The sequence below is a fragment of the Centruroides vittatus genome, unplaced genomic scaffold (assembly GCF_030686945.1).
Source record: "Centruroides vittatus isolate TY-2023 unplaced genomic scaffold, ASM3068694v2 scaffold_490, whole genome shotgun sequence".
Lineage (NCBI taxonomy): Eukaryota > Metazoa > Arthropoda > Arachnida > Scorpiones > Buthidae > Centruroides > Centruroides vittatus.
Genome location: NW_027122711.1, coordinates 503,822 through 565,814, shown reverse-complemented (window position 1 = coordinate 565,814; position 61,993 = coordinate 503,822). Strand labels below are relative to the sequence as shown.

At 25.8% G+C, this 61,993-nt stretch overlaps 1 long non-coding RNA gene across 1 annotated transcript; it reads right to left on the bottom strand.

Moving 5' to 3' along the window:
* Nucleotides 1-3,021: 3,021 nt before the first annotated feature.
* On the bottom strand, nucleotides 3,022-19,910 carry LOC136989362 (uncharacterized). The gene is made up of 4 exons (XR_010882908.1): nucleotides 19,225-19,910; nucleotides 17,268-17,359; nucleotides 17,030-17,192; nucleotides 3,022-3,139 (listed from the first exon to the last, which is right to left on the bottom strand). It is a non-coding gene; the product is annotated as an uncharacterized lncRNA (long non-coding RNA).
* Nucleotides 19,911-61,993: the final 42,083 nt, after the last annotated feature.

Genomic DNA, 61,993 nt, shown 5'->3' with positions numbered 1-61,993 from the left:
ATCTTTAAAATTTTTTAAATACTTTTTTCTTCCCTAATTTTTATTAAATATTATTTAATAAAATAAATTAATAATATACATAAACATTTTATATATATACAAACAGGGACACTCAATATAAATGTCTATATACTGTATATAAGTGTATACAAAGCTTTCAATTTTTAATTTATAAAAAATATTTAATTTATCTTGTTTTAAAAAATAAAAATAAATTAATTCTCTTTGTCATTTCTTCTTATCAAAATAGACTTAAATTTGTCATTTTTTAAAAGAAGAAACAAAACATAAAAATTGATATATTTAAAAGTGAAAAAAATCATATTCTCTTCCTTTAAATTTTGCATATTTTATTAAAGTGAATTGAATTTTATATTTTTATATAAACACTTTCTAAATAAATATTTTATTTTTTAAAAAAAATTGAATTAAATTTTATTTTATTTTATTTTATTTTCTATTTAAAACGCTTCCTATTTTTATTTATTTATTTATTAGAAAAATAAAATTTAAAATTTTCGACAAAATATATAAAAAGTAAATATATATATATATAATTAACAAATAAAAATATTTATCTTTAAAATTTTTTAATATATTTTTTAAACGATAAAATAGAAAAAAAATATTTCATATTTTAATAATATATATTCTCAGTTTTAAGAAATGTTTAAATATTAACCAAATTAACCAATTTAATAAATAAATAAAAACTGATGTGCGTGTAGAAATTACTTTTTAAATAATAATAATAATAAATCACATCTTCCAACTTCTGCTATTGTAAATGAATAATACTTTCATAAGTCATAAATTAGATATTAGTCAACGGTAGTATCGACAGAATCGTATCTAAGCGTAAACAAGAGAATAAATGAAATCAATACTTAAGGAATGAAGCAGATGCTTCGTGCAAGTAAGACATCTGTTGTATTCCTACTGTTTAGGCAATTTTTCTTCAGATCTGAACAAAACCAGTCACAATTGTTGGACAATGGATTTTTCTTTTTTATCCTTTCTTATCAAGAAGCAAAGGCTGAGCGATATCTCTCTCTCTCTCGCTTACTCTCTCTCTCTCTCACTCTCGCTCTCCATCTTCCCCCTCTCTCTACTTCTGTTAAAAAATAAAATAAAAAAGGAGATAAATCTGCAGTTTTATTAAATTTCACTAAACCTCAGTATTCATTGGATTGCTACAGTATCCAATTTGTTTGAAAGAAGGATCTTGGTATAGTTTACGTTGCTATTTCCCAATGGAAATAGCATTATCCGTTGTGACTTTGTTGTCGGTTGATATATTCATTGTCTTTTTATAAACCGTAACAACTTTTTAAAAAAATTAATAAATAGATAAATCTACAGAATGAGAGATATTTGTTACATAAGACTTTAATATTGAAAATATTCTTAATTTATCTTTATTAATTATACTAATTAATGAAAATTTCAAGTATATTTAATCAAAAAATGATAAGAAATGTATGAAATTCTTGGAAAAATATCTTTAAATTTATTTCGGGATTGATGAGACTTTGGAACTTATTAGTTTGGAAGGAGATAGATGATAATTAGAATTTGCTAGAAGTAGACAATGGATAATGACAGCAAAGCATTGATTTGATTTTAATATTGAATATTGGAAGATTTTGAAATGTTTACTCCTCCCAATTATAGATCGTTGCCTTTATTTATTTAACTTTGTTCCAAATCGACGATAAATTTTTAACTTCTCTTAAATCGAGGATTTTTTATAATTTATATTTAACTTTTTTCTATCTCAAACATCATAATAATACTTTAAGATAATCCTGTAGTTTATAATTGAAATAATTATGATTTTTACGCACGATAATCATTTTCTTAAAATTCTTTCTTACTGATTCTTAAAGTAAAATTAACGACAGAATTTTTATAAAATAATAATAATAAAAGTCTTGTATCTTGTACAGTACAAGAATAGTAAAGATCAGCATCGTTCCTCCTCTTATAAACTGTTGTGGCAAATGATATAAGTTAAATTCTGGCAGAGAATTTATACTTTAAAATTTAAAAAAATATATCATAATTTATAAACATTTATTAAAATATTTATAGGTTTAAAAATATATTTTTTTGATTAATTCGAACAGAAGTTTTCGGAGAAGAAGTAAAGAAGAAAAAAATTTGGCAAAGAGGAATTTAAAGTCAGCTGATGTGCTATTTTGATAATTTGTTGACGTTTCGCATTGTACACAGACAATTTATGAGCTGACTGATCTCATTGGATGAAGAATTGCTTGAGTTGCACTTTTTGAATTCGGCTTTCAACTTCAGACAATGTATACAGTACGATTACCTTCATGTTTGCTAACGTTGCTGTATTTCTACAAATCATAAAACGAAACTCGTGTAAATTTATTTTTATCATCTCTTTGCTTCCGGAAAACAAAAGGAAATATATATATATATATATACTTATTTTACAATCATTATTTCAGACAATACATAAAAAAATTTACATGTAAAATAAGTGTAGAACATTTTTTAATTATATTTAAAATAAAATACCTTGACGAAAATCATTAATTAAGAAGCTAAAAATGTTTATATATTATTATTATTATTATTATTATTATTATTATTATTTCTTCTCCTTTTCTAGAATTATTATTAAGTTAACAAGCTAAAAATATTATAAAAAGTTGTAATTTTATACTTTTATTTCTTATTTTTTTATTATATATTCACGATAGCATATAGTTCGTTGTTTATTTATTTTTTTCTCTTCTTCGGAATATACACATTTAATTATAAAAGATATAATAAATATTTTTTAATATGTCAGCCTCTCTTCTCGTTTTACACCTCTTTTATACGGTGTTTTTTTTTTTTTTTTTTTTCTTTTACGCTCTTGGTCACCTGCTCCTCCTCCTCCTCCCACTCCTCCTCCTCTTTTCCCTTCTCAATTCTTGTACACCTTTCATTTCTTCTACTTTCCTTTTCAGTTCAGGTACATCATTCAACATTCTTCCTCCTCAATTCTTGTACATATTTCATTTTCTTTTTCTCTTCACGTACACCTTCCCTCCTTTTTTTCATACTTTTCTTTTCAATTCTTGTGTATTTTTGCCTCTTGTACAAAATCTATTTCGTTTCTATTCTAAAAATCATCCATACTTTAAATCTCTTGTCGAGAATTATAAAAAAAATATTAGAAATGAATAAGGAATATTTTTCATTTATTTTACTTAATTAATATATACTTTTTAATCTTTATATATATATACATATATTAAATTCTTTAGAATTCAGTCGCAATTTATTATTCGTTCTCCCATTTTTAAAATTTTTTTTTTTTGTTTATTTTCGCTTCTAACATTAAAAACTTAAGAAGATTGTAATTTAAATTTTCTATTTTTATTTTTTAAAAACATTTTAAATGATATTTTTAAACTTAAATATGAAAAATACTGCATTAAAATTTGGAAAATAATCTGTAGATAATTATAATTTAGAGAGAATTATATTTTCACGAATTTAATTGGCATCGAAGTCAAATATTGATCATTGAATAGAAGGAAGAAAAAATATCGATCATCGAGTGAAAAATGATCAATGAAAAATCTATTGGATTTATATCGATCCTAAGATTAAAAGATGTCTTATTTTAATTGTCAAATTATCTAATTTTGTGTTCAAGCTTAAAATTTGGCTTTTTTTTTTTCCAACGTTTTCATTCTGCCAGATCTCACTAACGAAGTTACAGTGTCCTAGACAGATGAACGAATTGATCTTTTAACATAATGGACATCACAGAAACTAAAATCAATTTAAACGATCATAGTACATTATATAATAATAAAATTATTGGTAAATATTTTTAAAAATCAGCAAATTTTTTTAAATCGATTATTCTTTCATTTTTATTATTTACATTATTCATTTATTTTTTTTTCTTTAAGACTTTTAAGAAATATTTTTCTAAATTTAAATTATTAATCAGTTTATTTATCTAGGGCTTAAATTTCAAAGATATTTATCTAGAATTTTTATTAAAAAGCTTAAATTTAACAGAAAAAAACATCAGTAAATAAGGAATTAATGTTTATTTTTGCTTTATACTATTATATAGTAAATTCAATGTGTGTTTTTATGTGTGCTTAACTCTACACGACATTCTGTATCCAAAATCCTATTGTTATACATGTTAAATCATAAATAAATACACTAACTTAAACTTACATGGAAAACAAACTTAAAAGGAAAAGTAATTCAAACTAAGATTAGGAATTTAAAATATATTTTCTGCGTGTTTTTATCTAATAGTTTTAACTAAAAATAAATTTTGAAGTTAAATAGTAAGCTTAAACGTCCGTATTTTTTAAATTTTTGACCAATAATAAACCTTAAAACAATTATATTCTAACCAATCCTTACTAAGTTTGTATTCAGTTAACGTCTAACGTAGAATCTTTGTTTACATAATTTAATTTAAAAAAAGAAAATTAAATTCTAAAATAATATATTTATAGAATTTATCAATTGAAAATTAAACGTAACTAAATTTTAAAAAATAAAGTTATTTTTATGTTTAAAATGAAGAAAAAGTTTGTTACAAGTTTAAATTACGAAGACCTTTTAATGCTTTTAATTATAATTCTGTTCACTAATAAGCCAATTTATTGCCGAATAGAATATCCAATCTAAATGTAAAACTTCATTTAATTGCAATAATTTAAAATTATCGATTTAAATTATAATAACAGTTGTGTTATTCATATATTTATTTTTATTCCAAGCTTTACCAGTTAGAGAGAGAGAGAGAGAGGAGGAAGAGAGAGAGAGAGAGAAAGAGAAGTTCCGGATATCCTGTAATTTATAATACATTTATTTATATGTGAAGAGAGAATTATTAACCATTTACACGTTAAAATGATTCGTACTAAACATTGTAATTAGTAAAAATTTTTCAACAAATATTTTCTTTAATTGCCTATTAATTAAAACAAATAATAATATTGAGATTTTGTTTAAAATAATGAATTATTTCAGATAATAGATAAACAAACAAATATTTATTTCGGTAATTGCGTAAGAATATAAAGTAGTTAATCTTGCTTAAAATTAAATCTATGAAAATGAATTTTTAAGAAGTTTTAAAGTTATCCTTAAGAGACATACAACAACAAGGAGTTAATTGAATTAATTTAATTGCTGATAATGATTGAAACATTCAATTTTTCCCATGAAACAAATTAATTTCAAAATTCATTACATCAAAAATATTTTGTCGAACAAAATAGAAGATGTCAAAGTTGAATATTATTAACAACAGTTAAAATATATTAATTATTCTTAGTTTAGTTAATCACTTATTTGTCTCTTAAGACAAACATGAGAATATAATTAGTAAAATGAATAATCTACCATTTATAATGACACAAATAATTATATTAATGGCTACACTACAATAAATTAATATATGTTCAACCATTAAAATTATAATCAGTGAATTTTGGCATATCTTTGTATAATTTTGATATATTTTAAAACAGCAACTTCTTTAGAAAAATATATTTTAAGAAATTTGTTTTCTACTTTTAATTTTATTTTCTTTATCCTTTCAAGAAGAGAACAGAAGTAAAAATGAATAAGAAAATGCATAAAGTTGATAAAGAGTTGTCAAAATCAGATTCAAAAAACAAAATATTTTAAAAAAAATTCTGTTGTATTATAATTTATAAAAATAAATTTTGATAGAATAAAAAATAATTTAATAAAATTTTCAAGAACAATTAAATAGAAAGTGCATATAATTAATTTATAAAATAAACATATTCTTCTATTCATTTTATAAATTATTTAAAATCAGTTTCAAGAAGACTTAAATTATGCTTTTTAAGCAAGTAAATCGGATATAAACTTATACTTTAAAAGAAAATAATAATAATTATTATTATTTTTAAATTAATTAATTTAAAAATTTATTTTAAAATATATTATAAAATTTACTTTAAATGAATTAATACAATTTATAATAAAAATTAAAACATTAAAAATATTTAATAAATTAATTTAAATTTATAAAATTGATAACACGTATAAGAGAAAAGTTATCATTTATTTATTAAATCATTTTAAATAGATGATAATAGTAAATAAATATAATTTTTTTAAAAACTTTATACTAAAATAAGTAAAACAAAGACAATTTTTAAATTGAGTAATTAAAATTTAAACTGATAAACAGAACAAAATCATATTTAGGAAATGAAATATTAATCATTTTCTGCAGTAAGATTTTTAAGCAATAAACAAATTTTTAAAAATAAAAAAATATATATATCTTATAAAGCTTTTAGCATGATTATTTCTTTTTTTTCTTCCCCTTTTCCCATTCTTCTGTATGGATAACATATTTTAAATAGAAACCAGCCATACATTCAATTTAGACAAATGGAAAAAATTGATAAAAAAAAAAGAAAAGGAAAAGAAAGAAATTCCAGATACCAATTCAACCATCAAAATTGATAAGAAGACTATTTAAAAGAAAGTACTTGATTAAATTAAGCATTAAACTCATCTAAAAGCTTAAAACGAAGATTTCAGCAAAGAGGACATAACTACGTCTGATGGTGCACACACTGTCGTTAATTACTGGGGATTTGTGACTAATCGCGTTATGTTTGCCAGCTTGACAGACCAGGAGTTTGGGACAATAGTATAGTCACCATTAATCTGTCAATTTTCTCAGTAGTTGTGAGCATTAGAGCGACCAGTGAACTTGCATTGCCAAGTGGACAGAATATAATCGCCTACCTATCTCATTACTGTATTAGAACGTAGAGTTATATACGTAAACAGGCATAGACGTATGCTTAATTTCACCAATGAATTCTTGTTATAACTTTATATGTAATTTAATGGCTCTAATGAATCTGTGCATAAAATTATTTATCTAATAGATACATAATTAAATTCATCAAATATTAGAATATTATAATTTAAAAATGTAAAGATAAATCTATATTTCTGTAATTTAAAGACTTGTTATGCATTTTTTTACATTTAATTTAATGTAAATGTATAAAATTGTATTAAAATATCGCGTACAAAATTTTTTTTGAGAAAAAAGATTAAATATTTTTATTTTACTTCAGAAAAGTTTTTTTTTTTATAAATGAAACATCTCGTAACCTAGATAATAAAAATTTCATTGGAAATAATTCGTAAAAATTTACAGCGTAAATGATAAATTAAAAATTTCAAGCGTGCCATTTAAAATCTCAATACTAATTATCATTCATAATATGTAACGTACTTTACGTAGTAATTTTGCAGAACGAAAGCATTTCGAGTTAGAAAATACTTAAACTGGATGTTTAGCCTACAGCGTATCATTCTCAAGAGAACAACTCCCACTCTAGCTATATGTAAGGAGCAACGGTGCGGAATAAACAACTAGAACCACCAACTGGCAACGGGCTGTCGGTTCCTTGCACAGCATAAACCTCGTTATGGAGTAAAATAGAGAGAGAGACGACTGACGAGAATGAGTCTTGAGTACGAAAGGTACCAAGGGGAATTAGTGGGCCTCACTCACTCTATGCCGGAGGTTTGGGAAGTCTGGATAACGAGGTACGAGTTGGTTCACGTCGGCATCTTCGTTTGATGTTTACCCCTGGGCATAACACGATTGAGATGCTTGTAGCGATAGATCTTGTGTGCTTTCTCTCCTCAATATCGGCCATTCGCAAACCTCACCGCTTGCTCCTTTCTTATTAATGATTCGAAACTGAATAATATTCGTTAAATGTTATTCATTAAACATTGTTGTCATACAGTAATTATATTTTCTTAAATTTATTGATTATTCGGTTTGTGCTGTTACAATAATGATGCAGCTGAGTCAACTGATGGATTGTGTCCCACAGGGATAGCTTTCGATAGAAGTTTGTAGTGACAATAACTCCGTGTGCTGCTGTTGTAATAAGTTATGGATGAGATAAGGATTAAATGTTGTTAGAATGATAGTTTCTTTCAATTTATAAATGAAAATTATTATTATTTATATTATGTTTATGTTTTAAATCTAAAATAAAAAATAAGCCATTGTTATTTTATTTATTAAGAATTTAATGCTTTATTGAATATATTTTAATTGATTTCTAATCAAAAGTTTATTTATGGTCAAGATGACAATTTTTTAACTCTTTTCCCCTGTAAATGTCTCTTCTCTGCAAGTATATGTGCTTTAAGGAGAAGCAAACACGCAAAATTTTTTAATTAAATTTATAAACAAAATTAAATTAATAATAAGTTTATTTAATTCAAGAATTATTTATATATTTATTAAATATTAATTTGCCGTTCATTTGTGTTTTACTAATTTTAAAAATTGCATATTATGTATACTTTAATTAATTAGCTATGCTTACTGTAAAACATTTTAGAATAATGCTAATAAAATATTTATTCAAAGTTTTGTAAATATTTTTTTAATTTAATAAATGAATTCTATCTATAAATAATTTTTAAACATTATTTATTGTAATATTACAAATTTTAACAATACAACAATTGAACTAAAAAGAAAGGCGATCACAAGCACAGATGAATTCAACGTCTGTTCCACATATGTCCAGTCTGAAAGGTGGTGACCTTTCTCTCCTCTATCCCCTGACTAAGCTCTTCCTTCCCCTTCGTGACCCCTCAGTTCTCCGAATTCTCGACAATCGCAGATGTGGAGTTAGTGGGGAGAGGTGCTAATGAGTAGCAGATTTTAAACTGTTTACACCTCCCTTCTTAGCCTTGTCATCACCCCTGTGATGATACAACTTTATATTGGTGAGGTGAGCTATCTTTCTATTTTCCGTTCTATATATTACATTTTTAGGCATGTTGTCGTAGTATATTACTTTATCGACACGCTAAGGTCCTTTAATGTTTGGACGTTTCCCCTCATACCACTCTGAACTAAAATCCAGGATCCAACTTTAATGTTTACCAAAGGTCCTGCATGCTTCCTATCATAATATTTTTTGATGGATTCTCGATATTTCCTTCGTTGTTCTTCGGTACGCTCCTTTTCATACGATGTAAATCTATAATACGAATTCGCTGTCAGCCTCTAGTTTAACAACTGTACGTTGCCATTTGAATAATGGGAGAGCAACCTAAATAAGAGTTGTAGCTACGATTTTCGTGGCAAACTACAGCATCCAAGCAACTTTTCCACCTGCCTTTGAAATCCAGATAGCAATTAAGGAATTTCTTGAGATCCCGTATCTTTCTCTCACACACTCCGTTCCCGGCAGCATGATAAGGTGATGCGGTTTTTAATGTGATATTCCTGTCTCTGGCCCATTGCTTGAAACTGTCCGATTTAAAGGTAGATCCGCAATCGCTGATGATAGTAGTTACATTATTGAATAATGGTAAACTATCCAAATAACGGATGACACTACGCACATCTTCCTTTATAGCTTTAGCATTAGTTATCCGTGTAGCTTCGTCTATCACTAGAAATGATTTAGTCATTCTTACCCCTTCACTGCGTTTCTGAAGCTCCGCAAAATCAATGTGTACCGTATCGAAGGGTATTTTTGATTGTGGGGGCAAATAGAGTTGGTCTTGACGGGGTCGGTATTTAAACTTGACGGATTGACATATCGGACAGATCTGCACGTAACATTGGATACTTTGTCTCATGCTAGGCCACCAGAACCGTGCCCATAAGTTGTAATAAGTCCTCCAAAACCCATCATGACCCCTACTGTCCGGATCATCATGATACCGCTTCATAATGCTGTTTTGAATATTTTTCGGGACAATCAACCGGCCATTCTTGGTCTTTTGCCACTTGTGTTTGTCGACTTAGTGGATTGGCATAGATTTCACGCGGGGACACAATCTGGAGATGGCATCTGCGTCTGTTAATTCTTTTCCATGTGATGGTTAATTTTCATATCATAGGTTTGTAGAAAGACTTGCCACCGACCTAACCTTTCTTTCGGTTCTTTTAATCCCATTAAAAAGGTAAGCGCTTGGTGATCGGTATGCACGGTTAATTCCCTTCCCTCCAAGAAACTTTGAAAATATTTAATCGCCTTGATCACGGCTAAGCACTCCTTTTTAGTTGTGCTGTAGTTAACCTCTGCTGATGTAAAAGTATATGATTGGTATCCTATAACTCGTAGTTGCCTTCCTCGAATCTCATCGGTGTTCCGCTGATATATAGAGCCGCTGCCATAATGGGAAGCATCTATACAAAGCTCGAAGTTCAGCTTCCAATCAGGAGTTTGTAATATAGGATTCGGTGTAATTCGTTGAATCAATTCTTGATATACTTGCTCACATTCTTTCGTCCACTCCACGGGAACGTCTTTCTGTTTAAGTCGATCTAAAGGTCGAACAATAGCGGCATAATTTGGAATAAAGGCGAGGAAGTGTCCAGCCAGTCCCGTGAAACACCTTACCGTGTGAAAATCATGAGGCCGAGGCATATTACGAACTTTTTCGATCGACTCTGTTGCCGTAGTTATGCTAAAACCGTCTATAACTCTTCCCAAGAATTTGATTTTATTTACATTAAATTCTGATTTATTTAGGTTTATAACAAAGTTTGCGTTGTATAACCTCTCTAATACTTGATAAGTGAGCTCCGCATTACTTATTTCATTGTCGGCCCTTGTGCTTATATCGTCGATATAATTCCGGACTTTTTCAATTTGCAAGACACCCCAGCACCTTATTCATAATTTTTTGAAATAATGCCAGAGAATTTTTCCAACCTTGAGGCAAACGAGTATATTGATAATGTCCAAATGGGGTGACAAATGCCGTATACTTTCTAGTCTCCTCACTAATTCTAATCTGCCAAAATCCATCTTTTAAGACCAATTTTGTAAAATATTTACATCCTCCGAATCCATTGATGATATTGTCTATTAAAGGAAAGGGATGCGGATCCAATTCAGTCACTTCGTTGATTTTCATATAGTTGTGAGCCAATCTATAATCGCTATTCCCTATGGGAAGAACAAAATAAAATAAATGAATATTTTTTAAGTTTTTAGTAAACATTTTTTAGCCCAAAAAATTAAAGTTTAATAAATATATTTAATTGGCTTTTTATTTTTATAAATAAATAATTTTTGTAATATTTTTCTTTATAATTAAAGTTATATTTAAAATATTTATTTATTATTTAATAATAAACAAACGTTATAAGCAGATACTTATCAATATGTTTTATATTAAATTCTAAAAATAAATAATTTAAATTTACATTACATTTATATAACTTTATTTTGTTTTCATATATAAAGGTATGAGGGTAATATAATTTATCATTATATATGACTATTATATTGATAAATACAATTAGAATAAATCTACTATTGTTAAAACTGTATATGGGAATATATGTTTCTTGTATATGTGATGGTTCTTTCAGTGTTTCTTGAGTCTTATATCTGTCTATATTTGTTATTTATAGTTTATTATCTGATACAACTTATATAAAACATGTAGAAATAAAGTGTAATTGAAGTACATAAAATAAAAATTATAATTAAATTAATTTTCAAGTGTCATGATGTGTGCTTGATCTAACGTCAAACTTGTCTTCCATTTCTGTAATTTTTCCTTAAATTATTATTGTTTTAATTTAATTTTTTGTTTCAATTTTTGTTATTGTCTTCTAAAATTGTAATTATTTAATATAAATTTTCTTCAAATTATTTTCGTTTTTTAAATGAAAAATATGTGATTAAGCATCTTTATACACTATAAAATTATACAATTGTATCAAATTATGTATATCTTTCACATAATTCAAGGATGTGTTGGCATTTTAACTCACAAGATCACAGTTAAATCTTAAATTTATCATTCTGTTTTATTTCAAAGATTCAAATATAATTTCGAGATGAAGCGTAAACATGATTATAAACTTTAAAAAAATCAATTTAAATATTATAACGTGTGTGAAAATTTTCAAAACTTCTGTTTATATCCAGTAACATTCTATGAAAAGCCACATAAGAGAACAACGTTGTTTTCTTTGTTAGTTTAATCTTTACCAATAATATCTTAGAGTACAAAGACATATTTTTTAATTCATCAGACTCTAAAGTACATGTTTGAATAGAATTTTTGTGTGGTATTTTTTTTTTCTTTTATCGTAACCAGTAAGATGGTATTCGAAGATTGCCACTTACAATTCGCTGACTCCAAACGAAACCAACCAAACGAATCATGTCATGAAAGCTGATTCCTTGTATAACTGATGTTGTGCACTTCAGATGCATCCAGCAAAAATACGGAGTAAGAGATATCATATCTATTCCTCAATCAAACCCTCGTATTTTTCAACATTGGACTGAATCTGTTATATCCAAAAGCGTGTATTGATTGGATGGTTGTGGCCATTCCACTACCACAGTTTGATTCGATATAAACAGGATTAAGTACAAAGTTGCTTCGTTTCATATCTACAAACGTATTAAACTCGTGATGTTCGAAACTGTGAAGTGGAAATGAGGACAATATGATTGTCATCTTTTCATTCAATCTGAAAGCCTACAACATTTTTCTCTTATAAATAACAATATATATATATATATATATATTTCCATTTTTATCTTATTTATCAGATTTGATGTGTTCATAATGCATTAGTTATATTACTACATCTTTAAGTAGATTTATTTATATATAAATTGCTTTCAAATTGTGTGATACTTTTAATATATTTATACTTTTGTGTGTATACTTTTTATACATACAATTAAGTAATAATTTAAAGTTTATTTTAATTTTTAAAATATAAACTGAATTTATTAAGTTAACTTTATTAAACTTTCGTAATAAAAAAATAACGATAATTAAAACTCTTATGTTCTTGTTTAATGCATAAAAATTACAACTTAAATTATTTTATACATTTACATATATACAAAATTAACATACATATCTAGTTAGATAATGAGATTAAACAATATGCAGATGTAATTTTAAATTAAGGCACTTATCATCTTAATTTTTCTTAGTTTATTTTTATTTTTTTAATGTATTTTTAAGCAAAATAACAACGTTAAAATAAAAAGTTTCAGGTGTTTGAAGATCAAACTCACAAACAGTTTATGTGGAAAAAGCATTATATGGTTGTATTTAGACTCAGGTGGCGATACTTCTAACGCAGATAAAACACTTCACTTGAGCTAGTGAAGTTAAGACTGCGGATAAATGTAGACCTGTCACATTCAAACACTCGAGATTTTAGTACTTAACACTTTAACATCGAATCCTATTCCGAGTTGACAAACATAATTCCATCTAGAAAGATCAGTTTTATAGTTTGGATTGATCGAAAATGCTCTTACTTTTGTCTTTGTTTTTTATGTTTCGTACAAAACTAAATTATTTTATATTACTTTGAGCAATAGAAAAGTATATAAAGACATTTGTAACACGAGATTAACTTTAAAACATCTGTAAAAACCATAATAAATCTATAATTTTAACTTTAATTAGCATTTAAATATAGTTGTAAGCTCTTCAACGTACTAATTAATAGTTTGATAAGTTTATATAATTATCGTTTTAGTTGCTTTTAGAAATTGTATAATGGCTCAATTTGCTTCTAAACCGATCAGAATAATTATTTAACTAAGTTTAATTAATTATTAAAGTCATTTAAATAATTATTTTGACATATTTTAAATAGTTTCTGGTCTGATCAATACAACTACATAATGTTTTTAAACTTGTAAACTGTCTTTAAGTTGGATAATTCTAGCTATTTACGTGCCTTTTATAAGCTGAGAATTAGTAAAACTAGTTTTATTTTCTGGCTTACGAGTTTAAATTTCTTAAAAGTACTTATATTACACACGTACTATGCAAAGAACGGACGGATGAAGCAAACATATTAGCGATTCCCGATATAACGAACAGTATGTAGCCTAAAGCTAGAAATAGCACAGTAAATCTCATGAATATTTCAACACTTGTTTAAATTTAATAAAGAATCTATAAAATATTCACTTCGATTTTATTTATTATTAAAAACTTTATTTCATTATAATACAATTTTTAAGTAAAAATCTTATTTATATAAAGTTGTAATTTTTTAACATTTTTGTTTTTTCATTTAAAGATAAAATAGAAATGGGTTTAAAATTATGTTGTAGTTATGTGAATATACTTTAGAGAAAGGAGAGTTTATTAGTCTTCATCTTGTCATTCTGTGCAAACATCATTTCTCCACTTTCCATTAAATTTAGCAAAGAGTAAATGAAAGTTTGTTTATTCTTCATATCAGAAAATTGGCATTCGAATTTTTAATGAGTTTAAAATCTATTTTTGTAAAAAGATTTATGAAATTAAATGATATTTAGAGATCTTAATGTCTTTTAATTACTTATAGATCATTATTAAATTTTTATTGTGTTAAAATAACATAAACCTCTAGCTATAAACTTAATATGTATTTTAAATAAATTATTTTTTTCTTATTTTATTTTAAAATAGTTTTAATTTAGGATGAAAAAAATTACCAATTTTTTATGTTTCTATTCTTATTTTTACTTGTTTTAAACAAACAAAAAAAAATTACAGACAAATAAGTAATAAATAAAGATTTTTCCGTTTATTAACTTAAATTTAATTATTTAATATTCATTTTAATGCCTAAATAGTCTATAAATATTCAATTTTAATGATTTAAAGCATTTAACACAATGAAAAACGTGGAGCAAATTCATGTTAAAAACTAAAAAATAAATAATAATATAAATGAAGAAACCAAAAACCAATTAATATAAAGTATATAAATGAAAAAGTCAAACAATATTTATATAATATACAGTATAAAAAAACACAGAGAGCCGCATCCCGTAATTGAAACAGTTCTACTTCTAAACACATAAGTGATATGAGAAATCTACAGGAGAGAGATGGTTAGGAGTCATTAAGAAAAAAAAGAGAAAAACAAGTTCAATTTACGAAAAATGTCAACAAAATGTGTTGAACCTTACAGGAGAAGAAAAAAAATTCAAAAATAAGTTGGTGTAAGAAGAGACACTGTAGGAGGTCTTCTTTCATAAAGTATTAACAATAGTCAATTTTTCTACAAGACTAAAACAAAAGTTTAACTTTATCTTATACTACTTAGTAAAACACAATTAAAACCTCCTACGGTTATACATCTACATATATTATGTACAAGTTTTCGAATTACTTTGTTTCTACTTAACTTTCAACTTTCATCTTTTTATTTTTCCATAAACTAGAGATATTTCTATGTTAATAAGAGAAAACTTATTAATCTGATTACTTTAAAGAGAATCGTACTTCTTTTATATATATATATATATATATATTAAACATTCAAATGAATCATTGAAAAATCTTAATGCACTTCCATAAATTGGCTTATATACATATTATTTATATTATGTTATTAATGTAGTGGTCAACAAATCTAAACCACATCCATAGAGGATTTGCTTACATCTTCAAGCAGTTCTAAACTTATTGTAAGTGTAAAGCATCCTCCTTTCTTCGTAATAAATAAATAAATAAATATAGTTACAATTTATTTATTTTTTTCATAAATTTAATGTCTATATATGTATTTTTTTAACCAAATATTTACGTAAGTTTACACAAACTCAGTAAAACTAAACGGTAAAAAAGGCAGAGATGTCAGAATCAAAATTTCAAATTCGATGAAGTTAGCGTGTTGACAAAGTTAAATTTATTCTTAAAATGATTCGTAGCACGAAACGAATGATTTTTTTAAATAAAAATTTGACTTTTTATGGTAAATTCTTTAAAAGAAAATAAAATTTTGTCTATATATTTTGATTTTTGAATTCGTAAATAAAATAAAAAATGAAATTGTGTTGCATATTCTTACTTATCTATCTATAATACTTACTTTAAAAAAATATTACGCAAATCCAGAAAAATAAAATGCTTTTATACACAAATTGCATTTTATGCTGTTTAAAATATAGAATATAGTTTAAAATAGACCTATATTTATTGCTATAACGATACATAAAGGATGGTCCTTAATCATTAAGTAGACTAAAATTCAAATACTTAAATAATAGATTAATTTATATTTTAATCCATTTCTTCAAATTTCGTGAAAGAAAAGTGTACCCAAAACAGTGATTTTTGAGCCACCCTGTACATTGAATAACACGCAAATTACTCATTATTCTTCCATTTATCAGTAGGAATCGCGCGTAAAGTAGAATTGTAGAAACAATTTTAATTAAAATTTTAATCAAAACGTATAATTTACTTACTTAAAAAATACTTTAAAAAAAGAAAATGCAACTTTTAGGGCCAACGCATTACAACTATATTTATAAAGCAGTCGAATCTTCAGTATCTCTATGCAACAAAAAGAATTTTCAGCATCATTAGGATATTAGTATATAAAAATATAGCCGAAAGTTAAGTATAAATTTACAGAAATGCTGCTACATTAATAAAGATGCTGCTGCTGCTGCTGCTTTCAGAAGGAAGAAATTTAATAAAAAAGAAAACTATCTGAAAAACTAGAGGATCTAGAAGTTACGTTAGTGAATATGATTTTTTGACATACATATTAGGAAACAATCGAACGTTACTAATGAACAAGCTCCTCTAATTATCTGCAATAAATTCTTTTTTTTCATTTTTTTCTGTCTTAGAATAATTTTTTCTGTCGACTTCTTACGAAGGCAACAGCAATTACACGTTAAACTAATGCACTGGACAGAAATTGCAATGACAGCATAGAAGCTGAGACAGTTAAAAAGCTTTGTAATCTGTAAAGTTTTCGCTTATATTGCACCTGAGGGTGCTCTAAAATGTTGCCACGATAGAGAAAGCTGTCTGCTGAAGCAGCATTGTTAAAAAACTAAAGACAAAAAAAATATACATTTTTTAAAAATATATATATATTCGTTATCTATTTTTTCTCGTTACAATATCTTTAGGTAATTAACTAATTCCAGACATTAGCAAAAATTATACAATTTACCACAGAACACAATGGGAGAAAAAACAATGTGCTCTTCTCTTATCAGCATCCACAATCGTCTTTGTAACTAGAAAGGAAGTCGGTTGGGTCTATATCACTCATTCTTCATTCCTCGTCATCAATTTTGTTTTTTATTCTTTGTTTAATAATGCTATTTCTCTAACTGATAAATAAAACAATACACTGGTTAATAAAGAAAAAAATATATATGTATCGAAATCTAAAGCAAATTTGTTACTTTAATAGTTCTTAAATCCATTAACCCATCACAAATCACTCTCTACTCACAACACTAGCACTTATAGATGATAAAATACTCCTGTAAATAACCTAAAAATAGAGAAATAATTTGACAATTTCTCTTCTGTAAGTATTAAATTTTACAGAAATATAAATAAATAAATAAATAATTTTATGAGTTTTATTAAATTTTATCATTTATTAAAATAATATATTAGTTAAATTAACAAATTTATTAACTACGCTAACACATATTTATAGTGTAGTAGAATTTCGAACTACGTTTATAAATTCGTAAAACATTATATAAGATTATACAACATTTATAATTAAAGTAGTAAATCCATTAATCTTGCTTCAAATTCTATTATAATATTAATAACAATCTCAGACTGATAAATCAATTCTTTCGGCACTTTTTACTCGATAAAACAGTTAAATTTTACTCATAAGAAAGGGTTTTTAATGTAAAAAAAAACTTTTTAAAATTACTATTTTTATAAATAAATATAGTAAATTTAAAAAAAATGATTTTAAATAGTTCTTTTATAAAATTTTATTACATTTTTTTCCATTTTTCTTTTAAGGAAAGTTAGTAAACATTGATTTATCTCTTAATTAAAAGAGTTATTTTAAGGAATGAAAATAAAAATTATTTTATTTTTGTTTAAAAAAATTTTTTTCCCAATATTTTTTAAAGTTTATAAAGTTAAAAACATTTTAAAAAATTACATATAAGAGGAAATTTTACATTTAAATATAACAGATAAAAATGAAATAAAATAAAATTTTTCTTGAATGAATAAAATCTTTAAAAAGGTAGCTTTATATTAGCATATTAAAAATAGAAGAAATTTATTTAAAAATATAAAAGAAAAATACACGAAAACAATGGAAGCTGAGAAGATCGAACATTGTTTCAATTCTATTGCTTAGGAATTTTGTATAAAATTCTCAAGAGGTAAATAAAGTCTAATCTAGCTCATTGAATTTCTAACTATCCCATCAAAAGGATAATTTATCTAGAAGATACAGCTTTTCTTTATCTTGATTATTTTATTACTGAGTTAGAATATTAAAGATAAGATAAAATAATAATATAATGTATCATTAAACAGCATTTTGGAGGGTGAACAGAAGCTGTAATGATAGAACGAAATGGCGATTTGCATAAAGATTCCACTCTTCTTCTTCTTCTTCTTCTTCTTCTCTTCCTTTTATAATTTGCAGAATAGGAAAAAAATATAATTTTTTTATTATATATTATGCTTATATTATGTACAATTTTTTGTTTACTTCTGATAAATGATCAATTCTCGCGTGTTTAATTTTTTGAATAGGAAATTCGTTTAGGTTTTTGTCTGTGAAAATTAAATTAAAAGAGGTAAAAATTCGTTTTAATTTAATTTACTGAATAAAAAAGTAATTCGTGCAAAACGTTTAGAAGAAAAAAATATTATAGAAAATATACTATAATAATAATTAAAAAGTATTATATTTATTTATATAAATTAAATATTAAAGTATTCATATCAAATAAATTACGAGTCATAAATAATTTTTTTATTATCGTATTTTAATTTTCATTAATTTTATTTTATTAAAATTATATATGAAAAATAAAATTTCAATTAAATTAAATATTTAAATATATTTTACGTACGAATTTATTAATATAAAAAGCCATAAACATTAGGAAGAAAGTAGAAGAGTGTTTAAGCAATTTAATTTCCAGCAAAAATTTCTTATATATATTTTTTTAAATTGAAAATATTTATAAATAAATTATTTTTATAATAAAATTATTTATAAAAATAATTTTAAAATATGTTAAAAAACCATAATAAGGCATAAATTGATTTAAAAATAATTAATTAAAATTTAAAAAAATAATTAATAATTAACCTTACATAAGCAAATATTAATATAATTAGATTATAATTTATTTTGCTTACAAGAAGTTATAAATAGAATATAAAAAAAGAAAATATATTAGATAAATTGGAACATAAAAATTATATTATCATCACGTGTGGTCCTACTCAAAAATTTATCATCAATTAAGCGACACATAAGAATGGTTACGATGATAATATCTTCATCATCAATTGATAAAAGCGACGAATAAACTGCATCGATATTTAATAAATATAAAAAGAAAAATCATCTCGTCTATATTAATGGAGATAAAAGAAGAGAGCAGTTGTCAATTATTCGGAATCTCGATAGCCAAAATTGAAGAGAAAGATCCAATCTATCATATCCAGCTCTCAGTTCAGTTATTTGTATTGGTCAGTATATCAAATAAGAAAAACTGTAATGAATTGGAGAAGTGCTGGTCTAGTTGGTCTTCCCGTGGGATAATGTGCACGCCCGTGTTCTAACATCTGGGAAATCATAAATTTTTCGTCTCTAGTAATCCCTCCTCTCCAGAGATCGTATCCATTTTGATATATGGCCATTTTGCGCCACATCATTTGCCAACTGGTGTACTTTAAGCCTCTCTACACTAAATTTTAATGTCATTCCTTAACTAGTTTGATTAAGTTGAAGATTTAGATAGGAGGAAGCTAACTTGTTAAACTTTAACCATTTAAACTGCATAAATTCTCCTTTCTTATTAATTTCTCTTTAATATTGCATCAATTAAACTTACAGTACATGAAAATTGCACACGAGTTTTCTTGCCAAATCATTTTTGATACGTCGGCAAAATTAATAAATATTAAGTTTATTTAGCATTTTTTTAAAAAAAAAAAGAAAAATATTATTATAACTTAATTATATTTAAAATTTTTAAAGAATTTTATTAAATATTAAATAAATAAAAAATATAGTAAAATCGAATTTGAAAAATTATGGTTTATACGTTATAGAATCTAAGTTATATTTTTCCTTGGAAGAATAGAAAACCAATGAATGTTAAAATTTTATATTTTAACAAAATTTGCATAGAGTTAATAACCATTTCGCATTCTTGGTAACATCGTTATGCAAATTACAAGCTACCACTTTACACAAATATCAGCTTATACCGGTTTCTAGACGTAACAATTCCGAATATCTTTATGAAACATACTTCACAACTTTATCTATCTGGAATTTACAACCGTTCATAATTAGTACTTTATATATATTTATAATTTAAAACCTAACACATTTACATTAAAATTAACTTATTCTATTATAAAATTGAAGATTTTTAAACAGTAAATGAATTTTCTAATTTAAAATTTTACGTACAGAAAAAAAAATCCCTCCATAATTTATCGAAGTTTATAGTTTCGTGTGGTGTTTTTTATTGTTATAAATCTGTGTATATTTATTTATTAAGAATTTATAAATTTTTTTTTATATCAATTCTTCTTTTTACTTTAACTTAAGTGATGCACGAGTATCGTGTATAAAGTGGTATACGATTGTGATGTATAGAGGTAAGCATTAGTAACACATTTACAGCGATCGGAGTAAATATTTGGTGGCATTGTCGTTCTATATAATAGAATATCTTAGTTCATCGGCAATTCTAAGAGGAACAGTGAACAGATGAGCCATTTCTTCTCTTGAAAAACTACATGTCCGCTACAACGACATTTGTGGGAATTGGAGCATACGTCGTTATGGCGCCCGACAGAAAATTGTGTCCGATCAAGACTGTAGTTACGTTGGATTTCTTCAGTGACGTCTGCGATGGGTCTGGAGGTGACAGTTTTCTCCTCGTGTGAGCTCGATAGATCTTGCCGGCAGGCCACCATTCCACGCCCAAATAAATTTGCTGACATTGCTATAAGATAGGAACTAGTGTGATGTACCGTGCATTCTCTAACGTTATATTGGATGATAAAATACTCCACTCTGATCTCGACGTTGTTAAAACTTTCACAACTCTCTCTCTAGACTTTTCATGCTTTTACACTTTTACCATACTTATGCTTAATGATAGATGTGTGAAAGATGGCAAAGATGTAATGCCATTTTTCTTGTTTTTTGTTCTAAAATATGTTTTTTTCACTTGTCAACTATACATTTTAAAATGGGTTAAGAATTTATGTAAGCCTTTCTAACAATATATAAAATGATTTGTAACGATGGATCCAGCATCCTACACTTGAGAAGTGAAAAATATTTTATCAACGAAATGGTTAAAATAACTTAAATAATAAATTCATTTAAATCTTTTGTAAAATTCCGTAGTTAAATTTTAAAAAGTCTACAAATTATTTATTAATAATGACGATAAAAAAGTAATAATTGTATAATTATATTTTTAAAAAATAGGAATTTTTCAAATTCACATTTAATAATTAAAATGTGAGTAATTGTTTCTAAATAATCTTAGGATACTTTTTTTTTATAAAAAAGAAATTAATTCTGTTAATCTAATAACAGTAACAATGATTTAGTTAATCAGAAACAAGCTTAGAAAAATAGAACATATCCCACGAGAGGACCGTTTGAAGATACACGACCTTGTCTCAGTCGAATGACAAGCGTATCAGACTATGTTGTGCCACCCAGTGACCATCTGTCCTCACCCCAAGCGGTCTTTTTATTCGACCTTCTGTCTTATTGCACTTTTGTACCCTTAATGACGATTACAAACGCCTTCGGTCTTCCCAAGTTTACAAACATCTCACGTACCGCACAGAGGTAATTGTGAGGGAATCCTACTGCCTCACCACTCAACTACATCTCTTGCAGAATTCCAAACAGGATAACCTCATCTGTAGACTAAGGAAACCATTCTAGTCTCAGAGCCATTCCGGTTGATTTGTGCAGTTGGACTTTCTACTTTTTTATTTTTATTTTTATTTTTTGCTGTTTTTTTGTTGCTTGTTTTTATTTCATTCACATAAAAATAAGACGGTGATTAATTCCGAATGCCTTTCGATGTGAAATCAATTGTTCGAAGCAAAACTTTAGGTCAATGAACTCGATACACTATCGTAACTAATATGAGAATGCTGACAGAAAAGAAAAGAAAAAAATCATCACCAGCATCTTTTATTTTTAATATTTCGAAAAACAAAATGCAAAAATTAATTTTGTATTTTTATAAAATAGAATTAAAAATGCAAAAATGTAAATATATAAATAATTTACGTTTCAATTAAATTTATTTAAATTATTATTTTTAATACTTTCCACAAAGGAAAAAAGTAGGATATATATTTTAGAAAAGTTTAAAATATATATAATATATATATATATAATTTTTTTAGTAAAAAAGAAAAATATAGAAGAAGGTGATTTATTAAAAGTTAAAACAAAAATAAAGTTTAATAAAATATACCACAGAAAAAAATTAGAGTAAAATTAATAAAACGTTATTTGTTAAATTTTTTTAATATTAATATTGCTCCTTTCTTTATTCGGATAAAATAATAATAATAAATAATAAAATTTGATTAGAAAAATCCATTCTAATAAAAAATATATTTTAATATTAAAGTACTTTATAATATAATTTCTAAGTTGGAAACTTTACATTTATTTTAATTCTAAAGATACATGTTTTATTTTACAAGATATTGGAGAGAATTAAAGATTAAGAGAACAACACAGTTGTAATGACATCAAGTATTTATACAATGTCGCACCTGAATACTAAATGCATTTAAAAAGTACTGTAAATCCTTAGTTACGAATTCCGTTTACAAATTATCAGCAACTACCTTGCCATATTCGCTTCCTAGAATTAACAACATTTCTGAAATTGCTCAGAGCATTACAATTGATTGAGGAATTTACTTGATTAAACAATAGTTACATAAATAAACTTATCGAAAATAGTTTTTGAGTTATTATAATTCTTAATTTTTTTAAAAAATAATTCATAATTCGGATAATTTAAGATTATTTACATCAATAATTCTAATTGTTAATTACCTCAAACTTGTTTACTTTCCTAAAACTTATAGTTATAATTACTATTACTTGTCATGTAACTTATGTTTAATCTATAATATAATATAATATGTCTGCCTGTCTGTCTGGGCGACCAAATATCTGGACACCTCACTTATTCCCTTGATTTCATCCCCTTAGAACTTCGTGATAAACATAATAATGATAAACAAAGATAATAAAACTAATAATTTTCTGTCTTAATCATTAATTTTTAATTTATTTTTTACAAATTCTGTATTAAAGAGAATACAATAATACATTTGTTTAAACCTAGTACACAATTAACATTCACGTGTGTATCTGGAAAAATAAAAAGAAGTAACAAAACATGGCTAACTGACTTGTGGACCACCCTGTATATTTTAAGAATAAATACAAAAGTTGTATATAAAACATTAAAATACGCACGTAAATAATTTGCTTCAAAAATGCATTTAAATTAGCGAAAATAATCACTCTCATTAAATACAAAACCATAATTTCCGTTACAGCAATTAAGAAAATTGTTAACAATTTTTAACAGAATTTAATCCAAGTGATTGATAATAAAATATGCATTAGAACAGATTACAAAAAATAATATAATAATAATAATAAATAAATAATTTATAATGAAAGCTATCGTTTGTGAAATTATAACATTTATACTCCATAATAAAATATGAAGATGTGAATAGCATACACTATGTTATTGTTGGAAACAAACGCTCATTGTTTTAAAAGATCAAAGTGTGTGACAGCTTCTGGAAAGAATGGTATAAAAGCAAAAATAAAAATAAAAAAAAGGTTATATAGAACGAAAGAAGAATACCAAACATATCTAACTTAATGGGATTTTAATGGGAATGCAATGTGTCAAAAGTAAATGAATTGTCTTTTATGTTAAGCAGCTCTTTGTATCAAAGACAATGAAATCCACAGTATATTGTTTAGAAACTTAAATTTAGCAACTGTATTATGATGAAACAACTTATAGAATAATTAATGTTCTATAATAATTAAAGCAGATGAAAAAGATTTAATTAAATCTTTAAATTTTTCTATAGATAAATTGTAGTATTATAGTATTATATATATATAACTGTGAACAGATATATCAATTTGTCTTTGATGTATTCTCTTTTACCTTCTTATTCTTCTTTAGTCTTGCCTTTAAATCTTCATTCTGAAGCATTCGACTAAAGCAGATTTATGACATGTGCACATGAGTAGTGCAGTCTGTATTCTACCTTTGAAATAGTAGAAAAAAGTACGATTACATCAGTAGCTATCACAAAGATATATATTCTTACCTAAGCAAAGGAGACTCAGTGTCGAAATTCACTCATAAAAATAAATTTTCTATTTTTAAAAAATTTAGGAAAATGATATCTCTCTCTCACTTCTCTCCATCTTCCTTCTCTTCTCTCCATGTTCTCTCTCTCGTAAGCCAAATTAAATTTATATATTTTCCTCATAAAATTAATTAATATTAATAAGAAATAATTTATTAATTTATAATGAGATCATTTTAATCATTTTTGAAATATTAATAAATTTTTACAAACGAAAAACTTAATGGGTTATAATTTTCGTTTACGAGAGGGGGGAATATGTTCGAGGAGAAAAAAAAGTTAATTTGCTAATTAATTATTCAGTTACTTGATTATGTTCATTAATTTTAATTATTATCGATATTTCAATTAGTTAATAGTCAATTAACACTCTATTAATGAATAAATTAGTAATTTGATTGGAAATTGATATACTCTTATGAAAGGAAATGATCATTTTTCCTCATAATTTGAGATAATTGTTTAAAAATAACAATTAAAAATGAAAATTTATTCGTTTCTTCCGTTTTATTTTCTAAGAAATTGCAAATAAAAGAAGAAAAAGTAATAAATAATTGGTTAAATATTCGTTTATAACTAATATTTACAAGTAAATTAAAGTTAAATTGTGTTCGTCAATTATACACATTCATAGGAAAGGAAGATAAATTTTAAAATATATAAAATTTATTTTTATTTTTCATAATTTCCTATGAAATTAAAGTAAAAAAATCAGTTTTTTAAATATATTAAATAATAAACAAATGCATTTAATTTAGAACTATGATACACCATTAAAAAAACGAAACCAAAAACTATTATTTTACTTTAACTTTCTAAAAGGAATTATAAATTATAATTATAACAGAAACTTTTTGCATTTTTAATTGTTTATTTTTCCTAAAGAATAAGTGAAATAAATGGAGAAATAATTAATTTTTTTTAATAATGGTTTACTCCAGTTTTAAAGATAAAATAAATTCATATTTTTAGTAAAATGAAGCAATAAAGAAATAGTTAAATTTGCATTTCTATCAGAAATTTGTCAAAAATTATGAAAGAAATTAAATAAAAAATAAATTATTTACTAAATAATTTCATTAATAATATAAATTATCTTTGTTAAAATCTCATAAAATTCAAAATAATAATAATAATTATTATTATTATTGGTGTTAATTAAATTTTTAAAAAATTAAAGAAAAGTAAAAACTTAGTAATAATAATAATAATTTTTCTAAATTTTTTCTATGAGAAATTTATAAAAAATTTTGAAAAGATTTAAGTGAAAAATAATAATTTATGTACTCAGTTATTAAAAAATGTATTTAATAAATATAAAAAAAATCATTTTAAATCTTGATTTAAAAATATTGAGTATTTTAGTACTTAAAATTATTACTTTCATTTAATTTCTTTGCAAATTTCATATAAATTCCTCATAGAAAGAATTTAGAATATGAATAATTATTTTTTAAAATTATTTATACAAGTAATTTTAAAAAAAATTAAATAGAAAAATAATTAAATTTAATAATTTTATAAATATTTTAAATAGTTACAGCAACTTCGATAGTATGTTCTTTAAGTGTTTCCTTCTACAAGAAACAATAACTTATCCATGGGAGAAGATCATGTTTAGGGAATTTACGTATTGTTGTAGCTTTATGAAAGTTAATCTGGAAGATAAAAATTATTGGTTTTGGAAGCTTGGTTGAAGATTGAACAAACAATTCGAAACTCGAAATCCTTTAAGATTGCGTTATCGTATTAACTCGGAAATTGGAATGTCACTTGTAACTGGGTGACAAATCGAATCGACTCTTGCGTGCCGACTGGTATTTCCTGCGCTTAATTATCTTTTCTTAAAACTGTTTCTACATGGATAACATCAATCCTAGATATTCTCATCCTTTTCTTAGCTTTCCTTTCCTCCATTCTACCCATTCTTTCCACTCTACCAAAAGGTAGAGAGCATGAAAGGGGGGGGGGAGGAAGAAACACCTAGAAAAATCATAATAAACTCATGTTTATTCAATATCAATATGCATGGTAAACACGTACTCCATACTTCTTATTAAATATATTATCCACTACCTTATTGTTTTTTTAGTAGAGTGATTTATGATTAATTATCACGATGATGGAGAGAGAGCCAATGGTTATTTGCTTCTTTATAATTATATATTCCTAGTGAATTTGGATAATAAATAAATATGTAGATGAAATTCTAGATTTATTGATTGTTAAGAAAATATTAAATAAAATCGAAGAATTGTTTACTCTCTAGAGATTTTTTCGAGTGTATTTTATCATTTCACGGTTTAATTATTTTTGCTGAACATTTAATTCCTTCTTTTAATTGATTGACCTTAACAAAAGTTTACTCTTTCGTTTACTTTATTTCTCTAATGTATATGTTTAGATAGGCTTATAAGTAGTTAATTATAATTATAATTAAAATTAGTGTCGATTATAATTACAGAAAGTAATTTAAATAAAATATAATTTAAACATAATAATTGGGAGAATTTTCTTGTAAATATGCACAATTTTTAGTTTTCTTTAACACTTTTTTAACGACATTTAAGCTGGTATTTTAAAGAATAAATTGTTTTATAAATAATTATTGGCTTATAAAATATAAGATTTAAGATTTTCAAGTATTTTTTAATAAAAAAAATAAATATAAAGTACATTTTATAATACAAAACTGTATTTTTTTTTAAAGCAGAATTAAAAGTACCCATACAATTTGACTTATAAAATACATTTTTGGTTTACGATAACAGTAAAAAATAAATAAATAATTTACCTTTACGAGAAAAGATTAAAAGTTATAAGCAGATAATTATATATAAAATGATTTATTCTTTTAAATATCAGACCTATTGCCATTAAAACGTCATTACAATACCGAAATTTGTTGATATTTACATTAAAATATTATTCCTTTTTTTTATCAAAAATTACATTAATTTTCAATAAATTCTTAAAAACCGAAATTATTTGATAAAATTTTATTAAAATTTTTCTTAAATTTATATTATTTTAATTACTTTATAAATTGTAAAAAGCATAGAAAATTTTTGAAAAATTTGAATAATTTCATTTAAGTAAACACAATTTATATATATATATATTACGAAAAATATTTTGAAAATAAAAAAACAAAGCATAAAATCAATAGAACAAATTGAATAATAGAATTTGTATCCGTCAGATATAGCAAAATAAGTGGCATCTGCCTAACACCGTTTCAAAAAGGAATTTACATCAATTGTTATTCTTATAAACAAGAGACCATAAAATATCGATATGGTAAGACAAACTGTTTTCAACGAAACTCAACACATCTTACATAGGATTTTCTGTAGGATTAACCGTTAGCGTGTTTTCCTTATTCTGTTGTTCGTTTCTCCTCATCCATCACTTCACCTAGTACATTTTGTCAGTGTATCTATCACTTCAGTCGCTACAGTTACGTGATTCCGGATTTCACCTGTATTACTTCCTACAACTACCAATTTCCATCCCTTTTTTTTAACTGTATGTATGTATATATATATTTATTTATATACAACTACAAAAATTAATTTTGATAAGAAATTTTTACGTAAGAAAACAGCAATTTTTCTCGACTTTAATTAATTATCTTTATAATCATTATCATTAATTAATAAATAAGTTTTACTTTACCAGAATAAAAAAAAACTTAATTCTTCTATCCTTAATGTAATTTTATAATTATACTGGAAAATTCTTCGGTTTATTTTTGTAATAAATATAATACATTTTTCTTCGTTGTAACGCTTTTTTTTACATGGAGGATCGTTGAAAGTTTGTTGCTGGCTTGTCTATATCGTGAGCTGCATCTTCATTGTTATAGCAATTTGACACTTGCCCCTAAATAACGTTTTCTGCTATACGAAGTTTATTACTTTGTCACAAATCTGGAAAGTACTCGAGTTAAGAAGAATTCCCCTTTAGCACAGGAATGATTTAAGAGTTTTACTGTCTCTTTTTTAAGTTATAGTTCCTCTGGGATACTATCTGAAGTGGATTCTTGCCAGAAACTCTTTTTGAGGAGTCAAACCAATAAGAATTTATTTTATATAACCAGATTTTATGTTATTGTTTTTCTTTCAAGTATAAGTATCCTTGTAATGATAAATAGTCTATTTAATAACAAGTTATGAATTGTAGGATCCTTTTGCAAGAAACTCTAATAATTTTCAAACTTCTTGTCATTCATATACTTTATGGTATCCATAAGTTACGTTGTTTTGTTTACAGTACATATATGCCTTATAAAATAGGCAACTTAACGTTAACAATGACAAAAAAAAAAAGATTTTTTATTCTTCCCTTTCCTCTACTTATAACCAGTAACTTTTTAAAAACTCATTTAATTTTATTACTTACTTAAGTTTATCTTTGAGTAACTCAAAAGCGTTTTAGAATACTGTAACATTCTTTCCCCCTTTTTAAAATTTCTAAATGATATCTAGATATAAATTTCTTTCCGAAAATAATTTATATATTTTTATATTTTTTATGCTTTTTTAAAAAATATATTTTTTAATTTAAAAGATTCATGCGAAAGAGAGAGAGAGAGAGAGAGAGTTTATCTTTAATATTAGATTAAATTTTTATGCAGTGTATAAATTATAAAATATCAAATAAATTTTTTCATAAATTAAAATAATAATAATAATAATCATAAAATTGCTATAGAAATATTAATAAATTTATTTATTTTATATAAAATTTACCTTTTTAATAAAATTTTAAACGCTTTTTACTCAGTTAAAATCTTTCTTTTTTTTTCTAAACAAATTTTTTAATATAAATTTAATAAATACTCTACAAATTTTACAAACTTTTTTATGATTAGAAAAACTCAAGAATTATTCTACTTTTTTTGAAAGAAAAGAACTAAACGTTTCTACATTCTTCAATTCTTTTAATACAGTTCCTACTTCCTTAACCTAGATTTTATCCTTAAGTCTGTCGATAATTCTTTTCTATAAATTTTACCAACGGTGATATCCAGCTAATAACTATTTTTCCAATTAAATAACACCATAAACACTTATAAAAATAAAAGAAATTATTCATTAAAACCACTTCGAATTGGAGGAAAATTTTGTTCTAATTCAAATTAAACACGATCAAGTTACACCGAATTTAACAATAAAGCAATAACCAAATAAATATCGTAATTCGTTTAAATATTCTTAATCATCCAAATTAATGATTGAAATGTGTTTAAATGCGAATTTTCCAAATCAATAACGAAACGTCTATTCAACTAATTCTTGAGCATCCGATTAATGATGAACCATCTGTTCTTGAGCATCCGCATCAATTTATAGTTAAAGATGTCTTCGTGTAATCATCTTTTCTTCGTTTACAATTAAACAATGTAAATTTCGTAAATCTTCTAAAATTACTTTTATTTTCTTAAATATTTTTATTTATTTATTTATTGTAAATTGTGTCTTGTAAATAATTAATTATACTTACGTATCAATCGTATCAACAGTATCTTTTTAAATTAAATTAAAGTTTTTTCCCCCATTGTTTACATTAGCTCCAAGCTTTTGGTTATCTCAAAAAATTGTATTTTTTTCTGTATTTTTTACTGTTTTTTATACAAATTTTTATCGCCTTAATGTTTTTTAATATATTTGTTTTCTTACTTTAAATTATCCAACATCTCTAATCCTAGAATTGGTAATTGGTGTATTTTTTATCATTATTTTTGTGTACACTAATTTTCGTTTATTTCTATTTATTTACATTTAAGTATTATTTTTATCTATCTATCTATATATATATATATTTAAAATATTTATATATTTCTAATTATTTATTTATAAAAATATATATTTTTGTTACAATTATTTTTACATTGATACATTTCGCCTCTTATTTTTTACATTATAGAAAAAATAAATATTAAAATTTAATTTTTGTAACAATTTTTACCTTTTTTAATTTGTTTTTTCTTTTCTCTGTTTATATTTAATTACGATTTTATTTATTTAGCCAAGTATAACGTCTATCTGTATCTTTCCTTAACTTCGAGAACGGTATTAGGTAAATGAAAATCGAGACCAGATATGGAAAGATCAGAGGCAGGAGACCTCGATTAAGTATGTACGAACTTCCAATATAAACCGGAAGTCACGTGATTTCAATTTAAATAATTTTCTTCACAACAGAGTTACATAGATGACCTGCATGACTTTATTGTTATCAGGAAAAGTATGATTTACAGGTGCAAGACAGTAATTTGAAACCGAGAGCGTATATTTTAAATTAAATAATTAAATCAACAATTTTTGCTCTTTTTTAAATTATTTTCGAAGATATCGACGCTATTTTTTCTCCATTTCTATCCCTTAAATTGTCATTTTCTTTATTTTTTAACATTTAATTGCTTATTTAGTCATTTGTTTACAGACAATTTGGGCATGTAAACGTCTCCATTTTAATTTCTTAAAATAAAAATAAGAAGAAATGAACGAATAATTGTTAATTATTTTAAAAAAATAAGCATAATTGCTGCCTGAAGTTATATACATATATATTTTTAACGTTTATTCATTAATTTTATGACGATTTGAATTTCTGTAGTTTTGTATTGAGTGAAGAATTAAGATGTAGCATTTTAAAAGTATATTCGATTGTAAAGATCAATTCCTAGTCGAGTTAAAGGAGAAGAAAGAGGAAAAAAATGAAGTAATATTGCAACTTTAAATGAATATCCACACGAGTGTAAGATATTAATGGGATGCTTGCCAAGTATTAGTGCCGAACCTTCGGATATTGCACAGACTTTTGCAATCACGTGATGTCTGGCTTTTATCTAATCGATTGTCGCTTTTGGCTCCATCTGGTGTAGAAGGTTGTCTTTACAAAAGATCGATTTTTGATAGAAAATGATAGTAAATGTTCTAAATTCGTATCGTCTTTAAACGGGTCTTTCGTGCTTCTACTTTTTAGCAATTAGCATCGTTCTCCATCTTCTCGTGATTTAAGTATAGAAAAACATGATTTTAAAGTAAACTGCGTTAAATTTTTATACTGTACACAGTCTCAGATTGGGGGGTCCTCAGCAGAATCCTGTAAACTCGAAGGAACCGCCAGAATTTTGGATTTTATATAAAATAGATTGAGATAGAATGGCAATTTAGAACCGTGGCTTAGCTTTACGTATAGAATGAAATACAGGGGCATTTATAGAGCCTTATTTAAGATTGTGTTTTAAATTCATGCGCGAAATTTGGGTTTTTATGCAAAATAGCAAGAAATAAATTAAAGTTTCTATTGTTATGATGACAAAAATGCCTCTTCTCATCTTTGATACTGAACTTGAGTTATAAGATCTAAATATATGCCTTAAAAGTAAGGTTTTAGCGTGCTTGATTATTTATTTATACTAAATGATGAAATGTGCTCACATAAAATATATGATAAAAATAATCAAATTTCTTATAAAATTATTAAATGCATTAATTTAAGATTAATATAAAAAAACTGCCAAAAATATTCTAGATATTATTTAAAATGCTAAAACGATGCTCAAAAATAATAAAAATGTGTCAGAAATATCGAAAATAATTAAATCTATAGGCTAAAAATTATAAATAGGCCTTATATGCTTTACAAATTACTATTAGCATGAAATTTTTCTAAAAATTAAGGCCAAAAAACTTGTAAGATCGTGATTCAAAAGTATAACAATTAGCAAATATAAAAAAGTTATTAAAATTTTATAAATAAACTGAAATTATATTTTATTACATTTAATTATTAAAATATATTTTAAAAAAATTAATTATATATATAAACTTTTGAAGTATATCCGATTTAGAAGAAGATATAAATTAAATTACATAAGGGAGGAGGAGGAAAAAAATGAGAAGTTTGAATCCACGGATGCAATTCAATATATGTCTGGAACATAAAAAGAGCATTTTTAGATGGATATTCTTCTTAGTTTCTTCCGAAACAAGAAGAAAAAATGTAAGAGAAAAACGTAAAGTATACCCTTCCAACAAGATGCATATGAAAAGTTGTTAGTTATAACACATCCTGCATCATCTATCTACATGTAATTTTGTTGTCGAGCAGTACGAACAAATGGTTTTTGGTTTCGAATATCTACCGCTATCAAACTGATCGCACTTCAACCTTCTAATAATATCTTCACATCTCTCGCCACTTCGCCCCTATCCACAATATCTATCTATATATACATACATACATACATATATATGTATTTTTTAACTTTATAATGACAATAAAACTACTTTTACATCCGAAGAAAGATGCCTTTAACTTCTTTCTTATATATATATATATATATATACAATTTTTAGATATATTATTTTGTATCTATTCTACCTGCAATCTCATCAAATTCTACACCAGTTTTTCGGAAGTAACATTTTTGTAAGCATTAAAATTCTACTGCATCGAGTGGAGTATAAAATCTGAAAATTTTCTTCGTTTGTCAATGTCTAAATTTCTTCTATAAAAGTTCAGAACGTTTTCGTGAATTCTATTATTAAAATTTATTTGATGAATCGATATTTATTTGAAATTTCAATGACTATATTCTTCATAATTTTGCAAAGAATCGTATTTTAATACTATATTTTTGGATTTTTAAAATGATTTTGCAAGCTTATACACATTATAAATATTTTCCTTTGTTATCCTAGGAATATATTTCTAATGAATTTTTAAAATTTATACATTAAGTTTTGTTTACGTCTTCTCTATTCGTTGTTCATAGCTTCAAATGAGACAGATTAATGTTAAAGCTGACTTTATAAATAAAACAACCGTAGTTTATACCACGGAATGGTGCCTATAAAAAACTTATTTAACTTTAACGAGTTATTTTTTATTTATTCTATGTGTTTTTGCATATATAAAAGTATAAATACCTTAGAAAAAACGCGAAAGATGTATGTAAATTTTTAAGCAAACTTTTACATTCTTATACATATTTTATTAAGCAGATGTTATATATCCATTTGGATTTTTAGTTCATTTAACTTTTTAACATAATAAACAACAATGAATTATCATTCTTAACTGGAAAAAACATGGAAAAACCTTCTCAAACACTCATTAATTGTAACTATCCATCATACTGTAAAGCAAACGTTCACCATTGTAAGTATACGTAGCTGCTCATCTTAATTCAGTAAAAATTAATGAATATGATAACCAATCCAGATAGGAACTAAACGGGTAAAGAACTAAACGAACATAATAAAACCTCGATTTTATCGTTTTTAAAATAGACTTTGAAGAGCGCAATTTATTTAGATTCTATTTTTATACACAGCTAAACTGTGGTAAGTAAAATTTCAATATAGTTTGATCGATAATAACAATGACTTTGACTGACCTTACTCAATAGGATAACCTGTATTGTAGTTGCTTGGATAAAAATAACTTTAGATCATTAAAAACTCCCATTCACTTTGACGAATGAACAACCATTGAGAGACTGTCAAACAATGTATTAAACATCGATATGAGTTTCTACCCGGTAACTTATATTGACCCATTGCAATTTTTGTTTCTCTCTGCAATTTTTTTATTGGTTATGTATGTCAAAATTATACTAAATTTGTTATTTTTTCGAAAAAATATTTTATCTACCCACAAAAATCTTTACGAAAAAATAACTAAATATTACAACGCTGTAAGAGAGTATCGAGTAAGGAAATATGCTTAGATTCTAGTTACCATTAAAAGCTATCGATTTATCGATGAATTCACTTACTTCTGATCTTTTGTTTTAAAAGAATAAACTCATAAAAATCAAATGTAAGTAAATTGATATAAATTATAGAGATAAGTAGGAAATTTATGCAAAATTTTATTAAATGACTTTTTAATATTCTGTATCGAATGACTAAATACTAAATTAATACAAATTCATTTTTTTATTTTCGTTATTTCAGTCTAAAATTACAAATTAGATGCAGTTTTAGCGTTGTTTTTTTTTATTCTAATGTATCCTACTCTTCACTTTCTTATTTTCCTTTTCATTTCCTCGTCCCCTTCCTATAACTTTGAGTAGGCTCTATTCCCTAATAATAATATCTGCAAGTATATGATACACACAAACGGTGATTTCTAACTTTCTATTTTTTTCATTAAATATCATTCATTATCACATTTAATTGGGTTTTATATGAATAATTCTCACGTGTTAATTAATTGTATAATGTGATGAAGAAAGCCAACTCAGCTGTGTAATTTTATGTTTTTTTTTATTGTTTTTTTATGTTTTATAAAGGTAATGCCATAGACAGAAAGTACCACCGCGGATTAACAATAGAACATTCTTTTAAAATTACATAAAAACATATATAATAAAAATATAAAGGTTTTTGTGGTTTGAAAAGGAATTGTAAACACTGCAAGATTTGTCTATCTTCTACTTACAAATATACTTTTATTAAATTTACTCCTAGTGCTTATTGTTATACTAGTGATTATTAAGTAGTCATCTTTAATAATTAATAAATAACATTAATGTTTAGCGATAGAAGAACCTCACTACTAATAATTTAACATGAATAAGACGAAATTGAATTTTTTATAACCAATGAAAGACTCGAAACTTATTAACATACCTCTTTTTATTCTATAATTATAAAACATAACTGAAATAGGAAGTATATAAACAAACGAGCAATTATTTTATTGTGACATCGTCACAATGCTGGGTTGCAATTTTTCAATTTATTTCATTTAAAATATGCTCGCGATTTTAGTAATTCCTTGCCCCTGTACATCATACTTTTCCTGATAACAGTAGAGTTGTGCTGGTCACCTATCTATATCCTTTCTCGAGATTAAGGAAAACAGACAGACGGACAAACGCTAGTGTGTAATCCATGAATGAAATTGTGTTTATTATATTTTACTTTATGATTAGTAAAATTAATTTGAAATTCAATTATATAATAAATTTAAATGTGTGATAAAAATATGTAGAAATTCATAGAGATAAGTAGCAATGTTGACTTAAAGTATGCATTCTTTAAATATTATTTGATTGAAATAAACGAGTTACATAGAAAATATAATAAACGTTCCTTAATATTGGATAAATATCTCATGCAATTATATATATCTTTATATTTAGAACATCCTGAACTTCATAGAATGAATATAACTCAGTTTCCTTTCCTTTGATTTGTTTGGCTTAACTATAACAAAGTAATATAAATATTGATCAATTATCTTTCATATAAGTACACAGTGAAAATCTATATTAAAAAATCAAATTATTAGCAAATGCATTTCTAATTAATCCTATAAAAGTGATAAGCTATAAAAATTAATGCCAAAAATTTCGATAGAACGTAGCGTAGATGAAACGTATACACGTATAAATCCGCTCATTTAACGTCAATATTCAAAATTAAAAACAAGAAAACAAAATTAAATAATAATTCAAGATAAACATGGTAACCAAGCAACCCGACTGAAAAAGTTTCTAATATTACTCTATAAAAATACAGAAATAGCTGAAGGATATTAAAAAACGAAATAAACCAGTCAACTAATCAAAAATTTAAATAAGTGGTTTAAAAACAAGAATAAAAAATACAAAAAATCATTGGAAATTCTGACAAATAAGCGTATTTCATTGAGAGATGGATTGGCAAACTAACAAGATATAAACTCATCTTTTTTTATTGTCGTTTCATGCTTTGCCTTTGACAGGATGTTGCTCGCAGGATCTTCGTTGACAGATCCGACATCAGAAAGCCGTCAATAAGAACGAGTCAAAGAAAAACTAAAGAAAAAAGAAAAAAAAACTCCGAATAGCAATATCTAGAGACAAAGTTAGTTTAATGCTCGAGGCAGCTGGCCTTAATGCGTTTGGTTGGTACATATCTCCAGGTGTTGTATCTAAACTTGATCAATGATGTTGGAGCAACGACACAAGACCTTTTATCAATAAATATAAACGCTGCTTTCGGATCAGTTTGTTGTTTTTACATTAATGAAAGAGACCAAAAAATATTGCATTTTCAAAAAAATCCAGATAAAAATTCTCTTTTTTATATTATATATATATTCTTTTTTCCCTCTGTTTATCTTTAGGCAAAAAATGATATTTTCGATAGACTGATGCCATATATTCAAAGAGGAGAAAATTCTACTTTAAGAAAAATAAAATATATATATATATATATAGAAGTAAATAAATAAAATGCAACTACTCTTATACTTTAATAAAATTATAAGAATATAATTTAATATTAATCATAATATTCTGTTTTTACTACTGTCTAAAGAAGGTATATGCGTTACCTGTTGAGTATAAGTTCCATTTATACTGTGATATCTTGTATAAAAATGATACTACAACTGCAACAAATATAAGACATTTTAAATAGTTAAATGTAGCATGCTTATCTCGTACACACTTGTTGCTGTAACGGCACACTTAGCTGTAAATTACCTCTTTATAAATTGAATTTTTGTTGCTGTAGTAGCATTCCCTACTTAATTAATTAATTTTTCTTTTGCAAATTAAATTAATACGCTTCAATAAATAAATAAATGAAGAAAATTCGCATAATTAGCAAATTTTTAAGAACAAATTTCGACTAATTAATTTTTAAAACTCGACAATTTTTTATTTTAAAATTTAATTTAATAAACTTTGTATCAAAAATCGACAAACACGTTAGCACATTTTTATTTAGGTACGCATTTAAGTATCTTTATTACACATAAACCATGAAGAAAAAAAGAAGAAGAAGGAAGAGAAGGAAGGAAAAAAAAACAACTTTATTCTTCGTTTTGTATAGCCTCAGGGCAAAGGAACTAGCTCCATTATATTTCCAACATCTCGTTCAAGTTGTCCACAATGAATATCTCAACGAATAAATACTGTAATTACTTTCAAAGATGAGTTCTGGAGAACAATCTAAAAGATTCACTTTACTGAATTTGCTGACTGTTGAAAGAAAACTTATCCATCTTATTGATTATACCCTGCAGAGTTTTACGTGTTCCACATATATATATATATATACACATACATATATATACATACATACACACACACATACATTTATATATTGATATATAGATATATATTTTTTTCTGTTTATTTTACGTTGAAATAACATCTTTGTATAGAAGGATATCATTTACGTTTAACCTCAGGCATATTTTTTACTTGTCTGCATAAAGTTGAATAGAATTTTGTTGGAAAATAATCTACCATAAGCATAAAGTATTGAACTAATATTTTCTTATATAAAAGAAAAGAAAAGAAAAGGGGAAAGCTCATGCTTTTATCGAGTTTGTCTCGTGTTTATTGATAAAAAGTAAGGATATATATTGATATAATGGTAAGTGGAATGTTTAATAAATCTATTAAAAATAATCAGTTTGCGTAATTTTGCCATAACGTGACGTTTAAACGTTTTAACGTTGACATTATCGTTGGCTCGTTCTTCAAATTAGCGGCTAGTTGTGCACGCAATATACTTATCAAGCTTTACTCTAAGTGGAAAGTAGTGAGAGAATCACGTGGTTTGTGCGATCAAGTGATTTTTATTGCACACTTATCCGATTATGGTATATGATAGGTAGTAAAAATACAATTGATCATTTGTAAAAATGCTTTATCGTATTTTTATTTATTTCTTTTTATGTGTGAAAGAATTTGAGACAATCTATGTGATTGACATTATATAATTGTTTAAGGTTAGTTAATTAATTTATATTTTTTAAGAATATTTAAAATAATTCTTAAAATTTACCGTTTTTAGTTTCATTTAAGAACAATTTTATGCATTACCTTAAATCTTTGTTAGACATTTTTAAGATTTGAATGCTTATGGGGTGTAAATTATACGAAATTATTAATTTATAAGGTATATATTTTTAAATTAAATGCTATATTTAACGAAATTATTGCATAAAAAACTAAATACCATTATATTCGAAGTAATACAGCAGTTCCTTGTGGAAAAGATACTTAAAAATGAATTTTTTTTTAAACTTTGTTAAATTTTTATAAAATCAAATATAAAAAATACAAGATTATGGACATTCTCTAGAAGAATAAAATTACATCAACGTTAAACTTATATAACCATAACCGAATAACACCATAAAATTTTTCTGTTTTTATAGTCTTTTTTCCCAAGTCACAACTTGTCCATACTTTCTAACAGCATTTTGGTAAAGCAAAGACATCAGTGTCACTCGATAAGTTCTATCATTTATTGCTCCTCAATGGACTATTTCGTGAAATCGAATATATCTCGACTGTGATTCCTCAAAAGTAATCCTATAGGATCATTCAACTGTCTGAAAATTCCTGAAGTGTATTGCTACTACAAAGAATGATAGCATCTTATCCAATAAATTATACAAATAAAGTAAATTTACTTAAAGGTAAATCACACAACGTTAAGAAATGTTTATTTATTAGTAAAATATTATAAATCACATAATGAAACTTTAATAGTATTCTTTAATGCAATGCGGATATCCTATTTAAGTTCAATACACATTACCTGCTATTATTTTATGGATAATGGATAATATCCATTCTATAAATGGAACATTTATCTTTATTATCCACCAGAAATACTCATCTTCTGTGTTATGTGCAAGGAATATCTAAGAGGCTTTTAAGTTGCTATTGGATAAATATAATTAGTGAAAGTTGAAGTCAATCTTTTGCCATTATGAAGATTTTATAGGCTAAATTACGGGCTTTAAACTAACAGAATTCTATTTAGAAATTAATTTTTCTTAAATATATCAATTTAAAGAGTTAGTTATTGATTTTAATTAAGATTCTTAGGGAAAAAGGAGTAAAACTCCTGTTATGAGTAACGAATAAACTCGCTGTAATTTTATCTAGAAAAAATGATAATCACAAATAAAAATGCGTTTATATCATAATTTTCTACGTTAAAAATAAATTATAATGTAAAATTTATAAATGTAAAATGATAAAATTTTATTATAAAAGTAAAATTAATGCAATTTCTGAAGTTAAATTAGTCTTTAAGATGCCCTCGCAGAAAGAATAATTAAATAGAGTAAACTAAACATTCTTCTAGGATTTTCTTGATATGTTCTTTTTACATTTACTCCAGCAAATTCTTCTCTAGAGTGACGTTTAATGCTTTAATTCTTATTCAGATTTAAAATATTAAGAATTTTCTACAAACAAACAACTTCTTTGCACTAAAGCTGAGAAATGCCACATCAGAAAACTGTTTAAACAAACAAATAAATTATAAAATATTAAAATAATATTCTCTGACACATCTAAAGTAGAAAATATCTATAGAAATATAAAAATTTTAAGATAAAATATTGCAAACACGATGTGGAAATGTGGTAAAAGTAGCTATACACAAATTGATAAGCAAGATAAGAATTGCATATATTTTAAATAAGTTTTTATTAATTAAGGAAGTAGAAAGCTTTATTAATTGAAAAATTTCTTTAAAATGCTTTAAAATATATAATTATTTAAAAAATTAAATAATAAAATTATTACTAGTCTCGCATATAACTTAGTGACCTTCGTTCAATTTTTACTCATCATTATTAGTTCATATCATGAAGATCAGCAATTATTCAAGTTTTTAAAGCAATAAATCATCGTTATCGTACTATAATTTCTTAAGTTAGAAGTTCCAAACAGCGATTTTTATGAAAGAAAAATAGTGTTTAAATCTTGATATTGGCATTTAAACTCTTAAGACTTTTTATATAAATAAATAAAAATCAAAATTAACGAGCAAAAATTATCGTAACATCGTCACAATGCAACTTTTAATCATATTTTTAATTTGTTTAATTTAAAATATACGCTCTCGATCTCAAATTAGTAGTATCTTGCCCCTGTAAATCATACTTTACCTAATAACACAGAGTCGTGCCGGTCATCTATGTAACTCAGTTCCGAGAAAAATTTTTGAAATAAAATCACGTAATTTCCGGTTTTAACCGGAAGTTCGTATATAGTTAATAGGGATTTCCTATACCCCTAAGCTTTCCATATCTGGTCTCGACTTTTAACTATCTAACTTCGTTCTCAAGATTAAGGAAGGATAGACAGACAGAAGGTAATGGGAATTTATAGGTCTACAAATTTTTCAAATTGGTTTATTTATTTATTTATAGATAAATAACATTATAACTGTTATAACATTTTATTTAAGCAATAACAATTTGTTTAACATTGATAATAATAATAATTATTATTATCATCATCGTCAAAGTATATGAGCATATGTTAGTGACAGCATCAGATATAAGTCCTTTTATCATTTCATTGAAAGATTGATGATGCTTGAATATTTTTTAAAAATTTCTCCTTTTGATTCATTTAAATTATATTTTTCAAATTTCGTGATATATTTTTTTATTTTTTAATTTAAAGATTTCTCTTTCTTCTTTTCTATTCATTGAAATGTGTCATGTCACTAGCAGGTGTCTTTAACGAAGAAATATTTTAACAATAGGAACAATGACATACATATTAATATCATGTGCCAGACGAAACATAAAATGGATAGATTAATTCCATTATAAATATTTATAAATACGAAATTTTAAATAAAATTTTTAAAAATTTCCCTCCGATTTATGTAAATATTAAAAGCGAATATTGTATTTTATATATATATTTTTAAAATTTAAATTTATATTTAGAATTAAAAAATTTGTTTAAATTTCGAATAAAATTTTTAAAAAATTGAATATTTAGTGTATTTTTTAGGAGTAGAGAATTAAAGAAATCCGAGATTTTATTTAAAATATATATATATATATATAATTGAAGCAATGAAAGTAGTTAAGGATCAGTAAATCATTTTTATTATGATGTACTGAGTCTTAAATTATTCTTTTAGTACGTATGTTCTTCATTGCAATTCATTAAGTCAACATTTCTCTTCAAATTATCAAGATTTTATATGATTTATTCAGTTTTTATATCATTTTTAATAAATTGAGCAATATTATCAATGCAGGTTCTGCATAATTTACCATTTATTTTCTTGCTAATAATCTTCCTATTTTTTTAAATATATATGTATATTTTTTCCTTTCTATCTAGAAAATGCTAGAATATTTTTTTTCTTTCAAAGAAACTAAATTTTAAAAATTTCTTACCTTAATAAATAATAAATCTTGAAAATGTTTAAAAAGTATCAACGAGATTTTTCTTTACATAAAACATAGAAAGAAAGAAAAATGCATTAAAATTTCAAAATACAATTCAAAGTCTAGAGATTTTTTTATTTTTATTATTTTTTTATTTTTATTTTCTTTATAAAATACAAACCAAAGTGTTCACTTTAATAAAGTAAATTATAAGAAACATATATATAAATATAAAATAAATTTATACACAAAAATTCCCTTTATGAGATGAGACAGAGAGAGTAGCTGCGAAATGAAACTAGTCAAAAAATTATACCGTTGGGACGGTTATAAGGTCCTTTTTCGTAACCTATATTTGGCATTGGACCATATCCCTCTGGAGTGGTTCTACAGAGCAATGTACATTCAATTTCAAAGATAGCCTTTTTGCAGCTAGTTGAATAAAAATGGCGCAGTCTTTTGTGAATTGTTACTGCTTCAGGGGTGAACAAAAACCATTGTTTATAAAAACTTTCAATTATTATAAAAGCCCTAAGTCGTGTTTCCGTATCGAAAAATATAGTTTTAATTATATAAAGTGTTTTTGTACATATAACTTAGTTAAGATTTTATAAAACTAAAATCTATTCTGGCTTCTTTTTTTCCTCTCCTCTCGTCTATTTAGGATCGAATTTTATCCTGTACAATTGAATATATTAAATTTAAATCGTTGTATAAAGTATGATAAAGATAATAAAAATGTAATATTATACATAATTTGTTCGTGTTATATCAATTAAATGAATTATAAACTTTAATAGTAATATTTACGCTTATGTAAATTTTAAAGTTTGAACCGGTTTAATGTATATTTTATGTTAATTGCTTACATTTAATATTAGTTTAGTATATTTTAATTATAGTTTTAAATTATATATATAGTTTATATACTTTATTTATTAAATTTTAAGTTAATCATTTAAAATTTATATTAGGATATGATTAATGTTTAATTCTACGTTTGATTTTCATCCATCTTCATATTTATTCTTCATCTGATTATGATATAATTAAAATATCAACCTTAAAGTTTTATCATACTTTAAATTATTCTTTATTAATTTCCAATTAAAATTTTCATCTCAATATATGAAGAATATATGAGAAAAGTTTATTATATATTTGTATGTAAATGTACTTATATAAGCATTTTTAATAGAAAATTAATATATTTGAATATATTATGCATCACTAATGTTTAGAAGCTAATTCAAACATAAAGTCCTCATATGAATTCAATTAACTTTCTAAGAAATTCAAAGATATAATTAAAAAAACCACCAAAAATATTGAAAATTAATAACTTTAAAAGGCATATTTTGATAAATTTATGTAATTTTAATTACATTATAGCTTATCAGAAAACGAAAATTCAGTTGAATGCCACGTTGAATTTTGTAAGTAACTAGAATTTCTGAAAACGAAAAGTACACAGTAAATTTATGAAGGTGCCACTTTTAATGTTTAGAATTGAAGCATGGTTATGGAAAAAAATATAGACGAATCGTGTTATTGTATGTGATATGAGATATTTATGGGGTGCATATAGTTTGGCTCGAAAGCACTGTATACGGAATGCAGATATACCAAGGAAATATAGTATAAAATAAAATGTGAAAGAAAGGGCAGATAAGTCAACTTCGCTGTTTATGGCATTGAAAGGGATGGATATTTTCTGAATAATGGTAAAAATGAAAACAAAAAATTATTTAATCTTCGCAACATCTTTTTTGACAGATATACTTTTTCTTGGCTATGGTGGTATATTCACTATGCATTTTACATATAATAACGCTATCCCTTTGCACTGTATTGCCTTAAAACTATATTTATACCAGATTTAAATATATTATTATATATAAATTTATTTAATCACGAGAATTTGCATAAAATCGCCTTTAACTAAGCATTTCTCTCCTTTATCACATATATATTCTCTTTACCTCTATATAAATATAAAGAACATATATAGTATAATATACATAAATAAAATAGTTTATTGTGTTTAAAAAAACTCAACTTAAGTTCAAAGAAGGCAACAGAAAATTAATTACTTTTTAATCTTTAGGTAATTTAAAGTATCAACACATTAAAAAACAATTATATTATAAAATTAAATTAAATTTTAATACAATAATTTAACTAAATATTCACAATTTAACATTAAAAAAATTATTTTTATCCATTAAAAATGATTAAAAGAACAATACTTACAAACTCCAAAGAAAGTCTACGAAAATTAAGAATAGTTTAGCCATAACCTAAGACATTTTAAGTAAAACTTGGAATCGAAACAACGATATGTTTACATAGAAAAATAATAAAATAAATTTCCATTTTAGTAATTCCTTCAATTCTATAATTTGAACTTTAATAACTTCTCTTGCATTAATTGTTATTTTAAGGAGATTTGACATTTCTAGTTATTAAATATAATGTTTGTCCAGTATGTAATCTTAATAAAGGACAAATTTCTCTTTGCTTTCAAGCATTAAACTAAAACTTTTACGATTTTTGTAGATAATTATTGTCACAACCTAACATATTCTAATTAACTACATTGAAAATTAAGCATTGATTGATTGATTAGTAACCATAATTAAAGTTTCAATAGTTTTTTTCTATATATTTAAAAAATGCATTTTTTCTTAATGAATTTGTTTAACGAATCTTCTTTAACAAAACTCATTATCAAGACAGTTTGATTTATTATTATTAAAAAATTCCTGCTCTATCTTAATGTAAACATAAAGAAAATGGTAAGAATAACAACAACTTGTAAGGGAAAAAAACGCATTCCAACTAAAAAATTGCATATGTAATAACCATAACCTTAGCTTTATTTCATTCTCAAAACATAACTTAATTTTTTCAGAAAAAAAATTAGTGTTTTTTTTATTTTTCTATCGTAATGCAGATTTTGTTTCCTTTCTTTCTTATTAAACAGCTAAAAAAATTTTTCCAATTCTTTCAAAAAATATAAATATATAAATATTTCTAAACTTAAAAAATACAACAAAATATATTCTTTATTTATCGATAGTAAGTCTGAAACAATTAAAAGTTCTTTCAGTGAAAAATTTGATTACAGAACTATAGAAATTATATTAATAAATATAGTTTAAAATAAAATTTTACTGTTTATATTGTGTTTTTTTTAATATATAAAATAAGAAATATTTTTGGTAGTTTGGATATGTAATGAAATCAATGGAGAAGTCCGAATTTTCGAGTTATTTTTTATTTTCTTCCCCCTTCTTCTTTGTTTAGAATTATCGAGTTTTTAAAATTATCTGATTTTATATGTATAAAGTTTTGACTAGAAATAAAAACAATAAAATAAAATATTTCGTTTGGAAAACATTGAAAAGCTTTACGTTTTTGTACTGTAATTTTTCCCTGTAAGGTGTTAGATAGATGACCAGCATGACTCTGTTGTTAAAGGAAAAGTATGATGTACAGGGGCAAGCCACTACTAATTTGAGGTGGAAAGCATATATTTTAAATTAAATAAATTAAAAATATGATTAAAATTTGCAACCCGGCATTGTGACGATGTCACAATAAATAATTGCTCGTTTTATGTCAGTTATTTAATTTTTTTTTTTTTTTGTATTTATTATAAATTTATTGTCTATCTCAGAAGTATAACTATGTTACTAATGTTTATCTTTATAAATAAATACTTAAAATACATTCGAGTAGATAATTATACATAAAATAGTATTAATATAAAGGGTGGTCCAAAAGCCGGTTAAAGGAATTTTATGTCTTCTAAATGTGAATCCTAAGCTGAATTTAGAGTATGTGTCTGTGTGTGGTTTTTTAAATACAGTTAAATGAATTATATATATATATATTAATTAATTTATTTATTTATTTCAGCTAATAGAGTCTTTGCAATGGTTGACTGAGTTTAAGTTTTTCGCATACAATTTTAACTTTTATTTTATTAAATTGTTATTAAAATTTGTATTTATTACTTAAAAATTTGTAAATTACTATCGAATTTAAAAATAAAAAAAACATTTATATATTAATTTAGAAATAATAATAATAATAATATTTTAAAAATTATAATAATTTTTTATTTAATAAAATTTCTGCAATAATTATTAAAACAATATTTATAAATCTTTAGGAATTATAATCTTTTAAATCCTAATATATTATTGTATAAGTATATAAAATGTAATTTATAATTAAGTCAATATTAAAATAAGAAAATTGCTATTTTTTGCTATTTTTCAGCAAGTATAGGGTATCATATGTTACCAAAAATAAGCTGAAAAAGAAGATATTACAGGATTATGGTCTGAAGAGAAATTTTTCAGCCCTTAACGTCTATAACGTCTTCTTTTATACATTTACAAATAAGCCTTATACATGAATAATTTAATTCTAACATTTATTTTAAATTATAAAATTAAAATCTAAAAAATATACATCATATCTATATTAAAAACAAACTAAAAATTTACATTTTGAATTTATTTATTGTACAAAAAAGAAATGATTACAGGAAGACAGAGCTGTCATAAAGTGATCTCCCCAAAGCAATAGAATTAACAAGAATATACAAATTAAATTGAAAAAATAATAATAAAATATAAATATAAAGCTAAACTTAATTATTTAAAATTTAAAATTATCGCAAAGTCTATACATGAAATTATAAAGTTATTGTATTCTGCTTAAGAAGATAACACAGCTCTTCCTTTCTTTCTACGTATCTTTTTATAAGTATCAAGTATCATAGAATCATATATACACAAAAAACTTCAGGGAAAAATATTATATTATATATATATATATATATATATATATATATATGTGTGTGTGTGTGTGTGTGTGTGTGTGTGTGTTCTATATTCTATTATAAATATTTCTAAGTGTTTTCAAATTACACTACACAATAAATTTCTTTTCTATACATGTTCTTTTGTGAAAAACTTTTGTAAATAGTCTTTTTGTTTCTGGTTCCATTCTCATGTTTGTAACCAGTTTTTTTTTTTCTTTATGATGTATTTGAGATTTGTTTTTGTTTCTTGTGTCAACAAAGATAATGTCTATCTATGTTGTGTTATTTTATCGATGTTGATGGCTTTACTTACACTCTGTTTGTTCTATAATGATGTATTTACGATAGGGATCTATAAATTCGTCTTTAGATCAAAGTGATTGTTTTTTGAGTAAATTACTTCATAACACTAAGTTTATTTTATTTTATTTCAGTATTTGCTTTACGTTTCACAACACTCTTATATTTAAAAATTGCATATATTAAGACATATTTGCTTTTTTATTTATCTTATTCTTATAAACTGCAACTGCTGGAAGAGTTGTCTTTACATAAAAGAAGTTTATTTTTCTTTTAGATTCTTATATTATCTGGAACAGTGTGATTATTATGATGTACTGTACATCTACCCTATGGGAATTATGAAATCATTCAGAACTTCCACACAACTTCATTATCGTCTTCAGCTTTTTCTTGATCCAATAAAGCCAACATAAAAAGGTTCTGACAAGACATTAAGCACCTGAAGAACCATTCCGAACCCAATGAACAAACCAATGCTAGAATTTGATTCATTCACATAATATATGTTTTATTCTGTGTAAAAATACATTCCACGTGTTAAATGATTCTTTTTACGGCCTTATTTTTACAAGATTATATATATTATTTCTAGCTTTTACTAATGTAAATTCTTAATAAAAACGGTTAAAAAATTTGTTTACATTTATAAAAAATGTTATTAAATACAATAATTTAAAAAACTAACCAATAAAATAATACTTAACTCGTGCTAAAGAATAAAAATAAGAGTTGAATTTTATGGTAAATATCTCATATTATTCTATTATTATTATTATTATTTGAAGTAGACCCTACTCAAACTTCTAGGCTAAAGATGGAAAGGAGTTCAAGGGATAAAAAGAGGATAAGGAAGAGAAAAGAAGGTCCTAGTAGTATACTGAATAGATAGAGCGCATCAGAAAGTATAAAAGTATAAAATTTATCGAGAAATTTTTTAAATTAAAATATAATAGAAATATTTTACAAAATTGCAAATAGCATAGCTTAACATAATTTTAATATACAGAGCATTAAAAATTTATGAAATAACTTCACTTAATTTTTTAATATAAACTGTACAAAGTTTCTTCACACACCGTGTAAAGTACAAACATCTTTAAAAATATTTAACATTTATTTTCTTAAAATAAAAAAAAATGCGAAGACAAAGAAGAAGGAAGAAAAGAATTAACAATCATCATAAAAAACAACAGATTTTAATTTATAATCATCCTAACTTATCTTTAAGTTTTAAATATCTGACTAAACTATTGACATAAACGTTATTTCACAGGATAATTATCCTTATACATCAAGATAAAATATGTTTACTTCGATTACCTGTCTTATCATTATAAGATCGTAAATTCCAAAAAAAAATTTCAACACAACCGACTATTCCCGTACAAATTCGTCGAAAGAACTCCTTACGAACAAACAGACTTGTAATTAACAAAACCTCCGAGTCAGGAACAAGTTCATACACAAACACGTAACTTCCCACGAGAGAGTTAGTTAGCACCTCGATAACGACGATCTCCCTTGATCCGATCCGATCCGATCACCTCCGATACGATCACACCCGATACGAGCTCGATCCGAGCTTAAATAGTCGACGGCGTTCGAACCCTGCTCCAATCAAATTTGAATGTTCCCGCAACGGCCGCCAACAGATCACTTCCCGCCGGCCAATCGTCCGATGGTTGACGATTCGAAACTTAACGGTTCTTCCCACGGAAGTTCCTAACGGTCGTTTCCAACGACCGATCCTAACGACTTTATCCGTTAGACAGTTCGTTATAAAAACGAAGACAGGTGGAAGAAACGACTTAACAATCATCATAAAAAACAACAGATTTTAATTTATAATCATCCTAACTTATCTTTAAGTTTTAAATATCTGACTAAACTATTGACATAAACGTTATTTCACAGGATAATTATCCTTATACATCAAGATAAAATATGTTTACTTCGATTACCTGTCTTATCATTATAAGATCGTAAATTCCAAAAAAAAATTTCTGTATTATCATCATTCTTCTTAACAATAATTAATTTGATTAATATACAATATAAATTATTTAAATTACCAATAGTAAATTTTTACGTTTAAAAAAAAGGAATTTAAATGATATTTTACAATGAAAAAAATAAAACTTAGCCATAACTTTTATTATTATTATTTTTCCTTTGTCTTATCTTCTTATCAATTGACTTAGTCGATTATTTGTAACAAATCTAAACTTCACATTATTTGAAATTAAAGTTATTCTTTGTCTTCTATAAAGAATTACCTATCAATTTTTATGATAATTTCTCATTGTGATTAAGATTTTACGATATTAAAGAACAACTATTAACAGTATAAATCATAATTTAACGAGAAAGGATGCTTATAAAACATATTTATTATTATCATTATTATTAGAAAAAAGCCATAAAAATATTCTTTGTTGGAGGGGAAAAAAGAAAAAAAAAACAAATCTATTGACTTTAAAATTAAAATTTATAGTTACATTTTCTTAATTTATTCGAATATTAATAATATAAATGATGATAACAAGAGATTTGTTGTATGTTTCGTATCGATTGAAACGATGCACTTCAATTGATTAAAGTGGAAAATTTCGGATGGTGTATTTAATTACGAGATTGGTGAAAATATTTGAATTCTGTAATTTTAAGTAAATTAAGGTAAAATGAGAATGCACTGTCACGTGATTTAGGCCAAATCTAATTGACAAATTTTCTAGTATTAAATCATATTATACTAATTGAGTTTAATGATTTATATTAATATTAACAAACTACATAATTTGTTAATATGTATTTTATAATGTTTATTATGATGAATAAAACGTAAATAATATAATTTTTTCCTTCTTTTGTAATCGTGCTTACAATTCGATTTTGATTTTAATGTACAATATATTGATTTTAGTTATGTTTTTTTTTTCCTTTCATTTTAAGTAGTTTTGTAGAGGAATTAATCAATTTATATATGTATAGGCCTGTTATTTTATTATGAAATATAAAAATTTATTTATTTGTTTATTATAAATCAAATATTTTAATATATTTATAATTGAAATCTTAACTGAAATTTATGAAAAACGTGATAATTTCGGCTATAACATGGGTTTAAAAATATGCTTTATAAGCAGTTTAAGTTATAACTTATATTGTGACATCTCCAGGCTGCAATTTTTAATCGCATTTTAATTTATAAAAATAAACTTTCCGTATCTGGTCCCGATTTCCATGTATCTAACTCAGTTCTAGAGAAATTTTGAATCGAAATCACGTGACTCCCGGACTGGATCGGAAGTTTTAATATGAATACCCGGTTGGGTCCACCAGTGGCCAAATGGATAAAACCATTGAACAGTATCAGTTGGTCGAGTGCTCGCGCTTCGTCAACGGGCTGCTTGCTTGGAGTTTTCCGGATTTTCTTCGCCGAAATAGGGACCAGTTTTCTATAGAAATCCCTCAGCGATCTGCCAAAGATCACTCCATGGCAGATCGCTGCCAAGTGCTGCGTTGCCGTATCCCACAGATCAAACCGAATCATTGAACTTGCTCCTCAAAAACTTTTCAGATATCTTCATTTAGTATATCGAAAGATCGCATTACACATACAATTTTATAAAAGAAATACTCATAAAAAAGGCTAAAACATGCTACATATAATTTTTCTAAGAGAGCCTTTTTATATTTGAGATTTACATATTGTTTCCAGAAGAGCTTCAAGAACAAAACCTAATCCTCCGTGTATCTTTGTTGGTTACTAAGGTGTGAGAAAGGACGGAATATAGTTATATAGCATTAAAGTATCTAGGCAAATAACTGTGAAATGTGTCTGCTATTCGAATTCTTAGTCAAACGAAAATATTAAAATGAGATAAAATCAAAATTCTGAATAAGTTACCATTAAAATATCTTGAATATGTTCTAAATTTTAAATTAGTTGAAAAAATTTTGCTAGGGCGGTTTGGCATATGGTAATGTTGCAACTTTGGCAAACTTAAAGGATCATATTACACTGCACATCCGAAGCATCAATGGAGAATAGTACAGTCGGCTGCAGAACACACTGTTCATCGTTTTCAAATTTTACACTTGAACAATGGGGCACATATCGAGCAACGTTCCTTAAATTAGAAAACGTGTTTTTTCGAAATACTTTTCCGCATCCTTTACATAATCTGTGTACAAATTTTGGTGTCAATCTGTTTATTGTTTATAGCTATAGTGTTCTAAATAAGGAAACTTTGATCATGGCCACCCTGTATTTTAAGATTATTCCAAGAACTATTAAAGCTAGCTTTAACTATTAGTAAAATAATTTTACTGTTTATATAGTGTAAAAAAAAAACGTTTTTTTCCAGTATTACTTATATATTTTTGGTTTATATTTAAATTGATTTGAAATTCCTTGTTAAAGCAAGCCGGAAACATTGGCATATTGAAGAATTTTTCACTGTTTAAAGGTATATTTTCCTACTATTTAAATTTTAAAGTAAGTAATAAATCAGGGAGTAAAGTCATATTTTCGCAACATTACAGATTATGAAAGAATTTTCGAAGTATGAAGCCAAGTTTGTATTGCTTTGCTTCATTTATTCAAAGCATTCGAAAGTATTAAAATTCAATTACTTTATAAATCGCTGCTGATACGAGGCATTGAGAGTATTTATTTTATTTAAAATATAATTTAAAATTTTAACGTTACGAGGAAATTTACAATACATTTTATAAAAAAAAATTTCGCCAATTTCTTTAATTTTTATAAAAATATCCAGATTTAACTTTAACGAATCGATAATATAAAATATTTTTTGATTTATCTAATACTTAAGCATTAATCGAATATATTTATTTTCGTTTGTTTCCATAATTGAATTGAATTTTTTGGTTTTTCGTAATTGATTCTAATAACAGTCTCTTCCAACTGATGAATTGAAAACATTAATTCAAAGCATAAAATAGCTGCTTAAAAATCAAATTGTTTGCTAGACTATTTACTTAGCAAATTTTTTTATAAAGAATTTTTCTGGCCAACTTTAAATCTTCAAAGAAATGGACTGTAAAATATCTCCCATTTAGTGAAGTCAGTTTCCATCTTAAGAACTCCTACGAGTGGAATCGATCGAATCCCTGTCAATATTATTATAAATTATGATTTTTTTCTATATTATTTTTGATAAAGTGACAAAAATATAATAAAATCAACTCTATATAACGCCCACTACCCCTTTAACTAAATATTTTTACCAATTTCTGGACGAAAAATTATACAATAGCTTTGATTTTATATACTACTAATACTAAAATATTGGATGGTATGAGTGCTGTCGTGTTGCTTCATAACACACGTCGGTATTCTGGTCAACAAGTTTGTTGTTTTATATTAAAAAAAATAAACCGGAGACAAAATTTACTTTAAAAATATTTACAACCAGAGGAAAATATAAAATTATAGTCTTCAGATTTGTTTTTTTTTTTTTTTCCACACTACAAGAACACGAAATCACATACCGAGTCGACGTCTCTCTCTCTATATTTTTCCACGTTTAAATATGGAAAGTTGCTATTTTGTGTGTTCTGTGATGTGAATGGAGAGTCTGAAGACACTGTTTTGTGTTGACTTCTGTTTGTGAACTTCTCTTGTTTTCTTTGTTTAGAAAATATTTTAAAGGCGAAGGAGTGATTCTGTTGCTGAAAACATTCGATGAGAATGTTTACTGTAGAAACTGTTGAACTACTTTCATATTTTTTATTTATGTTTTAAAAATTTTCTATAAATTCTTGTATAATTGTTATAGGTTAAATTATATAAAATTTAAGAATTTTACGTTTTTTATTATAAGTTTTTTTATTCACTCGTGATTATAAAAAATTTATTAATAAATTTTAAAATAATACTATTATGTACTAAAAATGTATCAAGTAAATGGACTCTAAAGCGTATCACTCAAATTTCTATCAGAGTTTTAATAGCTTTATTTCATTACCAGTTTTGGTTGTAGACCCGCTTGCAATTGTTTTTACGGATGTACCTTATCTGATACCAACCGAACACATCTAAAATAATAAAATACGTTTTTTAAAAAAATAATATGCTTGTAAATTTCAATCATTATCACCTTATAAGTGTTGAAACAAAAATTATTTCTCGTTATTGTACAATGAATCTAGTTGCTGTACACATCCTCTCTTGTTTTTTAAAGGCTTACACTGTATCAGCTTGATGGCAGGAGAGCAAGAGTAGATAGGTCCTATACTGAATCATATGAATAACAGAAGCATCTTTCTATCTAACATAAGACTCGATCTTTCAGACATGTTTTGCATTAGTCCAGGGTAGAACTATCTGACAGTATTTTGGGCTGCAATTTGGAAAAATTGTAGATCCCATATAAATTTCCACTGTCAATCATGACAACGGTGCTAGATAAATGAAAGTCGAGACCAGATATGGAAAGCTTAGGGGCAGGAGATCCCGATTAACTATATACGAAATAAGTTATAGTTAATTGTAATTTTAGTTCAAAAATTTTTCCCAGAACAGATGATCAGCACGACTCTGATGTTATTAGGTAAAGTATGATTTACAGGGGCAAGATACTACTAATTTGAGATCGAGAGCGTATATTTTAAATTAAATAAATTAAAAATATGATTAAAAATTGCATTGTGACGATGTCATGATAATTTTTGCTCGTTGGTTTTAATATTTCTGCCTTATGAGCACAAAAGAACCTTTTTCCTGTGTTCACTAAGAGTTCGACCATGTCCACAATGGAGGTTGCCAGGTGACGAGGGACAGGTGTTTAACGTTTTAGTCACCGGCCTGGTATTTACATGTTCAATGGTCCAAGAATTTACGTACCTGAATTTGATTAAGAACTGTAGTTCATTTGTTTATAGTTTTTGTCTATTCTCTACATGACCGAGCGAATAAGCGATAATGATAAAAATGCTTAAAAATTACGTTATATTCCAATTAGACAAATTAATTTTGTTATCTTATCATTTAGCAATTTAAAGAATTTGTTTTACATAATCGAAAAAAATGTTTTTAGATTTATATTTTTATCATGACATAATACAGCATGATTCTCTCAAGACTGAAAACTTATTATGTAAAATATCTCTATATAAAATGAAAAAAACAAAGCATGAAACACGAACAGAACAATTATTTTATGACGAAGCAAGCGACCGAAGTATGTTTTACATTATATGTTATTCGAACGTTAGCGTGCAATCATGAGGTAGTGAAAAAAGTGAGTATTCAGTTCTGAGAGAATCGCCGTGTATAAAATAATAGCGGTTGGTTTAGTTTGATGGGATAAAGCAACGTAATACAAGAGAGGGTGCTTCACAGGAGGACTTTCTATGGAAAACTGTCCCCGATTTATATATTGAGAACGTGAAGAAAATCCGGAAAATTCGAACCCGTTAGTCAAGCGATATCCCAGAATCTATTACCAGTGTTCAGCGGTTTTTTCCACTTGACACTGATTGACCAAACTAATAGCAATGTGGATTTTATACTGGTTTCTTTTAGTTTTCAAAATTCTTTATCAAAAAAAATAATGCAAACTTGTGTTATTCTTTGACGATACAATTTTTATCGAGCTTTCTAATATTCGTATATTCTACTGTATAAAGAATTGTCTGCTTGTTTTATGAGTTACAAAATATCTTATTTGCAGAATTAACAATGAAATAAATACAACGTGTTGACATTAAACGGTGTCATTCTAACCAAATCAACGAAAGCATAGTCTAAATATTTGTTTCTGTCTTTAAATTCATGATTAGAATCTATTATATGGCATTAGTCTTCCATAGAAATTTTATCAAAAACTCTAATGTGATATAAGATTTAAGAGATGTTGCAAAGCATCCCTTGAATCATAATAATGTCACATAATGTCAGAAGCTTCCGATCTCGGACTAAAAGACAAGAACGAATGTTTAAACTACGTTTTCGTTGATTTGGTTGGAAAGACATTGCGTAATGTTAAATTATTATATTTATTTATTTACTGGACAAAAATTACTCGAAAAAATAGTTAGTTGCTTAAAAACTGAATTAAAATAATAAAAAATTTAATTATTGTTTACAACATTATTCTCACTCGTTAGATATTGCTTCAATGGTTATAAATAATAATAAAGAAACAATATAAAAATAAGCTTTAAAGGATTTAATAATCTTAAAATAGGCTAAAAATACGCTTAATTGTTACAAGTAAGAAAATTTAATTTGTGTTGTTACTTTTATTATTAATTACTCCATATATTTACTGTGATTAATTGTGTTATATTCAACGTAGTATTGATCATTAAGTGTTTTTATTAAGCAAAGTACTTGACGACTAACAAAGCGCAATGACAAAGAAGAATCAAACGATTCATTAACTAAAACTAAATTCAAATAGAATTCAATACTTCATCACTTAATTCAGAAAGCTCGAATGCTTTCTGAATTAACAGTATCTGAGATTTTTATTAGGAACTAGATAAAAACGACAAGTTTACTACTGAAATATGGTATTTAAATAAAAGAATTATACTGCAGACATGAAATAAAACATAGATATCAGCAAATAGAATGTCAGAATCTATTGTCTGACTAATTCTATATTGTAGATGGAGAATTACTTAACTTTGTAAAACAAGAGAAATAATAATAGAGATTCGACTTAAATAACAAAATAAATAATATTTCACATCTATCAAAAGAAAATGGCGCTCGTGAAAAGGTAATGTTTTACCTTTAGAATCATTTTAAAAAGTCGCAGTTATGAAGTAATTCCATTTAAGATCTTAAAAAGGAAGAGTTAAACACAAGCGGAAACAATGAATTTGATTCATTTCTTTACTTCAATTTCAATAAAATAAAAAATAGAATCCTTTAATAAGAAGACTTGGCGATTCTAAAATATTGTTATTCAATCACAAAAAATATTGGTTGCAGAAACAACTGAAACAGGCTATGAAACAGGAGATGAAGTAACTGCAAAACGTGGCAGACTTAAAGTAAAATCGAAAAGAAAGCTAAATGTGAAAAAATACCGGACATTGATAAATTACAAAGCCTACATTCAGTACATGATAGAAGATAGATATAAAAACTGAGATCAATAGCTTACCAAAGGATGTTGAAAACATAGAAACGCTTTGAAATCAACTAAGATACTATAGTATTATAAAATCAACACGGAAAACAATAAAATATAAGGTAAAGAGTATAAAATTTAAATGGATATTTTAGGAAGTTTTAGACGTGATAGAACAAAGAAACATTGAAAAGTAACGAGCAAGAAGCAAACAATACGAAATAAAACAGATTCTCTTAAGTTGGGAGAAAATCAAATAGAGATAACTGATTAAAATTTGAAAATCCCAATTTTTTAGTATAAAGAATAAAATAACAGTCTTTCAGACTACAGTATTAGCAGAGAAATTCTTTATAAAACGAACAGAAAAAATTCTTCCTAGCTAACATGAATAAGTAATAAAAAGAAATAAGATTATTACTTTAACAAAATTAAACAGAATAAAAAATGAGAAAAACAAGAAGATTCGGAATAGAAAAGACTTTGATGAAGAGAATTTAAGAACGAAAATCAACATAGCTTGGGACATTAGAAAATGTTCTCACAGCTTATCATAGAAAGTCATTATATATATATAAAAATACCTTTGAAAACAAAAATTAATTTGAATTGACATGGCGGAGGAAGATGTAGCACAGAAGAGAGAGAGAGAGGATAACTATGCCTAAAACTCACTACATTTTCCGTACTATTATGTATATAATTTTACAAAATTTAACTAGAAAGATCATCCTTCGTAAATAAGATTTCAATTATGAGACGAAGAACTAATTTAAGAAAGGTTTGTACGATTGATGGAATAAAGCAACGCAACACATGGACGATCTGCCTTTCAGGAGGACTTTCTATGGGAAACTGGCACCTATTTAAATGCTAGACTCTTGAAGAAAACTCGGAAAACCCACGACTAACTACCAGTGTTCAGTGGTTTTAGCCATTCGATCACTGTGAGCCAAGTTAAGATTGAAACTGTATTAAAAAAATATATATTTTTTCAATATTTGTATCTTACCGCTTAACAAAACTGCAGTTTTTTTTAATAATCAACGAAACGAATACTCCTATTCATATGATAAAAAATTCGTTAAAGAAAAATTGATATGTTTCAAAAGACTTATTTATTATCAAAGATACAACTAAAATTTCGATTTCATCTACACGTAAATTTCTTTCTGAAGGAAATATTAATTTTGGAAAGAAATTGAGAATCGATATTTCATTTAATATTCCTTTTTAAGAGTTTGAATTACGAAACAATTTTATAAGAGAAATATGGATGTAAATCAAAAATCCGAAATGAATTCAATTGATAAAGTGCAAATATGATATAAATCCTGCACGATTTTATCTATTACGGAGTACAGAAAGTGAAAAATGAAGAATAAACTACTTATTAAAAGTCATGAGAATCAGATCGGATTCAAACATGAATCTTTCATAAAGATTAAATAATTTTTTAAATTCTTTTTCGACATGGATTGGATTGAATTGAGAAGATAAGGCAATGCAACACATAGGCGATCTACCAAGGGGGTTGCCACCCGGGAGGGGACTTTTATGATGAACTGGCCATTTATTTAGGTGTTAGACACGTGAAGAAAATCCAGAAAATTCCAATAAATATCTTTTATTTTATTCGCAGCAAAATTACATTGAAAAGACATATTAGTACAGTAGATTTGAGTTAAGAATGAATTAAATGTAAATAAAAATGACGCTATTCAGTTCAGTTACAAGACTCAGATCTACAGAATTGATGTTTAATGAAAAAAAAATAATAAAAGTAACTATCCAAATAAGTAAAAATTCAATTACAAAAAATCTAGGAACGAGTTGTGTAACTTTCCAGGCAAAAAAAAATTTAAATTGTAGTGGCGCCAGTTGTTATATTTTATTTTAAAAAATTTAATATCACTAATTATTATATAATGGAGAAAAACATAATCTTGAGGGTAGAGATGAGTTTTATAAAAGAAATCGTAAATGCTAATAACGAATAAAATCACAAGTCCGACCCCACTAGCGATTTAACACACGACCCAATTTATCTCTCCACTCTCTCGATCTTTAACCACCGAAATTTAATAACATCAATCCCCCTAATACGCAAACCTTCCCGCAAAATTTCAGAAATTTTCGACAAAAGGCACAGGAGTTATTAAGCTTCAAAGAGGGTGAATAAAAAATCGTGCCTCCCACACACTAATATCTATACATACAGGAAAACAGCAGGAATTTTTTTTTTTTTTTTTTTTTTTTTGCATTTCTCGAGTCCAAAAATTTTTAAATTTCAGGGAGCGTGATTTTTTGATCAATCGCCATACCTTTCCTCTGTTATACATATAATAATACAGAGTGGTTATAATTAATGTTGCCCTATTCAGACCTGTCTGGAGCCCGTTCTCGTGGACGTATTTTGATGAAACTTGGTATATATGTTATATGGACCATGGGGAAAAGGAAAATGCAGAAAAAAAGATATTTAGTTCAAATTTTTATCGCTAGGTGAAAAATGGCGCATGAAGCACAAGAAACACAAAATGGAAACACGCAAAAGGTTTTTATTTACAACATTTGTTCAATGTGCAATCCATTTGCATCAATTACAAATTCAAAACGCCTTACGATGCAATCCATTTGCATCAGTCACGTGTTCAAAATGCCTTACAGCATTGTAAGTCGTTTTCAACATGTAATTGATGCAAATGGATTGCACATTGAATAAGTGTTGTGAATAAAAATCTTTTGCGTGTTTCCATTTTGTTTCTTGTGCTTCATGCGCCATTTTTCCACCTAGTGGTAAAAATTCGAACTAAATATTTTTTTGCATTTTCTTTTTTCCCATGGTCCATATAACATACATACCAAGTTTCATCAAAATACGTCTACGAGAACGGGCTCCAGACAGGTCTGAATAGGGAACTTTAATTATAACCACTCTATATAACAGCCGGGAAGTAATTAATATATTACAAAACACTTAATTATATTAACTGAATAAAATCATGTTTACTTTTCAGTAATTATTGTACAAAAAGTTAACGTTTTTATGGCAAAATTATAGGCATAATACTTGGCGGGGGGTTGGAATCCATGCGTGTGAATATAGAAGACGAAGTCTTCCATTCATCTTTCATATTTCAAAAAAATATTAGTGATAAAATTTTAAATAACACTTCTAAGTAAATAACTATTAATGTTTACGATAAGATATCTAAAAATAATCTCATAGCAAACCGTCAAACGACACTGTAAATACAACTAATGAATACTCATGAATATGTCGTGCTATTGTCTTCCAATGTAAAAAGACAAATTCTTGACGAAGATACTGTACAGTACGTTATCTACCCCAAAACAAGAAAAAGAAAACGGCAAAGCATTAAAGACAATAGACACGATTTACAAAAACAGCCATTAGAGATAAAATTCCTGAATTCTTTTGTGTTTTTCGTAACGAACCGCCCACAACAATAGATAAAATATTAAGATGTATTAACGAATATCAAGATTTGTTCGATTTGAAAGTTTCATTCCATGTGAAATAATAAAAAATATAGGATTTATTTTTTTAAGAGAAAGGTTGTGAAATGTACTTTTATTTGAGAGAGACAAAATAACTTGGCGTCATAAATATTTAAGATCAATCAGAAAGTATCCGGCTGACAATAGTCCTATATACTTTCTTGATGAAACATGGATAATGCAGGACACGTATCTATATCAGTGTAGCAAGATACAAAATTACATCCGCAAAACAAGCATTTTTGAAAGGCTGTTCTAACTGCTTGAAAGTATCGTTAGGTAAAGGAGACTGCTTGCTATTATTGTTCACACAGAAAGTAAGTGTAAAATAAAAAAAAGGAATTGAATTTGATTAATGGGAAGAGACAACGCAACTTATGAATGATCTACCAAGGGAAATGATCTTCCGAGTGATTTTTTACGGAAAATTGGTCTTCATTTAGGTGAAAAAAATCTGGAAAACTCCACCTGGTTAGCCTGTTGTTCAGGTCCGAATCCGCGACTTGTATTCAGTGTTTTTATCCACTGGATCATTCATTGATGGTCAGTATGAAAAGAAGACGATTATAATTATTACGATAGGTTCATATATCTATTTACCCATGAAGTATTGATATATCTCATCACAACGCACCATTTGCAATACTAATCCTCATAATTCTTATTACTATTCTTGAAGATACAAACGAAATGTTCTATGATTTCCGAAACTATTTTAACGTAGCGCTATTATTCGATATCTCAGTATAGTCTTTAACATTGTTATATAATTCGATTTACAGGAATATTTTGATTATAAAGGCTAAAGAAAAGCCTAATAATTACAGCTGAGTTGAAATATTTGAGAATAAAATGGAAGTTGAAACGTCAAACTTGTTTCACACTTATCCATTTGTAAATTCGTGTTCTATACATTTGCCTTAATAAATGCCATATACTTTGTAAACTAATGACGTAAATGAAAACTAATGGCAGAATTACAGAGCCTACAGTATAATTATTTGTTTATTAACAATCTTATTCGTTCAATTAATTCATATACATTAATTAATAAGTACTTAATATTGCAATATGTTTTGATTTCCGTTTGAATCTCGTGTTCATTTACGCTATTGATTGAAATTTTCGGTGGTTATAGGAAATGAATATACAATTATTAATAATGCAATTGAATCTAACTTCTTGCCGGAGGATTTCGTGAATATTGCTGGAATATGTCTGTTACCTTTAAAATTCTCTTTGTTATATCATTATTATTTAATGTAAGCATTTCAGTTTATCATTGCAGTGTATGGATGGTCACACACTTGGAAATGTCAAATGTTGTAAAGAACGGTATAAATAATAAAAGCTTTAGACCAAATTTTTGTCCAAAATTTCTATTCTTGAATTATTTTCAAAAATAACGTGTTTGCATATTACCAACGATTCGTTGTTGACATTTCTAATGTGTCAAAAGAGATAATTTATTATTTGGAAGAAAAAATAGATTTCAAATCTTTAAAAATATGTCTAATATTAGCAAGAAGTGAGCAGCTAAGAAATACGTACAACAAAGTAATGTCGTGAGTTTATTAAAAATACGTAACTTCTTGCTTCAACAAGATATGAATGTTCTTGTTAAAAATTAGTAATGGATGCTAATAAACCAAAGAGCATGGTTGATCAGTGGCGGAATTACAATGGAGCAAAGTGATTAGGCCAAATCAGGGATCGGAATCAACAAAGGCCAAGAACCAAGGGCGTATCAAACCATGTTTTGATTTTGTTCAGGTAATTGTATTTTCTGATAAAGGATAAAGACTTTCTATAAGAGATGCAAGTCCCGTAATTTGAGGCAGGAGTTGGAATTGAGAGGATATGCGCCCGCATTAGAATTTCCAACCACGACCTAAAGTATTGTCTGCCTCTGATGGTGATAGTCTTACAAATAATACAGCACGTTCTTTGACTTTCTGAAACTAAGTTTAGATAGTGATTAAAGATAATTGAATAATAGACTAATTTTACAATTTTTAGGATAAATTTAAGACTTTTGTCTTAAAATTAAATCTATGTATATGCGAGTTTATCGTTTTCAACATTGTCATCTTTCTAAAGAACATATTTAGTTGGATACAAATTTCGATAAATATATTGTTTTCACGTCACTCTACTGAAATTATTTACGACATATTTAAATACAAATCTGAAGCAGCGTGACCTCGATTCACGAGCATTCCCCATTCTTGAAAATGTCTCTCAAATCGAAGGACAAACTTATTATTCATTATATTTTAGCCCGCTAGTGGCCGAGTGTAACCACTAAACTCTTGTAATGAGACTGGCCCTGTGGAGTATTCCCGTACTTTATTAAAGTGCTTTAAAACACCTATTTACCCATCAACCAATGATTCTAAATGAAGTATAATAAATAAAATTATAGTGTTGATTGAGCTATTCACCGATAAAAAGGAGTTAATACAAAATGAGAGAAGCAAATACGTGAATTATGAAATATTTCTTT